The following is a 72089-nucleotide window of genomic DNA, read 5'->3' as shown; positions in this document are numbered from 1 at the left end:
TCTGTTTGAAGAGTGGTCTCCTCTAGGCTTGATTAGAGTCTTGTCTCAGCCTCTAATTGCAGGAAGTTCTGGTCTCTTTGCTGGGTGCTCAGAGTGGCCCCTGAGGGTGCATTTCATTCAGTGTGGTTTGTGCATTGTGACTTTAAGTGCTGATGTGGGGAATCACTCGTCATCATGCAAAGAATGCCTGAGGACAGAGTAAGGAGCTGTTTGGACCAAGCTCCAGCTCTTTCCACACAGTTGGTCACTGCCCTTGGTCTTCTGTGTTGTACCTGCGCAGGGTGAAAGGGCCATGGCAAGGCTGCAGCAATGTCTGCCACAGGTTGTGCAGGATGCCCAGCTACTTGAGAAAGGGCTCAGCAACCACTGATGCTCCTCCATGGCCTGCTGGCCTCTGCCCATCACCTTGTGGAACCAGGGCTCTGAATTGGTTGTAAGGATGAGGGTCTCCCAAGGGACTCTTCAGAAAACAAAGAGCAAAGGCGGGGGTTGGGGATGTGGCTCAAGGGGTAGCGCACTTGCCTGGCATGCATGCAGCCCAGGATGGATCCTCAGCACCACATACAAACAAAGATGTTGTGTCCGCTGATAACTAAAAAATAAATATTTTAAAAATTCTCTCTCTCTCTCCCTCTCTCTCTCTCTCTCTCTCTCTTGCTCTCTCTTTAAAAAAAAAAGAGCAAAGGCGGGTCAAGCTGGACCACTGGACCTCAAACCACAGCAGACCCCTCCCCCTTGGCAGGCTCAGGCGCCCTCTGGCACAAAGATCAGGGTCAGGAAATGCATGTTCCACAGGAGGGACAAGGATCATAGAGAGATGACTTAGGACAACAGCGGGAGTCAGCCATGTGTCATCAGGAGGTGAACAGGACTAGGGGCGGTGGCCCATGTGTGGGTGGAAAATATCCTGTTCTTCTACAGAGAAGAGAGAATGTGGCCTCCAATTAGATCCCACACAGACACATTTCACTACAATGAGACCTGAGAGTGTAACATCCAGAGAGCAGCTACTGCCTGACGATCTTCACCTCAGAAAGGAAAAGCCACCCATCAGGACGTACCCTAGCCTGGAATAATGTCTGTCTAAGAAGCCTGCTCTGCCTTGGTGCCCCTTCACATAAAAGGCGCAGCCAATCAGGTCCCAGCCCTGTCTGGCTCCTGGTGGACACCGAGTCCCTTTAGCTCACATCTTCTTCCTTCACTATTCTCTTTCTAGAGAAACACAGCTTATTTTTAAAAGATTCTTAGAGATCAAAATTAGTTTAAAATTTTCTTTCACTCCAGTCAAAATGGCAGCTTTTAAAAACACAAAACACATTATGTGCTGGCAAGGATCTGGGGAAAATGAGACACTCATATATTGCCGGAGGGAGAACAGGTTGGGGCAACCAATATGGAAAACTCTATGGAGATTCCTTGTCAAACTGGGAATGGAACCACCATTTGACCCAGCTATTCCACTCCTGGGTTTATACACAAAGGATTTTAAAACATTATATTAGAGTGACACAGCCATATCAATGTTTATAGCAGCAAAATTTATAAGAGCTAATTTGTGAAACCAGGCTAGTTGCTCTTCAATAGATGAGTGGATTAAGAAACTGTGGTATATATACACAATGGAATATTATTCAGCATAAAAAGAGAATAAAATTAGGACATTTGCAGATAGACGGGTGCAGATGGAGAATATTATGCTAAATGAAGTAAGCCAATTTCCCAAAAAACAAAAGTCAGATTATTTTTCTTATATAAGGATGCTGATCCACAATGGGGATGGTGGAGAGCATGGGAGGAATGGCAGAACTTTAGATAGGGCAAAGGAGATACAAGGAAATGGAGGGGCATGGGGGTAAAAAAAATGGTGAAATGAAATGGGCATCATTACCCTAAGGACATGTATAAAGACACAAATGGTGTGACACTACTTTATGTACAACCAGAGTCATAAAAAATTGTACTCTATGTGTACTAGGAACTGAAATACATTCTGCTGTGATATATAACAAAGCAGAATGAATAAATAATTTTGAAAAATGTCCTGGGAACTTAAACTTAGAGGCTTTAAAAATATTTATTTTAGGCTCTGTGTAAATGACATTCTAGTTAGCTTCAATATTCTATTTTGAAAATTCCCTGATCCTTCCAGTTTATTGGTGAGAACCTGAAATCCACAGTACCTGTGGTACTTTTGCCTCTCAACAATCTCATGAAGAAATTGTCTTTCCTTGCATATTATGAATAGTAAAATATCTTGACAACCTTGCCATGGTCTCAGAAGTCCTTTAATGTTGTCATGCCTGATTTCAGATGGTAAACACTTTGAACTGATTCCATTAATAATTTATTTCCTCTGTTTTCTACTAATATTATTGTTCAGTGTTCAATCTCCTTTATCAATTTTTCCTCTATTTTCACTTTTTTCTGATTATAGTTTGTGTTTTTGAATATTTCCTCACTGTGATGATTTAGCCCTTCCGATTGGATTATAGGTTTCTTTGTCTACTACAGAGATACAAATGGGCAGAGTAGGTTTGGAAATGCTGGCATTCCAGGTTACAGTCACCTCCTGGATGGATAACTCAGGGTTAATAAGCTTGGAGTTTTTAGAGAAAGAGCTTAGGTAAAGCCCCTTCCCAATTAGCCACAGCAAAAAGGGGTGGTCTAGTGACTGGGGCCCAATTTACCTGGGCCATGGCACTCTCCATGGTTACAGATCTGCATAAAAGTAGAAAAAAGGCTTGCCCAGGAGAATGACCCCATGACCCCAGCTTTCTCCAATATTTTTGGCCTGGTGAATTAGTCCTTTTATATCCCCCCATGTGATCCTGTGATAGTTCTCTTTCTGGGGTCCTTATGCCCTCTTGCATTTTTGCATCCTCTCTTCTTATATTGTGCAGCAGGCCATCATGTTGGGTAGGCATCTAGGGTCAGATATGCCAGGCTGGGGCCCAGATTTGCTGTGGATTTTTTTCTGGGGAGACACAAGCAAACCCCCTATCTAACTTCATGAGTGGTGAAGGCTCCTACCACTGATTGGTAAAGGAGTCTTTATATTGTACTAAGGGTTAATGAGAAGGCCCTATCAAGAGGCCAATGTTTGAAGCTAGGTGGGAAGTCATCACTTTTAGGCACTGTTAAGAAATTCAGAGTAAAGAGGATAGTCTTAAGAATACCATGGGGAGACGGAGAGGAGGTGCTGTCTCCCTCCTTTTGTTTTCATATGGCAGCCTTCAGCTCTTTGTGGGCTCTTTTCACTATTCCTTGCTGCTGAGAGCTGTAAGGAATATCACTGGTATGTTTAATATTCCTCTCTGCACAGAAATCCTTAAAGGCCTTGCTGGTAAATGCGAGCCATTGTCTGGTTTTATTTGGGAAAGTCCTCTCTTCGGTGTAAAACAGTGCAAGAGGTGAGAATAGACTTGTGAGAAGCTGGTTTTCTCTCTAGTTCCTGAACACTTCTCTGTGAGAATCTATGAATACTGTTGATGAGTTTGTATTTAAATTTTCATCCAAGAGTATACCTTAGAGGTGAAAAATTTGCCTCATAGGTGCACATCTGTGGTTTGGATACTCAATACTGCCAAATATCAATATGTGTGTGTGTGTGTTGCTTCTTTTTGAAGTTTAAAAACCTGCATGATATGAATTTCATTTATAAAAAGAATTACATATTATTAGAATATAAATTACTTTTGGAGAATTTTGAATTTTGCATAATAAAATTTTTATTTTTCAACGATTCATCAGAAATTTATACCAAACCTTTTCTAGTTAGAAATATTCTAGAAAACCTTGGTAAAATAATCTTTTTTTTCTCAAATTAAATATTTTTAAGATGATCTTGTAAAATGTGCTAAGTGTGACTGAAAATTTTAGTGTATAAGTGCTCACTTTTCCTCACTCATTTCAGTAAATGTATGAGAAGTGGGAGGTAGAATGTAAAGCGTCATTTGACATACAGTGTGGATATGCAAGAAGCAGTGGATATGCGGAATGTTACTGGATTTTGTGCTGAGCATGGGGAGGATGGTAGTAGGCCCTCTATGTATCTAATGTGGCTCATCAGACTGAACCCTGGCCTGTCCATATTATATCTTACCTGCCCTCACCCTTGAACTCTGTTGGCAACTCTGAGTCCTCATTGATGTTCATTTGCTTAGCATTCAGCCTTCACAAAAAAACATTAGTTTGAAATATGACATCAAAAATGAAGAGTTTAATATTTCTAATGAGTTCTCTGCTGAATTCTGTAATGATTTCTCTAAATTAAAAGAAAGATAATTGATAATGATTAAATTATACAATGTGGGGAAGAAAACACAAATGTACTGCTTTTGATTAGATCCATTACTCAACAAAATTTCTTTTCCTGTTTTGGATGTACATAAAAATAAATTAACAATATTAGAAGACAAATTGAATATATTGAAATTGTTATGCTGAATGCCAATCCAGGTAGAAAATTTCCAATCTTGTTTCAGAAAGAGAAAGAAAAAAAAATATCCTCTATGATAGTACATTAGCAGAAAATACACACATTTATATGTAGTGGACAATACACAATTAAAGTCTTATTTCAAATTACACATGTTTATAAGACAATTTTGTACAGACCTGAAATGTGTATTTATATTCTATATTGCTGAGACAGGAGTATCACAAGTTCACAGTCAGCCTCGGCAAAAGTGAGCACTTAGAAACTCACTGAGACTCTGTCTCTCATTAAAAGATAAAATTGGGCTGGGGTTGTGGCTCAGTGGACAACTGCCCCTGAGTTCCATCCCCAGTACCAAAACAAACAAACCAACAAATAACACAGATATAAGGAATAGTGTATCTCCACTTATTAAAGAAAGAAAGGAGCAACTCTGAATTTCACATTTACTGAACTAGGAAAGCAAACGCCATCTTAGGGACACGTGAGGAGATGTAAATTACATCAATGAGGGACAGCCAACTAAGCAGGAAATAGAGGAACTTGTGGAGGAGGATTTCCAGGAGGGTGAGAAGGATCATGGACAGGCTGTCAATTAGAGCCATTAGGAAGATGAGAGCAATGCAAATGAAGAGGAAAGACTAAATCCATTTTATATTTTTTATTATTTGGTACTGGGGATTAAGCCCAGGGGTGCACAACCACTGAGCAACATTCCCAGAACTTTTAATTTTTATTTTGACACTGGGTCTGGCTATGTTGTTTAAGGCCTCACTAAGGTGATGAGGAAAAGTTTGTCATCCTCCTCCCTCAGCTTCCTGGTCCACTGGAGTTATAAGTGTGTGACACTGTGCCCAACAAGCCTAACTCTCTATGATGGAAAAAATTCCAACAAGATAAAATCAATGGACACTTGATCATAATTTCCCACAGAGCTTTATTAGGGTTCACTTTGGTATGAGAAACAAGAATCAGTGTGTTGAATAATGATTATTAAGTCAATTTGGAAAATTTCTTTCTGCAATCAGGATGTATGTTATTCATTAAATATGTGCATCTTAAATTAAGTACCAGGTTTTTTTACTTGTCAAAAAGAAATCTCATGTTCTTCTTTAAAAATTAATATTTTTCTGAGACTAATTATGACCAAAATGTTTTCTAAGAAACTTGGAAATTTAGTAAACCATAACATTTGTTACAACTTCAGTAGGATATGAAAGTCTTGTATCCACTAATGCATTTAAAAGTTAGCATAAGGAATTATTTTTCCAGAATATAGGCATAGAAAATTCATTTAAATTTATTCAATAGAGGTCCATATTACAAAATGTTTTAAAATCATCACAGCATCATTTATTTCTTCTATATTTATTTTTATGGCTTACTTCCAAAATTTCTATGTTTTATTATGTAATGTAAGAAAATGTTGGGTTTTTTTTTAATCTTCTTTAATGTTTTTTGTATAACATTCCCAGGTGCGGCATATCTTAATTCAGGGAACATCGTTTTTTGTTGTTGTTGTTCTAAAATTCACAGTGAATTCTTATTGCCAAGACCTCACATACGAAGTCACAGAAATTCATACTCTAAATTTTCACTATTCACCTCCACACAGTCTCTTTTTGGTTTTCATCCAATCTCCAGAGTTCAGTAGAATGTCATTTCCATATCTGACATCTATTCCTATGTTCACTGCAGCTTCCCAGCTGTGCCCAAACTCTTCACAAACAGCATTTGTGGTATGTCTCTGTACTTCTGGGATGCTTATGCACCAAACTCATAGCTTTATGAACTCTTCAAAAAATGAATTTGAACACAAGGTCTGTCATTCGGATCTTGTGGAAGTGGAAGGAGGAGCTGTCATCCTGAGAATATGCAGATCAGAAGAGTATAGAAGATTCCAGTCTTGATGAAGTTCATCAATGGACAATTTTGAGAAGTACCACCAATAATTCTGTGCTTTTTAGGCTTATATATTATATTAGAGCCAAAGTTCACTAGACTTGAGGAAAGCTCATATCATGAAACATTAACATCCACACAAGTGGTATTATGTGTGCACACATGAAAGAGAAAGAGCTACTAGAAAATGAACAAAGAACTTGAAGACTAAATTTCTCCAAAGAGGATATCCAAATGCATAAGAAACAGATTAAAACATGTCCTGCACCCGTACTCATCAGTGAAATGACGATCAAATTCACAATGAGAAAACATTTCACATCCCCAAGAAAAAAATTTATTCAAAAATAAATGACAAAATGTGTGTAGAACTTGAAGCTTTGCTGGGTTTTTTGGAAATTTGAAATCGTGATGCCAATGTGTTGAGCAGTATAGTGATTCCTCAAAACAATAATCCTTGACTTAATAAATAATTTATATTTTCACCAGTGGAGTGCGTACACACACACACACACACACACACACACACACACACACACAAATTCTAATAATAAATAAATAAAGGTAAAACAGTTATCTGTGTGCCACATCCATCCTGAGGTGAATGACAAAATGTGATACATATACACAATGGTAAACTAACTGTGGAGACAAAAATGTACACAGAGACAAAGGCCACAATAACAATGAACATTGAAGAGATTATACTTCATGACAGAAGCCAGTCATGAACTAGCGACAGGAATTGGAGAGAAAGTTCCCTGGGACTAAGGGAAGGGGAGAGAGTGTTTCATGAGTTTTACTTTGGACAGATTAAAAACCTCTGAAGATGCATGGCAGGGATGGTCATTCATCAATGTGAATGCTCTTAATAGCACAAAATTATGCACTATATATATATATCTTTACCTTAATGTAAAAGCCAAAACTTTTAATGAACTTCAGTTATTTCAAATTTGGATAGACAATTCTATTGTAAAATAATTTAGGTAAAATTCTGAGTATTTATGAAGCAATTGATATTTTATGATAACATGAATTTTGATAATTAGTAAAAGAAAAAAATTGAGAAAAGTAAATTATTTTTTAAATGTAATTTCAAATCAACATGAAAAAAGATCAGATTGATAACCTCATGTATCATGATGCTTCAGTAACTTAGTTATTAGCAAGTAAAAACACACTGTTTACAACCAAATAATACTACAATAATATCTATCATTTTCTTTTTCTGTAGGACTGTCAATGACTCACCTACCATGAGATGGACATAATTATTCTGATTTAAAATTTTGGAAAAAGAGAGGGAAGAGAGATAATGAATGACACATAAATCAGATATGTTTTCTTAGGTGTCAAAAATGCCACCACAGCATCTGCTTTATTACCTGTGTTCCACACTTCTAAAATTGTAACACCTATCTATAATGTTATATTTTTTTTAGTTTTTGGCGGACACAACATCTTTGTTTGTATGTGGTGCTGAGGATCGAACCCGGGCCGCACACACGCCAGGCAAGCGCGCTACCGCTTGAGCCACATCCCCAGCCCTATAATGTTATATTAATAAAACAGAGTCTGCACCTCACAAGGAAGCAGCCTTAACTATTATGAATTTGTTTCAATATGGGAGGACCTTTTTACTTATGTAAAAACACATCAAATTGAGATCAATGGTCCACTTTCATTTTTATCCATTGAAGCAGCTGAAAGTACCTTTTCAGAAGCTCATGTCACAATGTTTTTACTTGCTTTGCTTTTCTTATACTCCCTCCAAATCATGCAGTCTCAATCCCAGCAGCACTTACAATATCAAGAAATATGGTGCGGCCAATTTGGAAAGCAGTATGGAGATTTCTTGGAAAGCTCGGAATGGAACTACCATTTGATCCAGCTATTCCCCTACTCTCTCTATTCCCTAAAGACCTAAAAAGAGCACACTATAGGGACACTGCTACATCCATGTTCATAGCAGCACAATTCACAATAGCAAGACTGTGGAACCAACCTAGATGCCCTTCAATAGACGAATGGATAAAAAAAATGTGGCATTTATACACAATGGAGTATTACTCTGCATTAAAAAATGACAAAATCATAGAATTTGGAGGGAAATGGATGGCATTAGAGCAGATTATGCTAAGTGAAGCTAGCCAATCCCTTAAAAACAAATGCCAAATGTCTTCTTTGATATAAGGAGAGTAACTAAGAATAGAGTAGGGACGAAGAGCATGAGAAGAAGATTAACATTAAACAGGGATGAGAGGTGGGAGGGAAAGGGAGAGAGAAGGGAAATTGCATGTAAATGGAAGGAGACCCTCAGGGGAATACAAAATTACATACAAGAGGAAGTGAGGGGAAAGGGGAAAAAATATAAGGAGGAGAAATAAATTACAGTAGAGGGGGTAGAGAGAGAAGAGGGGAGGGGAGGCGGGAGGGGGGATAGTAGAGGATAGGAAAGGCAGCAGAATACAACAGACACCAGAATGGCAATATGTAAATCAATGGTTGTGCAACTGATGTGATTCTGCAATCTGTATACGGGGTAAAAATGGAAGTTCATATCCCACTTGAATCAAAGTGTGAAATATGATATATCAAGAACTATGTAATGTTTTGAACAACCTACAATAAAAATTAATTTAAAAAAAAAGAAAGAAAGAAAGAAATATGCTCTCCAAGAAAAAAAATCTGTCTCAACCCCTTTTCCCATTTGGTCAACTCACTTTTGGCTGAATGAATTTGTGTTTACCTCAGACTACAAGTAAAAGCAAATTATAAATCACAGCCAATCACAAATGACACAAACACAGTTCTCCCTGGGAGCATAATCCAGGGAGCATAATACATCCAGGGTGCCCTGCATACTCTTCCCTAGGGTGGGCACAGGACAGGTCAATGGAGGTCCTTAAATCAAAATATCACAGCAGATCAGGTTTTCTGCTGGAGCCCGTCTCTCTTCCTGGCAGGATACCCAGGGTACAGGCAGAGTATACCAGGGTTCCACAGGACAGGGGGAATTGTCCACCCTGTGGCACAGACCAGGTTGACCCTGGGGCCCAGTGTACCAAGACTCCACATCAGGAGGAGATGCCAAACCTGCAGCATACACCATGCTGACCTATGCAGAGAGGGGTCTGGAAGGAGCCCATGAGGCTAAGAGGGGATATGTTTCCTGGTGCCCACCAAGGCCATCAGGAAAGAGGAATGTGAGTGTGGAGAACTGAGGGGACTCTGAGCTCAGGCAGTGCAGGGGAGAAGGCGACAGTGAAGAGCAGATTCAGGCACGACTGGGTGGTCATGGCCCAGGATGTTCATCAGACCCAGGAATAATTGGGCATCCATGCAAGTGCCTCCTGCTCCATAGTCATTAATAGACCCCAGGACCAGCAGTGTCCAGGCCTCTTGGGCACAATGACCCCAGCATAGCACAGCAAGAACACCCAGAAGTTTATATAAACATGCAAACCCCTTGCAGTACAGAGCAAGCACTGGAAAGCTGGATCCTGGAAATTTATTGGCTGTAGGGACAAGAGGGGTATTGCCTTCATGAAGGCTGACCACCTCCAGGATGCTACACCCACTGTGGACTTCAAATGGGTCATGACTGCTGGTAAGGAAGCTCTAAAGTGTCTGGGAGCCTTGAAACTAGTGCTCCAGAATCCCATCAGAGACCCTGCTGTTAATGTTAAAAGAAAAATTCTGGGCTACCATGTAAAATTTTTTGCCAGTTGAGGCTCTATTAGTGATGTGGGGTGTATGAGGCTGGATGCCTGGGGAAGATTCAGGGAGCAGACTCATTGACAGCAGGGCTCAGAAGGGTATCACCTAAAATTTTCTGTACCTTGATGTTGGAATTTCATCATCTTTACACCCAGGGAGGGGGGTGGAGGGTTTTTTTTTTATTTTTTATTTTTGTAGGAGTCTACATAAAATTTTGTTTGTTGTTCAAGAAAGTGAATTTTTAATCATTTTTGAGATTATTCACGTGTCTTCCAAGCTTTACTAGAAAAGAAGAAGTAGCATCTTTACATCTTCATTCTAACGCATATTGAGTTCTTTGCAAAACTTTTTTCTGATATTTGTTTTAAAGAAAATAATGGTGAGGGTCTCTGGAGAAGCTTACTTAAGATTCTTAGGTGCAGAAGGGGGCACTAATACATTGGGACATTTAACTGGGGCTCTTTTTACCTAGTTTTGATCACATGCTGTGTATGAAGAAAATCATCACAGGATGGTTCCAGGGCTACTGAGGTTCCCCAAACACAGAGAGAAGTCCAGCCTGGGTTTTCCAGCATATTCCACCTAAGTATTAATCATGGTGATAAAAGCTAAATTGGATGTCAGTGGTTAAAATTTCCTGCTGTTTGCCGCAGTCTGGTTGGGCCCAAAATCACAAGCCACTCACAGCTTTGTAGATTCAAACAGCAATTCTTTATTCCTGAAATCACACCGGCCCTCTACAAACACGTTCTGGGGCAAAATCCCAAATACTCTCTGAATCCCGGAGAACTCAAGGGGAACTCCAGGAGCGGGCACGCCTGAGGGAGCAGGATACGCCCTATTCCCAGCAGGGTACACCTTAAACCTGGAACCGCCCTAAACCCAAGGAGAGCCCTAAACCCTGATCCGCCCTAAACCCGGATCTGCCCTGGTCTTTGAACAAGATCACCTTACATGCAATGTCACTGCAAATGACCTGGGTCCAATATGGAGAGTCCTTCCTCTGAGCAACATTGGGTAGGCTGACAAAGAAATTGCCATGTGTCATTCCTACTTGACAATGGCTCTCAGCAGCTGTTAAAGATGTTCAAGAAGAAAGGGACCAGATGAAAACATGGAGGAAAACCTGCAGCGTTGCATCTACTGACGTGGTCATCAGTGGGGTCCACACACACAGCAGCAGCAAACTCACCACCTGAGCTAGGGGAGTGCTCAGTGCTAGAGCACCTGTCTAGCAGGCACAAGGCAAGATTGGTTCCCTGGCAACAGGGAATGAGTAGAAGTAGAAAGCAACTCAATTAAGTACAGGGCAAAGTATATTTTGAGAAGATGCCTCTCCAAACAATACATACAAATTACAACTTTTATAATGCCCTTAAATGTGCCTACATACACCACAACACATGAGACTTAGAACAAACACAAGTGACAGAGTGGTGGTCCCAGAGTCATCAACAGGACAATAAGGCACCAAGGAAAAGGAAGAGGCCAGTAGCAGGGCACAAAAGGGCACATCTCTATGGTCCCAGCTGCTAGGAGGCTGAGGCAGGGTGACCACAAATTTGAGGCCAGCATCACCCCATCTCAAAAAATAACAATAAAAGGGCTAGGGGGAAGCTCAGTAGTGGAGAACTCCTGCGTGAAATCTGAAGGAAACAAGGGATCAAAGGAGGAAAAAAAAGAGATATTTAGCCAACCTGCACAGAATGCTGGAGTGCACAGGCCTCAACTCACATACACAATGTGTAACCAAACTTTAGAAAGAAACAAAAGAATAAGTTGAGAAGTCATGACGTAATAATTGATTTTTGAGAAAAAAAAAATAGTGGGCAGCAATGTTGTGCAAAAATCAAAGAAATCAATAGTTGCATTACACAGAGAGGATGAAAGAACTGCACTTGGGAGAATATGTAGAGAAAGGGTGACTTGACCCTGTACATGCGTGTTCACGTGGGTATGAGTGTGCATGTGTGGGTGGCACAACTCAGCCCTCTCAGGTGTTTGCTTTTGTAGTTTCACTTGGTGCTCTAGAGAACACTCACATGAGCACCAGGGCACGTTCCATAGTCTCTGTGACTCTGCAAAGTTGATTATCTAGTGTCTGGTGCACAGAGGGAACAAAAAAATGTTTGTTAAAAAATTTCTGTAATACTCATATTGATGACTTACATTTCATTTTATCATAAGATCTTAATACAAATGAATAGTTTTTTCCCTGAAATATTAAAACAATTCTCCCACCCTCTTTTCAACAAAAATTATCTAAAATAAAATTTTTCAAAATGGACTTCAGTTTAGTCCAACTGGAAATATAAAAATTTGGAGTATAAGCTGTGAATTAATGTCTTTGTGATGCTCAGAATCATTCTAGAATCTTAGAGGTTTAAGGGCATTAGTATACATAAACACAGTAAAAAGGAATTCTTGCCTCTGAATCAATTAAGACTTGGAAACTCTACAAAAACCAGGCATATATTGATTTACATCAAAGTTTCAAGAAACATCTAGGAGCTAGGCATGATAGCACATCTGTAATCCCAGTGGCTATAGAATGAGAATCACAAGTTCAAACCCAGCCTCACCAACATACTGAGGCCCTTGGAAAGAATTTTTAAAATGCTTCAATCAAAATTAAAACAAAAAAAAACAAAGAAATAAATAAAAAGGGGTAGGGATGGGATCAGGGCTTATGCACCTCAGATATGATGGTGGTGGTGGTGGTGGTGGTGGTGGTGATGATGATGATGATAGTAATCTTTATTTTCTTTTGCCCTCAATTCTATGACCCTGGTAATTATATTCAAAACTTCTCACATTTTTAAATTTTTTCACAACGTATCTAAGAGTCATAAGATATACGAGGAGACAGAAAATATCATATTATTTATAACCTGGAAAAAGTTATTTTTAATTATGAGACCAGAGTCATAAAATATCATTTGTTTGCTAAGGTCTTTAGTGGAAAAAATGGGCAATTGAGAGAAATTGTTTCTTTAAATCTGGCTTCACAAACAGGGAGAGACTAGCTAAAAATAAAATAAAGAGGGTTGGGGATGTAGCTCAGAGGTCAAGCCCCAAAGGGATTATTCCACATTGCCTTAAAGAAAAAGATACGTACGTACATATATAGTATCATCTGGTGCGACCTCAGGCAACTTAGCAAGACATAGTCTCAAAATCTTTGAAACAATATTAAAAGATATCACATATATCACACACGTGTGATATCTAAAAATAAAAACAGTTTGACAATTTTTTTCAGTAATTCTTATCACCTCTTGGCACTGAACTCTTGGGGATATAGTCTGAGCTAGGAAGAAAGTAATTGGTGTTGGTGATTTGGCCCAGTGTTCTCTCCCCAGCGGAACAGGGGAAAAAGGAAAGGGGAGTCGATCCTCTAAGGCAGGAATGTGCACTGGAAATAAAATGGCTGCCTTGTGCTTAATGTCTATATTCTACATTCCACTATTAGGGGAGTTGTAGGAAGCGACCTGACTCTGGTGACCCCACACATCAGGTCATCTTTTTACCCAAAATCCAAACAGAAAAGGTCATGATGAAAAGCAGGAAAGGAACTTTGATCAGTGAAGCTACACCAGGAACACAAGGGCACCATGTCCTTAGCCCTCTCTTCAGTGCTGTCTAGGACTCTCAGGTTTTATAGAAAGGGTAATCAGTCATAGGCATGTGTGTAGAGGGAAAACTGTATGTAGGTTTGGTGTCATCTGTGGCTTCAGGCATCTGTGGGTCTCATAAAATGTCTGTGAGCTCATGGTCACGTGCCCTCTTGACACACTTCACTCCACTGCACAGGCTGGCCGGAATTGACCTCTCAGGAAGCGTCCCCCTCCCTTGTCAGTGGTTCAGAGGCACCAACATTTTCAAGAAAAGCCACAAGCCCACCTGCTCCTGCCTGGTAAGCACCATATCCCTAGATGCTGACCCAGGGCTCTCACTTCCTGGGTTTCAACTGATAGTTACACCAGAAAGAAACAATAACCCTGCTCAGCTGGGCCCATAAAGCCTGCGTGTAAAACCCCACTTGGGGCACATATGGCCTGCGGTGTTGATACCGCTGGTCACTGGGGAGGTTTATTTAAAAAGAAGTAACATAGACTTTTCCCACAAGGGAGAAGGAGGCCACAGCTGGTACCTGGTTTCCCCAGAAACCAGGTGTTTTGTCTTTTAATGAGTCCTGGGATTTCTTTGTTCTCCATTCCTTTTCTGCTTATCTTTCTCCTTTCTGCATACTTCAGTGGACCCAGGACTGCTCTGTGGATTGGCCCAAAGGTGGGCTGAAGGAGGAAGGGCAGGGTGGAGTAGACAAGGACACAGGAACAACCTTACAGCTCCCTGTAGGGAGGGGGAATTCCTGGGAGAGGCTACCCTGGCCACAGGTTGGAACAAGGGCAGGTTCTTCATCAGGGTGGAGGAAAGACTGAAGCAATTTACATTTCAATCCCTCAGGGACAGTCTCCGACTTGCCAGACTCACTCAAAATTGGCCTCCTGATCTGACCTGATTCTATTTACCTATCTGTCAGGACTGCCTGTCTATTTCTGGCTTCAGTATCTACCCCTTCCTGGAAAGTAAATACAATTGTATTCTTTTCTCTTAACTTGGACTTGGTGAAGTCTTTCACATCCTGCACACTGGCCCAATTCATTCTACCTAGGAATGTCACACGGACAATGTCAGGGGTGGGGGTGGGGATAAAAAATGCACAGTCATATTTTCACAAATGTGGAATAGTGGCCACATACCTTTTGAAGGCTGAGGACACAAATCCAGATGTTTTTTTTTTCACCCTCTGGGCTGGGCATTGAATCCATGGCAGGAGCATAGTAATCCTGAGGAACACTCCCAGCCCCTTTTTATTGTGGTACAAATAACGTGGGTGGGAGCATAAATGTAATAAATTTGAGAATAAAACTCTGATGACCCCAGCCTAATTCCATTTTAAGATTAGGAGCCATCTCATCATCAACTCAGGAAAAGTTAATTTCTGTTTTTCTATAAATTACTGCAATTTCTAAACTTGTTTGGAATCCCTACCCAGGGCTTCTACTCACCTATGCCTGGCTTTCCCTGACCAGATAACAATCCTCTCTAGAATCTTTGTGGTTCTTCAAAAAGCCTGCGTCCTCCTGAACAAATACCAAATCTCTGTGAAACCTCAGTGGCAAATCATATATTCTGAAGTTGGGATCTGAATTTATTCCCTACGTTGAAATGTTAAGACATGTTGATTATTAAATTAGTATCTACCTTTGTATTAGGCTTGTCCAATCCTGTGACCTGTAAGTTCTCAAGACATCCCGTTTTACAACTTTTGTGCTATAAAATTGTGTTCCTAGAGAGCTGGTGTATCTTTAGCCTGGGGTTGGGGAGAGACAGACATGGCCAGCTCCTGGGAACATAAATATAAGTTTGCTTTAATTTCATACAAATTGGAGGCTGTGGTCTTTTCCTTGTGTTGTGGTTTTACAGTGCCAGGTCTCTAACAAGGCCATCTTTGGGTTTGGCCAAGGGAGCATATTTCTCACACTTAATCATATCTCTAGGCTAATACATTAAAAAACTGAAAAAAAATTACTGAATGCATTCTTTCTTAGAAAACAACAACAACAAAACAAAACTAGAGCAGTATCCTGGGATGGTGGTGCAAACCATGCCAGGAGGGTCAAAAATTCTAGGCCAGCCTCTGAAACATAGCTGCACCCTCTCAAAATACAACTTAAAGGGGACAGGGAATGTAGTTCAGTGTTACAGCACCACTGGGCTCAATGACCAGTTAAAATAAATAATACCCTGAAGAGGAACACAGGGAAAAAAAGACATAAGAAAATAAAAGAGTGTAAAAGGGCAGACATAAATCGAACTACATCAATAGTGACATTATATGGCAATTGACTGAACAATCCTATCCTAAGGTAGAGATCATCAGACAGAATGAAAACAAGGTCCAATTCTGTGCTATGTGCAGGGGTCACTGCTGGGATACAAATGGATAAAGAGTCTGAAAATAAGATGAGGGCTCATCCCTGACAGCCCTTTCCCAGATCCTCTCATTCTGATGAGCCAGGGAAACCTTTAATTTTCATAACTAGTTGATGCTGTAGTTGGACATGATACTAAAATATGTCCTCTAGAGCTTTGGAGTTGTTCTGTAACCTCACTTGCAGTGGAAGCATAAATGAGAGTCAGACTCCATCCTTCCTCCTGCATTAGGAAATCCTGCAAGAAGAGTGGGAAGTGTGTGCGAAGGGCGCCCCCTGCCTGGCTCCTGTGGGATCACATGACTGCTCTGCTCTCAGCATTCATGTTAGCCTCAGACTGTGTCACCTGAGCAGGGAGCAGAGATGGGACCCCAGATTGCACAGGATTCAGAAGTGCTGGGTGTTTGCATAGAGCATGTGGATAACCTCGGGAAAACAGGGGAGATAAAACAACACAGCCGGACTCAGTGAGACCCAGTCTGTGGGAGGCCAAACTACCATGTGACTGTCTCTGTCTCCCCTTCTGATGTGTGTGACATCATCATTGATCACCCTGTGATCTGGTTGCTTATGTAACCCAAAGTATGACCAATCTTTAGGGTTGAGTGACAGTGTCCTCGTGCATGGGTGTGCCTTCCTATATCCTCATGGGTGAAGCTATGCCCATGTGTTCCTTTGTAGTATTACCTCTTGCCCTCTTTGGGATAGAATGTTCCATGGATATGCCTTTTGTGTGTCCCCTTCTCTTGCTCTGCCCTTGGCTGTGTCCTTCCTGGATGTCAGTGAACATGCTGACACAGACATCAGGAAGCTAGACTCAGACCCCTAAAACCTGACCCTTTGCCTCATTTGAATGACTTCTCCTCAATAAAATGGTTCAGCAAATTCTCTCTCTCTCTCTCTCTCTCTCTCTCTCTCTCTCTCTCTCTCTCTCTCTCTCCCCCTCTCATCTTAAGGTCAGAGGAGCTCTCACAGCACCCCCATAGAAAAAGGTATTTCTGCCCCTTGTGTGGTTAGTTTGCACAGCCCAGTTAGCTCAGTTCCCCTGGAGCCAGACTCAGTGAGACCCAGTGTGTGGGAGGCCAAATTAGCATGTGACTCTGTCACCCTTTCTGATTGGTGTGGCATCATCATTGTTCACTCTGTGATCTGGTTGACTAACTAACCTAGATGATAGCGCCAGTCTTTGGAGTCCTGTGGCTGTGTCCTCGTGCATAGGAGAACCCTCCTACATCCCTGTGGGTCGAGCTATGCTCACCTGTTCCTTTGTGATATTACCCCGTACCCTATTTGGGATATGACTTTTGTGTGTCCCCTTCTCTTGCTCTGCCCTTGGGTGTGGCCTTCCTAGATGTCAGTCAACCAGCAAAAATTAACAATTAGCATTTTTGAAAATTATTCTCAGGAAACACCTTAAAGAGTAGCAGAAATATCTGAGGTGTTCACAATTCAGAATTCATTTTTTAATTTGTCAGTCATTTTATTATGGAGTCTTTAGAGTTCCTTCTATAGTCTGAATACTAGGAAATGATTAAATATGTAATGTGAAATGTTTTCTCCTGATAAGCAACTTGTTTTTTTAAAAAATATTTTCACATGTATGACCTCCTTAGCAGCCACAACAATGTTTACAGCAGGTCAATCTACAATGCCTAGACTGTGGACCTAGCTAAATGCCCCTCCTAAGATGAATGGATAAAGAAAATGTGGTATATATAATGAAGGGAATATCAGTCAAGGTGAAAATAGACTAAAATTACGGCATTTGCTGGTAAATGGTTAGAGTTGGAGAATATCATGCTAAGTGAAATAAGCCAATCCCACAAAACCAAAGAGGAATGTTTTCTCTAATATACAGATGCTAATTCAGGAGGGAGGGAGCTCTAGGGCAGAATAGCTTTACTTAGATTAGGTTGAGGGAAGTGATGGAGGAAGGAAAGAGGGATGTGAGGATAGGAAAGATAGTAGGAGAATGAAACAGACATCATTACTGTATGTATATATTTCACTACATGACTAATATGATTCTGCAACATGTACACTCAGAAAAATGAGAAATGATATCTCATCCAACTATGATATATCAGAGTGCATATATGCACTCTAATGTAATATACTACTAATTAAAAAATAAAAAATTAAAATTTTTTTCACCCAAAAATTGTATGTATAATTATAATAACTATAATTATGTATTAATTATATTTTGATGTACACATACATTCTGGGATGGTTAAATATAGAAAGTATTCTCATGTTCTTTTAAAAATTAGAGGAGGTATTCTTTATGTCAAATTTTCTGTTCTGGGACTGGGGATGTGGCTCAAGTGGTAGCACGCTCGCCTGGCATGCGGGCGGCCTGGGTTCGATCCTCAGCACCACATATAAACAAAGATGTTGTGTCCGCTGATAACTAAAAAATAAATATTAAAAAAAATTTATCTCTCCTCCCCCTTCTCTTTCTCTCTCTCTTTAAAAAAAATTTCTGTTCTTACTGGTGAGGTGGTACATGCCCATAATTTCAGTGGCTCAGGAGGCTGGACCAGGAAGACTGTGAGTTCAAAGCCAGCCTCAGCAACTTAGTGAGGCCCTGAGCAACACCATGAGATTCTGTCTTTGAATAAAATAAAATATAAAGAATAGCAGGAGATGTGGCTTAGTGCTTAAATGCCCATGGGCTTAATCTTCATTAAGAAAGAAAGAAAGAAAGAAAGAAAGAAAGAAAGAAAGAAAGAAAGAAAGAAAGAAAGAAAGAAAGAGTATTCATAAATTTTTTTTTTCTTGATTTGGTTTGATGCAATTTCTAAGGCATGTTATTCTCTTTCAAGAGCATCAAAATTTCCTCTCATTTTTCCCTGAGAATTCTAGTGTATTCAGTATATTCATTTCTGAATGCTCCATGAGTGTATCTTTTTTCACTTTTTAAATTTGTTCTCTTTTGATACACATGACGGTAGAGTGTATTTTGACCCTTTATGCATAAATAGGCTACAACTTATTATAAGTAGGATCCCAGTCTTGTGGATGAACATGATGTGGAGTTACCTTGGACGTGTATTCATTAAGAAACATAGAAAATTGATGATCCATTAAGGCTGCTTTCTTCACTATTCCCCTTCTGCTTTCCCTTCTTCCCCTTTAGTCTAAGGCAATAGACTTCTATTTTTTTTTTTTTTTTGCGACCCCACCTTCCCTGGTTGTGTGTAAGCATCCACATGTAAGTAGAAATATTCAGCCTTTGGTTTTTGAGGATTGGCTTATTTCACTTTGCATGATAGACTCCACTTTCATCCATTTACAAGTCAAGGCCATATTTTATTCTTATTTAGAGCTGAGTAATATTCTAATGTGTGTGTGTGTGTGTGTGTGTGTGTGTGTGTGTGTGTTTTCTCTGAATTATTCTGTTCAAGGTCATCTAGGCTGATTCTATACTTTAGGTATTGTCAATTCAGCTGCTATAAACATTGATGTGCCTGCATCACTGAACTATGCTGATTTTAATTTTGAGGGGTATAAGCTGAGGAGTGGGATAACTGGGTCAAATGGTAGTTCCATTCTAAGTTTTCTAAGGAATCTCCCTACTGCTTTGCAGAGTCCTTGCACCAGTTTTCAGTCTGACCAACAATTTATGAGAATGTGGATTCTTATTTATATTTACTTGAGTTCCTGATAATTGTCATCCTGACTGGAGTGAGATAGAATCTCAGTGTATTTTTCACTTGTGTTTCTCTAATTCCTAGAGATGGCAAACTTTTATTCACATATTTGTTGATCAAAGATGACTGAGTGTTTAATGTGTGACTAGTGCTGGGGCTCCAGGTTCATCCTATTTCAGATGAACATTTAACTTTCCTAGAAACATTTTAGAAAACACTTCTTTCCTCATTGATGATTGCAATCTGATTGCTAAAATGAATTACTCACAAATGTGTTCATGGTCCAATCTTCAAATCTTTCCATTGTTTATAGGAACCTGTTCTCAAGCTACAGCTTCATGGCTTTATCACTGCAGTTTTTTAGTGAACATTAATGTCACTGCGTTAATGCTGAACCATGATGCAATAAAAAGATCTCCAACTCCAATTTCAAATCAAACTAAAGCAAGCTTGTATTGTGTACACAAAAGCTGTCCACCAGAGGCTGTCTCTCCCAAAGCTAGGATAAAGATCAGAACCCCAGCTCTTCAGGTGAAAGGTTTTATAGCTCCAAAAGTAACAATGGTGTAGGAGTGCTTTGGAAATTTACAGTTAAAATTCTGGCAAGCATAATACAAAGGCAGATAGCAGGTTAATAATCTACATGGCTTAATATATCAAGGTAGGGAGTGAATTGAGATTCCAACATCAGAATTTATGAGGTTCTGCTGGGGTTTTAGGGAGTGTTGTTACCTTGTCAAGGAGAGCCAGGCATGGGTGAGTTCAAAGCCCAGGCAGGAATTTCAAACAAGTTTAAACAGGTTGTCAGACCAAATAGAAATCTTAGTATTTTTTAGCAAAACAGAAATGAACTTTTCTTAACTTTTTCATGAGGTGACTCCCAATCTTAAAAAGGATGGAATTTCATTTGGTTCATAGAGTTTTTCAGGCATTTTAAAGAGTGGTTCACAGTTTGTTTGTTTTTTTCACAAATGTATGTGGAATATTGGGAGCTTCTCATTTCTCTGCAAGTGTGGAGACTACAGAGAACTTTTAGATCAACTTGAGGTGTACAGTTTTCTTTTTTTCAAATTTAAAAATCTATTCATAAATCTTTATTTTGCATTTACAAAACAATTATTAAAATCATGATGATTTAATAAAATATGAGCCTTATTGAGTATTATTACAATAATCTATCATTGAATCAATGGCATTTAAAAAAATGAATCAATCTAGCAACCATTAACAGATGAATGGATAAAGAAAATTGGAACACACACACACTGGAATATTACTCAGTTAATAAAAAATAAAATGATAGTCTTTGCTAGTAAATAGATGGAAATGAAAAATATAATGCTGCACAAAATATGCCATTCCCAAAAATCAAAGGCCAAATGTTTTCGCTGATGTGCAGATGCAAATTCAAGGAAGGCACAGAGAGTGGGCTGGGGAAGAATAGAGGTACTGTGTATTAGACAGAGGGGAGTTGGAGGAGGGGAGGGTGCACAGGGGTAGGACTGAGAGTAGCATAAATCAGACACTATTACCCTCTGTACATATATAATGGCAGGATTGGTGTAACTCTACTACATGTGCAACCAGAAGAATGAGAAGTTAGACTCCATCTATGTATGATGTGTCAAAATGCAAGTTCAAAGCAAGGCTCAGCAACTTGTAGAGTCCCTAAGCAACTCAGCAATACCTTGTCTCTAAATAAAATATTAAAAACAATGCTCAGTGGCTAAGTGCCCACACATTCATAGCCTGGGTAACAAGATATGTATTCTCTTCTTAGAAAACAAAAGGAGGAACACCTTATGACAACTGTGAATTTATACAAAATGATCACACTGATTATTTTATTGAGCCTGCACTGAACAAGGAGGCTTTCCTATGCTTGGGCCCCACTAATAATGATAGTCCCCTGAAGTCTTTTGGGGGTACATCTAACACTAAAACAACTGATTGTGGTTAGTTGAATCACTCTGTAGTTTTCGCCTCATGCTCCTGCCTGGGATACATGTATCCATATTTAATTATATTATGTTAATTCACTGCTGAGGGTAATTCAATTTTAAGACACACAAAAAAGGGAAAACTGCTGCCACATCTCACCTGGATTCCTCTAAAATGATAGTGTGCCCAATTATTGTCGAGGACATGTATCATTACATAAACATATGTGTTGTAAAATATGTATAATATACATAAACACATACAAAGTTTTATATATATACAATATAAAAATAAAATTTTGTGGTGCAAAATGTAAAAAGCTTTTAAAAATTGAAATGTTTTTAAGTATCTTGAAACTCAAAACATACATACCCACAAAAAGACAAATCAGAAGGCAGGTTGTATCCATACAATTCCTACAAGTTCCTCATGGGCCCCACACTCATTATCAAGTACTTAGGGTCTGTGTGATATTGGTACTACTGTGAAAATTTGAAAAAAATATTTTTTCTTATGATCTAGAGACATTAAAAAAGGACTTGAAAATTTCTATCAGCCTGGTAGAATGGGTTTGGAAACAGTAGTCACAACTTATAGAATTCCAAACTGTCATTCCTTTAACTTAATCACTTCAACTGAGTTCCCTGCAAATGTGACTGCCATTGGGGTAAAGGTTCAGAGACCACTTTGCTCCTGTTTTAGATGAGTGTGAGGTCAGCTTGGGCAACAGAGTCCACCACTGTCTCAGGAAAAAAGGGGGGAACCTTGGTGAGGGTGTAGCTCAGTGGTAAAGCAGACATGGGTTCAATCCCCTGTGGAGGCCAGTGACAGAGATTGGGAGACAGTGTCTGAGATTGGGGTCTCTGATGACTTCATGGCAGTCCCATGCTCAGTGACTGGGAAGGTTTCTATGCAAAAGTATAGGATGCCTGGTTGCTATGGCAATGCTCTCCATGGGGGTGACTCTGTTGTGACAGCCTTCTTGGCTTTGACCTTATTCTCAGTCACACAGCTCCTGGGAATAAAGGAACTTCCTGGCTAAGACAACCACAATGTTTCACCAGGTCTGCTGCTACTGGATCTGCCCCAAAATTAGTAACTTTAAAGGATGGACTTTCTTCAGAGCTGCACAGTGCTCATAACGTTGTGCATTGCAACTGAAGAATGTAACTGAGGAAATAGCTGCATACTGTTGCTAACTGTGTAACTTTCATGAATACAAACAATAATGCTTGCATAGTCTTTAATCTGATTAATGAGACATATGTAATAAAGATTGCTGGTGTAATTCTTTAGACCTGCTGCTCCATCAGAGAGCAGCGCTCCACCAAATCCCAGCTGTTCTATCTTCAAGTTCTGCATGTGTTAGTCTTTATTTTTTCCAATCTCCCATCAGCCTTTCCAGAACGTACTACTTTGTTCACACTGGTCACAGCAATACCCAGTACCAAAAATAAATAAATAGATAGATAGATAGATAGATAGATAAAACAAACACCATTGATCTCCAATTAAATTACTTCATACATTTTTTGATATGTTAAAACAAGTTTTATGGAAACTAAAATTTCCAAGGAAATGTGATGTGCTTCTCAGAATATTTAATATTTTCCAATTTGTTAAATATGGAAAAATCAAAATTATATCTAGGCATCCTGAAATCTTTAAACACAGTCACTGATAATCACAGAGAAACAATGAAATTCCAACTACAGAAACACAGGTATTCTCTATCTCAACTTTTGCCCGGGATAGATAACTGCTAATTTCTTGTGGCTCAATCTCTAAGTATCCATGCTCAATAAAAAATATAATGAAAATTACTAATCCTATCTAATTAACAACTGGTATATATGTTGGCCTCAGATTTGGCTAATATTTTCTGGTTTCTCTATTTCAATAGCATTCTAATGCAAATTGCCCTTATCACTAACAGGACCAAATAAATTTTCAGACTACTCATCAGCTTTTCACAAATGAACTGAGCAGAGACTCACAGCATCAAGTTGTTGCAAAAGCACATCCTAAATTGCTGACTTCCACCTCCTAAAGTCCTTGACACACTCCTTAAAGACAAGAAAATCTGACACTCTTGGACTGCACTGGAGCATATGGCAACGTGTTCTCCACTTATCAGTTTCACTTGAGCTCCCCAATGACATCATCTATAAACCAGAGACCTCCTTACGGAACTCCTCCACCAAAAGACTCTGAAAAGACAGGCGCTTTTAGCACCTTCAGAAACTCCTGCACAACAGAAGCTTCCACAAACTCTTTATGATAAGGACGTTATGACGACTTGTGAAGACTACCAATTACTGAGGGTTCCCAGAGCAGGAAGCTGCCCTTCATGGACCTTGCTATATTATTATTTTTTAAAACCATACCCTTGCTTTTTATTGAATTGATAAATTTTACAGAGTTCCTGAATTAGTAAACCATGCCTGAGAATCCAAAGAAGAAAACAGTATAATGGAAAAGCGCATCCACCCATCATACAGTTTGTTAAATCTTGTTTCCTAATGTATTTTTCTTGGAGGTACTGGGAATTGAACTCGGGAGACTCAACCACTGGGCCAAGCCCAGCCTTCTTTTTTATTTATTTGAGTTAGTTTTTTACAAACAGGGTCTCACTGAGTTCTTTACTCTTTGTAATCCATGTAAGTACCTTACAAATCACAACCCTTGGGCTAAGGATGTGGTTCAGTAGTTGACAACATGCCTAGCATGTGTGAGGCACTGAGTTTGATTCTTAGGACCACATGTAATTAAATAAATAAATGTCCACCAACAACTAAAAAATAATTTTTAAAAAATGAAAAAATGGGCTAGGGATGTGGCTCAAATTGTAGCGTGCTCACCTGGCATACATGGGGTACTGGGCTCCATACTCAGCACCACATAAAAATAAAGATGTTGTGTCCAATGAAAACTAAAAAATAAATAATAAAAATTCTCTCTTTAAAAAAAATGAAAAGAATTCATAATCCACCTGTGTAAGAATCTTGAGCAACTGGGATTTCAGGTGTTTACCACAGCATCTGGGGATTCACAAGAATTTTGAGGATTTCACAGTCTTTCACAAAATTTTAACAAGAGTAGAATTTAAGTCTGCTGCAAGTCTTTAAAACTTCTAATACACTGTACCACTAAAAAAATCTCTCCATATTCATCTCAGTTTGTTTCACATAAGCATCACACTACAAAAGTTTGTGACAAAATGCATATATAAAAGGAAAATATGTGATTCAAGGTCCAAGAGGTTACATGTTATTGTGTTTGGCCCCCAAATCCTGTCTTCAGTATGACACAGAATATTTTAATTCTCATTTAATCATTATATAGTGTCACTACTTGCTCACCTAAAAAACCCAAATCCATCAGAAGGTGGCCATCCACCTGCTGACCCACATGACAACACTATTCACCAAAATGGGGTAGGCAGATCCTGTCAGGAGATTCTGTAGCCCTCCTAGGAGTCTGATTTCTGCACTGATGTACTCACCAAGACTGAATTCCTACAAAGAATGCCGGCACCCTAGGACAGTTGCATTCACTCCAGTTCCTCACACTGCCCAGGAGCAAGCTTGCAACTACTGATTTGACAAATGAACTTATTACAAAGAAGTCCAGAATGCATCAAGTACTCATACACCAGTATGCAATATTTCTACTAAATCAAAGATGTAAAACTAGGAAATTGCCACACTGTCTCATTAAGTGGAAAGAAAGTTTAGAGCAATCCTGGATGTCTTAAGGTGTATTTACTAAAAACAGAAGTGCCACAGCACACTCTTTTGGCCTTCCTTTCCAAATGAACACTGAGACACTGCAAAAGCCTGGCAAGTGATATAGCAGTGACAATTATCCCATCGTTGGCATGTTGGTTACCTTAAAAATTTAAACAAAAGTATGTAAGGAACTCTTAGCTATGATCACACAAGATCCATGATTCCTGAATAGGTTGTGGATGAGGTTTTGCTCAGGATGCTTTGAGTCCTTAGGACAGGTCATTGAATTTCCTTTAGCCTGAGCAGAAACAGCCCTCTCCACATCATGTACTGCACAACATCACCTGGTTGGAGGCTGCAGCTCCTTTAGTGATGTAGGGCACATGAGGCTAGACACCCAAGGAATGTTCCAGGAGCAGATTATTAGATGCAGGGTTCTGAGGGGTATCACCTAAAATTTTTTGGATCGCTGCTTGGAATTTCATTGATCTTTATTTACACACAGTGTGACAGGGAAGGAGGTTTATATTTTTTGTAGGGGTACACATAAAGGTGTTTTTTTTGTTTTCTTTTGTTAGTTCACAGAAAGTGCTTTGTGTACAAGATTGGTCAGAGGTCTTCAAAGCTTTAACACAAAAACTGAAGTCTGTGTAATAACCCCCATTGAGATCTTTGCAAAATCTTTTCCTGACATTCTGTTAAAAGAAGATTATGGTGAAGGTCTCTCGAGAACCTTATTTAAGATTCTTTGGTGGAGAAGAGAGGGCCACTATACTAGGACATCTGACTGGGATGCTCCTTACCAAGCCTTTGGTCATGTAGTGTGCATTAAGAAAACCATCACACAATTTTCCCAGGGCTACTGAGCTACTCTAAACACAGAGAGAAATGAAGCCTGGGTTTTCTGGAATATTCAACCTAAGTATTATTCATAGGAAGAAAAGGTAAGCTGGATGTAGGTTTTTTTTTTTTTTTAAATCACTTGTATAAAAAAACCTTTAAGAAGGAAGAGACCATCTGCAATTGTGGATGAAACACCTGCAGAGAAGCATCTACTGACATGGACAGTAGTGGGGTCCACACACACAGCAGCAGCAAACTCACCATTTGAGTTATGGGAGTGCTCAGTGCTAGGATGCCTGCCTATCATGCACAAGACAAGATTGGTCCCCAGAACTGGTAAAAGAAAAGAGAAAGCAACTCAAGCATAGGGCAAAATATATTTTGAGATAGTGCCTCTCCAAATAATACACACAAGTGACATGATATTAAAATGCTTTTTAATGTGCCTATATACAACACAACACATGAGACTTAGAACAACCACAAATGATATGAGTGGGGTCCCAGAGTCATCAACAGATCAATAAGCAATCAGGTTAAAATAAAGAGGCCAGCTGCAGGATACATAAACACATCCCTATGGTCCCAGTGGCCAGCCTCACCCCATCTCAAAAAATAACAATTAAAAAGAGTGTGGAGCAACTCAGTGGTAGAGCACTCCTGGGTGGAATCTGAACAAAAAAAGAGAGGAAGGAAGTTCAGAAGACACATTTCACCAATTTATACCAAAGGCTGGAGTGGAGAGGCCTAAACTAACATACATAATATGTAATGAAACATGAGACACAAAAGACTTAAAATACAGGAAAATGGAATCTAACAATAAGAGAGATTTAACCCAGAAAAACATGCTGCTTTCAAATCTTCATGCTGATGCAATGCTCCTCTCCAATGCAGGGTGCATTTTTGTTACCTCTGAGTACATAAAAAAAAAAAAAAAGAAAGAAATGAAGGCAGACACCTTTTCACACACCTACAGTGGTTTTATCAAAATAAATAAATAAAATGAAATAAAAGAAAAATTTCCTCAAGTCTGAACAAGTTCAAATGGATCTGAAACGAGCAAAGGTCCTACCACATTTCTACATACAGGGCTTTTGTCTAATGTGATTTTATTTGATTTTTTTATTGGTTGTTCAAAACATTACAAAACTCTTGACATATAATATTTCATACATTTGATTCAAGTGGGTTATGAACTCCCATTTGTACCCCAAATACAGATTGCATAATCACATCGATTACACATCCACATTTTTACATAATGCCATATTAGTAACTGTTGTATTCTGCTACCTTTCCTATCCTCTACTATCCCCCCTCCCCTCCCTCCCATCTTCTCTCTCTACCCCATCTGCTGTAATTTAATTTTTTTCCTTCCCCCTCACAACCTCTTATATGTAATTTTGTATAACAATGAGGGTCTCCTTCCATTTCCATGCAATTTCCCTTTTCTCTCCCTTTCCCTCCCACCTCATGTCTCTGTTTAATGTTGATCTTTTCCTCCTGCGCTTCCTCCCTGCTCTGTTCTTAGTTGCTCTCATTATATCAAAGAAGACATTGGCATTTGTTTTTTAGGGATTGGCTAGCTTCACTTAGCATAATCTGCTCTAATGCCATCCATTTCCCTGCAAATTCCATGATTTGTCATTTTTTAGTGCTGCATAATACTCCATTGTGTATAAATGCCACATTTCTTTATCCATTCATCTATTGAAGGGCATCTGGATTGGTTTCACAGTCTAGCTATTGTGAATTGTGCTGCTATGAACATCAATGTGGCAGTATCCCTGTAGTACGCTCTTTTAAGGTCTTCAGGGAATAGTCCAAGAAGGGCAATAGCTGGGTCAAATGGTGGTTCCATTCCTAGCTTTCCCAGGAATCTCCATACTGTTTTCCAAATTGGCCGCACCAAATTGCAGTCCCACCAGCAATGTACAAGAGTACCCTTTTCCTCAGATCCTCTCCAGCACTTGTTTTGTTTGACTTCATAATGGCTGCCAATCTTACTGGAGTGAGATGGTATCTTAATATGGTTTTGATTTGCATTTCTGGGGAGAAGATGGCAGTAAATAGAGTGCATCACCTCCCTGTACTGCGTCACTGCGCAGGTCAAAAACGAGGTACAACGACCAAAACCTATCTTGTTAGGAATTTCCAGCAAAATTGGGGTGCACTGAAACCTAGAGGAAGGATTTCCATCACCGAGGACCGGTTACTGGGTCACAACCGCAACTGAACTGTGTGACTGGAGATCTAGTGTGATTTTCAAAGGGACCTGGAGAGTTGAAAGTCTTACTACAATTTTTAAAGAGAGTAAAAGGATCTTCCCAGATGTGAATTCACTACATCTTTGAGTAAAACTCTGAAAGCTGAATACTGCCCCACATGGCTTATCCTCACTATTTTCTACACTATGCGTCCTTTCATACAACTGAACAAAACTAGAACAGCTGAACCCTTTTTATTTCTTACTTGCATAGGATTTATACTTTTTATTCCAAAAGAATCTTCCAAGTCCTTAGTAAAATACTGAGATAACTAGAAGATTTCCCACATTTCTCACACTCAGAGGGCTTCTCTCCGTGAGGGTTTTTATATATGAAAATGAAAACAGGGCTGAATGGGAAGCTGACAAGATGTAGAAAATCCCCCACAGACTGTTTTTTTTTTTTTTCAATGTGATTAAAATGGCTTTGAGGACAACAGGGGAAATGGAATGATTTGTGATATTTTTTACATTTAAAGAGTTATTCAGTTGGATGTGGTGGTGTTTGCCTTTAATTACTGAGACTTGAGAGATGGATTCTGAAGGATCAATGTTGGAGGCTAGCCCCAGCACCTAAGGAAGACCCTAAGAAACTCAGCAAGTCCCTGTCTCAAAATAAAAAGTAACTAGAATGTAGCTCAGTGTAGAGCACAATCAGACATAATCCTCAGTCTCTCTCTCTTACACACAAACACAAACACACACACACACACACACACACACAAACACACACACATTTTCCACAGTGTGAGCTTTTTCTTGTCTTTGAGGATGAAATGAAATATTGATTTACCATGTTTTACATTCAAAGGATTTTTCTCCAATAACGTCCTACATGTATATGAGTGAAACAGTAATAACAGAAAAGTTTACTAATTGTTTTCATGCATACGATTTCTGTGCAGTATCTGTTCTTTCACATGTGTGAAGTGGACAGGATGTGGCAAAAGCTTTTCCACATTGTTGTTATTCATAGGGCTTTTCTCTGGTATGTATTCTTCCATGTTTGTGAAGCTGAGAAGATGTAGCAAACACTTTGCCACACTGCTTACATTCATGGAGCTTCTCTCCAGTATGTATTATTTCATGTTTGTGAAGGTCACCAGACCTAGCAAAGGCTTTTCCACACTGCTTACAATCATAGGGCTTTGCTCCAGTATGAATTTTTTTATGTGAGTAAAGGTGAGCGGACTGAGTGAAGGCTTTCCCACACTGCTTACATTGATAGGGCTTCTCTCCAGTATGAGTTCGTTCATGTATCTGAAGGAAAGAGGCAGTAGAAAAGGCTTTCCCACACTGCTTACATTCATAGGGCTTCTCTCCAGTATGTGTTCTTCCATGAATCTGAAGGGAACCGGATGTAGAAAAGGCTTTGCCACACTGCTTACATTCATAGGGCTTCTCTCCAGTATGCATTCTTCCATGAATCTGAAGGGAACCGGATGTAGCAAAGGCTTTCCCACACTGCTTACAATCATAGGGCTTCTCTCCAGTATGAGTTTTTTCATGTGAGTGAAGGTGACTGGATCTAGAAAAGGCTTTGCCACACTGCTTACATGCATAGGGCTTCTCCCCAGTATGAATTCTCTGATGTATTTGAAGTAAACTGGGATAATCAAACTCTTTCCCACATATCTTACATTTGAAATGTGCTTCCCCTGTGTATGTGATCCTGTGCCTTTGAAAACTTGTGTGTGAAATACAGGTCTGAACACCTTGTTGACATTCATAGAGTTTCTCTCCAGAATGAGTTTTTTCATGTCTTCTAAATAAAGAGGAGAAATGAAAGGCTTTCCCACATGTGTTCCATTGAAAATGTTTACCTCTGCTGTGTGTTATCATGTGTCTATGAACACCGGTGGGATAAGAAGAGGCTTCAACAAATTGTTGCCATTCATTGGGTTGTCCCCCAGTATGAGTTTCTTCATGTCTTTCAATGTCATTGGAATAATGGATGACTTTCCCACATACTGTACTTTCATAAGATCCATCTACCGTTTGTATTAACATTTGTGTGTGAACACTTTTGAGAGAAACCAGAGATTTCCTATATTGTTTCAATTCACATGGCTTCTCTTCACATTCCTCATGCTTGTAGTATTTGTGTCCAGAGTGAGATGTGATCTGCCTATGAAGGAATGAAGGACATATGAAGTCTTTTGCACACATAATGAAGTCACATGGATTTACTCTATTAAAATTTTTCTTTGTTCAATAAAGAATTGGAATTGATTTGAAGGTTTCCCCACACTATTCTGTGCCTTTGAAGTTTACCATGACTTCTTTGAAGAAGTGACCAACACATAATCAATGCTTAATTCATTCACAATTTTGTATGTATTTATAGACCCTTACATTACTACCAATATCAGGTAAAGGCTAGGTTTTCTGACTTGTTCAACTTTTCTGAAAATAAAGAGATTGAAAGAAAACAATCCTTCGCAACACAGCTTCTCTGTGGCTATTATCCAAATAGTGATATTCACATATGCAATTTTATAGTACTTTTTGCATGCCAAATACTTTGAAAAGACTGAATATCTGTTATAGCTAAGTATATATTTCTGGTAAAAAAAATATTATATGACAGTTCTCAGATTCCCTCACGAATTCCTCTTGTGAGTACAGTTACCTTACATTGCTCCCAGAGTTTTCAATCTGATATTCAGTGGTTTTGTCTTCCCACCTGTTTCCTAAAACAAGGGAACAGAACAAACTTTATGAATATTTAGGAGCTAGAAATGTTTTGCCAAATCCTAGGTGCCATTTATGCTGCAATAGTTCACCAACTTATTCCCTTTTCACCTTCTACATAAATGATCAAAATAAACATGAATTCTCTATTTGATTAATTTTAAAAACATCATTATTACCTATAGAAGCCAGGTTTCTGAGGACTTCCAGCATCACATCTCTGTAAAGGTTCTTCTGGGAAGGATCCAGCAAAGCCCACTCCTCCTGGGTGAAGTTCACAGCCACATCCTCAAAGGTCACTGAGATCTGAAATATCCCACAAATGTATAGTGGAGGCCAGGAGAGATTGACAGCATGAGAAATCAATACTCAACATGCATGATGTTCACATGATTCCCTGGCCTCTTGATTAATTCTATGATTTGATCCATCAAATCTTTACTGTACTCAATTTTTTTACACCCATTCCAACACTAGAAATTGGCTACTCAGAAGGCAAACATCCTTTTAGTGCTTTATATCCTTCCTTTGGTGAGTTCACAGGAAGTGAGATGGGCTCCCAGATCACTCCTAACTTCTTTATTGGTTGCACCTCTATTACATGTCTTAGAAACATCCTGTGGGGTACAGAGCTAATATAAGCAATTCTGATAGTACTTATCTTTAGAAAAAAAAGATGATGAGTAGGAAATTGCAAGAATCATAAAACTAAGCATTTGAGATAGATTCTGCAAACTACACTGGCTCCCTGTACCTACAAGGTTAATATAAACAACATGGTATTTACTAATGTCTTGTTTCCTCTAAAAGTCTATCATTCCAGACTTAAAGAAGTGCCTAGAACCAGCCCACACCCACACCCTCTGGGAATGGGGTCAATAAGGAGATTCCTTCATAGACAACATTTAGACAACCTTTCACACAGGTTGTCACAATATGGTAACTGGAGATTGAGTTCATCCTGTGTGATTATACACAGAACAATTAGAACTTTGCAGGTGCTTTACTCCAGAACAAATTTAGTCAACTAGCTTACTATTAAGTGACAAAAACAAACATAAGTTCTCTATTTGATTAATTTATTTATTAATAAACACAACAATTTGATAATTTCCTGTGGTTACTGTCAAAGAGAATGGGGTAAGTGCAAACATGGCACGTGTCTTAGAAATAACTCAATGACCCAAAAATGTCACCTTGTCCAAATAACAATCTTACAAAGTTTTATCTCTCTCAAAAAATCTTCTTAATAAACAGCAGGCACTACATTTCTAAGTCTCATAGTAAAAGTAAATGTCCAATGATTGTCAAACTGTTCTTAACAGCAGCCAGTTAATTACCATAATGTACAGTCATGAGACACATACCAATGCTCTGCTCAAGGACATTTTGATCAAGGTTGGGCCACATGTGCAATGATTGTCTGTTGTGAAAGAGATTCATGGTGCCTGCAGCAAAGTGGTGCAAAAAACCATAAAGCAAAAGCTCTTCCAGAGTGTGGTAAAGTAACAAGTTTGTAGACCAGAATCCTGAACTATCCCACACAATCTGGGTGTAAAAAAGGCCACCATTCACAACTGTAAGCATGTTATGATGTCTGCACAGTGATGGAACTGGCAAAAAGAAAATGTCCCTGCAAGTGACACAGAACCATACTCAAGGACTGAAAACATACAGAACTGCCCAAAACAATGAAGAATCCACAATTACACTCAGAGACATCAGCCCAACTCTGTCAGGACAATGATGCAGACAGGAGGGCTTCATGGGCCTTGAAGCAAATAGGAAGCACACTGAGGTCTCAGGGTCACAGCAACACTCCACAGGACATAAACCACACCCCTACAAGTGCACCACCAGTGAAATCCCATGTATGCTCAAAGAACATGAGAGCTAAAGCAGAAGCAGCTGAAAAGCCTCCAGGGAAGGGGACATGAAACACAAGACTCTAAACAGACACAGGACAAAGAGGGGACTCAAGATTTCTCTTGAGTTTTTTCTGACCATTTTGAAGGAAAAAATGTAAAAGTCCATCTTCGGAAATTCTTAGAGAACACCAGAGGTGGTCCTGTATTGCTTTCTAAGTCATCCAATACACATTTCAGAAAAGAAGAGCTAAAAGCAATCATTGAAACTGCCACTTCAGAAAAACAGAGAAAGAAGAGCAAGAAAACCTAAATTAACCACAGGAAGGTAACAGAAGGTGTTGATGAAACCACAACCAGGAAATCCACAGTCTACAATATCAAGTTCTTCATGAACATCAGCATCACTGATACACTGACATAATGCTAAGAATACAGAGGACAGGGACTGGGGTTATGGCTCAGTGGAAGAGGGCTTGCCTACTGCTTGGGAGAAAGTGGGTTCAATCCTCACTGACACATAAAAAGAAAAAAAGTGTAAAATATACAATAACATTAAAGAAAAAAGCAAAGAAGACTGAAAACCTAGTAACACATTTAAAAGTATCATCATCAACAATGCATTGGGACTTCAAGATTATCATAAACGTGCTTGATACAAATTAGACAACTTGCAAAAACTGGACCATTTATTTGAGAGAGACAATTTCCTATAACTTACACACAAGGGGAAATACTCAAAACAGATGAGCCCATGACTACTGAAAAAAACAGACTCAATAACTACTTACTACCCAAAAGCAAGGCAAGGCTCTGACATCTCAAACAGGCTTCCATGAGACACTTAAGAACTGCCACCAATTTTCTACTTTTATTCCAGAACATAGAAGCTGAGTTAACACCTCCTAATTCTTTCTGAGGCATAAGTTACCATATTATCCAAATTAAATAGATAAAGAAAAGTATTAAATAGATAAAGAATAGTATTAAATAGAAAACAAAACTATGAATGATGCTCATAATCATAAATGTAAAAAACTGTACAATTAAGTCATCACACTCCAGGTGTCTATGCAAATGATGGGGAAATTATGGGCACAGGAACCCTCACTACAGTGACGCAGCAGCCATATCCAGAAGTGCTCAAAGCTAGATGCGAGGAAGATACACCTTGCAATACTGAACGGACAAGTTGCAGTTTACCCACACCAAAGAACATCACCCAGAAAATGAGCTCTGCAGCCTGGAACGACACAGCACCCTTAAAGGCAGACTGGTAAGAGAGAGAAGCCAGTTTGAAATGGCCAAGTGCAGTAAGATTCCAAGTCAAGAATATTCTGGAAAAGACAACATTATAGATGCACTAGCAGAACTGATGGGTACCAGGGACTCATGGAGCAGAGAGGGAGGGAGCAATGAGGAGGAGTGATGAACAGGGGGAACACAGGTATCCCAGAGCAGTGAAACTCTTCTGTATGACATTATCTTGTATACTACATGACACATACAATCACATCACACAGAGGAGGAACCCTAAGGTAAAGAATGAACTTTGGCTTATCATAACATGTTGCTTCATCCATTCTCCTTATCAAATGTTCAACAACGGTTTAGTAACCAACAAACACCCTACACCAATGCAATATGTTGGAAACAGTGGAGACTATCAGCTGGAGAGAAGGGGTATTCGATACTATGAGTAATGTCACATTTAATTGTCACCTTGATTGGATTAAAAGATGCCAATGATTAATAACCTTATGGGTGTGTCTATAAATGATAGGCATGTGGAACAGTGTGTCTAAAAATGATTGTCATGTGGAACAGTGAACCAAACTGGAGAACCTCCTTAAGCTAGGCAGCACCATCCAAAAGGACGGTGTCTTGGGTGAAAAAAAGTTGGAAGAAGAAGGAAGCAGCAGCAGAGCAAGCTCCTTTCTTCTCCAATTTGTTCTTGATGGCTGCTGCAATGGCCTGAGGATATCAGACTCTGCCTCCTTCAGTCTCCCAAAGTGGACTCTGCCGGTGATTCTCCAGGGAGTTTCTAAAACCTTAGGTCTGGATTAGGGAAGTACCATTGATCCCTCTTGTTCTGAGGCTTCAGCCTCTTGGACTCTGCAGCAAGCACTCCTAAAACTCTCTAGCTACAGATGGCCACTGTGGACATCCAGCTTTGGGTCAAGTAGGCCAATCTAAAATTCCCCTTTTATAATCATACTTCCTCTTGTTGCTATTCCTCTAGAGAACACTGACTAATAAACTATGTAAGTCAAAAATTGCTCTGAAAAAAAATAAAGTTTTATTATAAAGAAGTGAATAAACTACCAAGCCAGGAAGTTTTACAAACATATACATGAGAAACAATTTTATATGCTAAATACCATTTTCATAATAATGCAAAAATAAAGCAAAGAGGAAGAGTCAGAGTAACAAATTTCAAAACAATGGACAAAAGCAAGGAAACTGATTTTCAATACTATTACCATCTTGAAAGAAATTGGATGATAAGTCTTCAAAAGTCATTGTGTGGTCACATACACAAAGTGTTAAGTTTTGCTGTGCTTAGCAAAACAAAGGGGTACTGTGAGAAACTATGAACTCTTTGAACTGTGTCCTTGTTGCCATCTTAAGATAAAAGAATGTTCTGCCAAGTTTAAAATATATATATATTTGTGCTTGCCAAGAAATAACTAACTACAAGTAGTATAATAAGAAGTATAGAGCACTGTGACCAGTAACAAAGTTATGCTGAGAATGTTTATCCATGCTGGAAAAGATTAAGCTGCCAAGAGGATGTGTTTTCTTTTTTGCTATATAAAAGAAGGGAAAAAAATAAAGAGGTGCTCATTCCTACTGTGTGTGTGTGTGTGTGTGTGTGTGTGTGTGTGTGTGTCTTTCAGCATCTCTGCTGTTATTGCCTGATCAGGAACTACAGATTGTCAGCAGGGTTCATTCCAACTGCTGGTGTGGTGGTGTGCACCTGTAACTTCAGCCAATAGGGAGGTCAAGGCAGGGAAATGGAAAGTTGGAGGCCAGTCTAAGCAATTTAGCAAGACACTCAGAAATTTAGTGAGACTGGTCTTCATTAAAAATTAAAAGAGGGTACTGGGATGGAAGCTGAGTGGCAGAGCACTTGCTAGCATGTGTGAGGAAAGGGGTATGATCCTCAGCACCACAAAGAAATTTAAAAAAAAAAAAGGTATTCTGTCCATCTATAACCATACAAAATATAAAAAAATAAATAAATACAAGGCTGAGGATGTGCTCAGTGGTCAAGTGACTGTAGGTTTATTACCCAGTAAAACACCTGCCCACCGCCAGAACGCTGCTCACAAATTGAAATTCATTTCTGGAAGATAACTAAGCATGAGCAAGTCCATGGCATCAATCCCCAGCACTCAATAAGTAAGCAAATAAATAAAAAACAGTCTACAATACTAATTCTCTTGGGCCGGAGAGTAGCTCGGTAGTAGAAAACTTGCCAAGCATGTATGTGGCCCTCAGATCAATCTCCAGCAGGCTACACACACACACACACACACACCAAAAAAAAAAAAAAACCCAACTAAAATACATGTAATGAGAGATAAAAATGATTATAATATAAAAGGTACACAATTAGAGGCATAAAATACAACAAAATCAATGGAAAGACAACACACTTTCTCACAAGGGAGATTGAATGTTTCCATAATCTACACTCTCTAAGAAAACACTGAGCATTTCAATAAATTCTGTGAAATTTAGGGCATGATTTACTGTATATTGGAGGTAAACATAAGAAAAACTACATTTAAAAATAAAAACAGTATTGTTGGGGGCTGGGGATGTGGCTCAAGTGGTAGCCCGCTTGCCTGGCATGTGTGCGGCCTGGGTTCAATCCTCAGCACCACGTACAAAGAAAGATGTTGTGTCCACCGAAAACTGAAAAATAAATATTAAAAAAAAATTCTCTCTCTCTCTCTTTAAAAAAAAACAATAGTAGGGCTGGGATTTTGGATCAGCAGTAGAGTGCTTACCTAGCACATGAGAGGCCCTAGGTTTGATCTGTTAAGGTCGGGCGAGCGTTGGAGGAAGAGACCACCAAGAGACTGTCTCATGCAACAGCAGGGGGTTTATTGGGGGTCCAGCATGCTGGGGCTCAGAGCTCACTTGAGAGGAGCTGAGAGCCCCGAGAACAACTTAAGCAGAGCTTATATACATTGTTTGAACTGGGGAGTTCATGAGGAGGTCAGGGAATGTGGGAGGGGTTGTTTGCACAGAGCAACCAGATGGTCAGGAGACATTTCTCAACATACATTTAACGGTTTTTCCAGGAATTGTTTTGACACCTACATAAATTTCAGGTTTCAGGAAAACAGAACTTCAACCAAGAAAACAAAACTTAACCTTTACATTCTTAACCTTTCTTTCCCCACTTCTTTTTGACTACTTTTAATCTTAAAAGTGATAAATTACTGAGGGGTATCACACTCTGTTTCTGCCAGTGAGGTATATTGTTGTCTGATTACCATAAGTTTAACTTGTCCAATTTGAGCTTGGAGAAAGGAAACTACACGGTTGAGCAGACAGGGTCCTACAGTTAGTAATAGTATGAGGATTATTAAAGGGCCGGCTAGAGCTGATAAAAGCGTGGTTAACCAGGGGGACTGTGTGAACCAAGACTCAAACCATCCTTTTTGGGCCTCTCTCGCGCGCTGACGCTCTTCAAGGCTTTTTCTTAATTTACTCATAGATTCTTTTACAACCCCAGTATGGTCGGCATAAAAACAACATTCTTCCCTCAGTGTAGCACAAAGGCCCCCTTCTCTCATGAAGAGGAGGTCTAACTCTCACCTGTTCTGTAAAACAACTTCAGAGAGAGAGGTTAGGGATTCCTGCAAAGCTGTGATGGAGGTTTTTAATGCCTTTAAGTCCTGGTCTATTGCTGCTTCTAACTGGGCCATTTGTTGTGTCCCATGGACCAGGGCATCAGTTCCCGTACCCACTCCTGCAGCAACTCTTACCCCCAATAGGATGGCCAAAGTGAGGGATATAGGTTCCCGGCGGAACCGGGTTGTGTGTCCCCCTATTTGATCTTCGAACGAACCTGCATCATGATAGAGCACGCTGGGAAACATCTGAACCATTACACAGTAATTTACAGAGCTGTTAACTATCTGGGCTGAAATGCAAGGAGTTAACCCTGAGTCACATGCCCACCAGGTTCCATTTTTAGGGATAAGGAAGCCCCATGTGGTACTGATTCTTTTTGTCTGGGTACATAGGTGTTGTTTACTTTTAGGTGGGGAGCCTAGACATAAGCCTGCCCCAGTTACTTCTGGGAGGGTTAACTTAGGGTTTTCACCCCAGTTACAAGAAGAACTTTGTGCTTTTACTGCATAAGTCCCGTCAATTGCTATCCCTTCATAGTAATGGGGAGCAGTGGAGAGACAGAGCCAGCAAGATTGAGTGAAGTCTGGTTGCATGGAGTTCAGTGCAGTATAGGTTCCTTCGATTAGCCCCCAAGGGAGGGGCTGGCCTCGCTCTGGATTGGGGGAGTAGGTGAAGATGGAATTTGGGAAGTATGGGATGGTGGAGGGGTTCTGGTAGATTTAGGCATGGGAGGTTTAGGAGGCCTAATTCCTGGCTTGAGGGGATTGGGTCCTATTGCTGAGGGATTTTCTTTTTTTTTTAAGCTGGATGGTGAACCAGAGGCCAAAATCATATGTTGGGGCATAAAATCGCATTCCCCAAGTATTGCCTGTAAGCCATGACTGGGTGTGCCCCCTTCCTTTGAGAGTGAAGGTTATATTTAGAGGGTTACATAGACTATTTGTTCCATAGCGAGTGCTTGCATATTTGCTAGTGAAACAGTTATTGGGGTCTATCCAGGTGTCATTTTGTCCTACCCGAATCACACTGTCAGGGGAGTTCGGGTTCCACCAGGCAGCCCCTGTCTGCTCACATCCCCATGAATTACAGTAGAAAGCGTCTTGTCCCCCGCATAACCATGACTGCTTGTGGCTTCAAAAGTCTCCAGGGCAGACATAGTAATCTAAGCTGGCTAACCTGCATCTGGCTTGTGGGTCACCGCAACCATAAGTCATGAGGTTACATTTGTGTGTGTAGGGATCAGTAAGGGGGTCGGGGTTCAGCGGGATTTTGTTGGGATCTTCCACATCAGGAATATCCCAATAGGAGATACCTATAGCAAGCTGACAAATGTCCAGGTGAAGAGATGGCCACCAGGTCCATAGGGGGGCTGTATGTGAAATGGACCATACTTCTTGCCCAGTAGGATTTATAATTTGCCATCGTTGTTGAACAGGCTGATGGGGATTAGGGCTGCTGGTGGCCAAGGGGAGAATCCATAGCCCTATCCACATGGCGAATATGCAATTTGAAAGGCTTACCAGTCTTTTCCAGTTTCCAGCTGGAGTCTGGGGTGGGTACAGGCTTAAGATGGGAAGCATGGATCCAGGAAGTGATCCCGTCCACTTTCACTGCTGTAGGTGTTATAAGTAGCACCTGGTATGGTCCTTTCCAGCAGGGCTCCAGGGATGACACCTGATGCTGCCTCACGTAGACAAAGTCTCCCACTTGGTATCGATGTGGGGTTCCCTCGTCTCCAGGGTGGTAGGCAGTGGCCAGCTGTTTCCACAGGTATCGCTGGGTTCTTTCAAGAGCTTTAAGTCTGTCAAGTAAGGGGGTATGGAAGGAATCATTAAGTCTCAGAGTTGGGGTTAGGTCCCTTACCGGAGGAGAGGCACCATAGAGAATTTCATAGGGGGTGAGGTTACACAAAGAAACAGAGGGAGTATTTCTTGCATGAAACAGTGTGTAAGGCAGGAGCATAGTCCAATCTTTTATGCCGGTCTCCAAGCTTAATTTCGTTAAGGTCTCTTTGATAGTTCTGTTCATTCTTTCTACCTACCCTGAGCTCTGGGGTCTATAAGCACAATGTAACTTCCAATTGATCCCCAAGGTCCTGGCCAACCCCTGACTTACCTGGGCCACGAACGCCAGTCCATTATTGGACCCTATTACCTTAGGTAGGCCATATCTCGGAAAAATATCCTCCAGGATCTTCTTGACCACCATTAGAGCCGTTTCTTTTTTGGTGGGAAAGGCTTCGACCCATCCTGAAAAAGTATCTACAAAGACTAGGAGATATTTAAGTCCATACCTTGCTGGCTTAATTTCAGTAAAGTCCACTTGCCAGAATTGTCCTGGTCTGGTTCCCCATAGGTGCTTTCCTGCAAGAAGCTTGGAAGGGTAAGCATTGACTAATTGACAGACCCGACAGGTTTTTGTTACCCGTTCAGCCAGTTCCTTTCGCTGTGAGTCGGTTAGTGGAAAGCTCTGTTCTTGATCCTTCAGGAACGCCTGTAGTTTTTTTTGAACCAAGGTGAGTGAATTGATACACGGTTTTAATATAGTTTAGGGCTTCCTGAAGTTGCAGGCAAGGCTCAGAGAGGGGTTCAGTGTCAGTGTCCTTTGATGGTGAGTAGCCTGGGTGCTCTGGCATGGCTAAGTCTCCTGATTTTTGTTCCCCCAGTGTGGAAAGTGTTAACATGGTTACTCTGTTTAGGGCTGCCAATTTAGCCTCCTCCTCTGCCCTTCTGTTTCTGACCACCACGGGATCGTTTCCTTTCTGGTGTCCTGGACAGTGCACTATAGCTAGTTCCCTGGGGCTTTGCACTGCTGAGAGAAGGCAGAGAATCTCATCTTTTTTATTTTTTTCCCAGCTGAGGTTAATAGACCCCTTTGCTGGTAGATAGCACCGTGTACATGAGTGGTAGCAAATGCATAGCGGCTGTCAGTGTATATGGTGGCCTTTTTGCCTGCTGCTAGTTCCAATGCCTTTGTAAGGGCGATCAATTCTGCCTTTTGAGTAGACGTTCCCTCCGGGAGACCAGAGGACCAGATGACTTTAGTTCTGCTAACTACTGCTGCCCTGGCCCGCTGCTTACTGTCCTGGAGGAAGCTGCTGCCACCCATGAACCATATGATCTCAGGATGGGGCAGTGGCTGATCCTTCAAATCCTGTTGTATACTGGTTTCTTCTGCCAGTATATGCTGACAGTCATGAGTGACGGGTCCTGATGATTCTTCAGGTAGTAGTGTAGCCGGGTTAAGTGGGGCTGGGGGTCCCAGCGTTATTCTGTCCTTGTCGAGCAATAGGCTCTGATAGTGAGTTATTCTAGAGTTTGGCAGCCATCTGTCTGGAGGCTGGCAGATGATGCTCTCCAGGGCATGGGGGGCTACAATGGTTAGCTTCTGTCCCAGCATTAATTTATCAGCATCTTTTATTAGAAGGGCTGCTGCTGCTATAGCTTTTAGGTAATGGGGCCACCCGCTAGCCACTGGGTCCAGCTTTTTAGACAAGTAGGCTACAGGCATTTTCCAGGGCCCCAAAGTCTGAGTAAGCACTCCTGATGCTATTCCTTTCTTTTCCTCAATGTAGAGAGTAAAGGGTTTTTCTACATCTGGGAGTGCTAAGGCCAGAGCAGATAGCAGCACCTTTTTGATATTATCAAAGGCTTGTTGGTGCTCAGGGGTCCATTGGAATTGGGCATCTCCCTTTAACAGTGGGTATAAAGGAGCGGCCAGGGACGCGAACCCAGGAATCCATAACCTGCAAAAGCCAGCAGTCCCAAGAAACTCTCTGAGTTGCCTCCTATTAGATGGGGGTGGTATCTGCACAACGGTTTGTTTTCTGGGCTCAGTGAGCCATTGTTTGCTGTCCCTAAGGGAATAACCTAGGAAGATTACTTCTTGCTGGCAGATTTTGGCCTTTTTGGCAGAAGCCCTATATCTGAGCTGAGCAAGCTCGGATAGTAGTGCTCAGGTCCCAAACTCAAGAATTTTCCTTGGTGTCGGCTGCCAGTAGCAGGTCATCCACATATTGAAGCAGGGTGACTTCTGGGTGTGTAGTTCTGAAGTTATTGAGATCCCTGTGGAGGGCTTCATCAAAGAGAATGGGGGAGTTTTTAAACCCCTGTGGGAGTCTAGTCCAGGTTAGTTGGCCAGATGTTCCTGTTTCTGGGTCTACCCACTCGAAAGCAAACAGCAACTGACTATCCTTATGTAGAGGCAAGCAAAAGAAGGCATCTTTTAAGTCCAGGACAGTATACCATTTCTGCTCAGGATTCAGAGTGCTGAGCAGATTATATGGATTAGGTACCGTGGGGTGAATGTCCTGTACTCTGTTTTTGATCTCTCTTAGGTCTTGAACAGGATGGTAGTCCCCGGTTCCTGGCTTCCTTACTGGTAGCAGGAGAGTGTTCCAGGCTGATTGACAGGGCCAGATATTTCTGAATATGGGACCTTATCCCATCTTTAGCTTCTTTGCTTAGAGGATATTGTTTAACACTGATTGGGGAGGCAGAGATTTTTAATTCCACTACTACTGGAGGTTGTTTTACTGCTAGGCCTAACCCAGCAGTTTCTGCCCAGGCACCAGGGTAATCTATTATCCATTTCTGGGGTAGCTTGCCTGTTTGATCAGTCTTCGGGGGTGTGAAGAGTTGATGTTCATCTTCTACTGACATAGTCAAGGCCGTGACTATGGGAGTTTTTCACTGAAGGATTTAGAAACTCCACTTGGGGACCATCAGGGTTAAAAGTTATTCTAACCCGGAGCTTGGTGAGCAGATCTCTGCCCATCAATGGGGCCGGGCATTCTGGGATTACTAGGAAAGAGTGATGGACTTTTCCCTTCCCTAAGTCCATAGTCCTCTTAGTTGTCCAAGCCCAATATTTACTGCCATTAGCCCCTTGAACCAGAGACCTCTTGTTTGACAGGGGGCCCAATGGAGTCTTAAGGGCTGAGTATACCACTCCTGTGTCCAGTTCAAAGTCCACTGGGGTCCCCTCCACTTCAAAAATTACCCTGAGCTCGGGGAGGGGATCTGAGCCCCGACTCCCCTAGTCATCTTCCGGAGTCAGAACGGCTGGCTGGCGTGGATGTTTCTTTTTAGGGCACTCTTTGGCCCAGTGTCCCTTTTCTTTACAGTAGGCACATTGATCTGAGGCCAGGGGGAGCCTTTGGCGTGGGCCCAGGTGTCCTTTTCTGTCTCCCTGCTTTCTAACTTTTGGTCTATTTGCTGTTGTGACCAGGACCTTAGCCAACACCTTAGTCTGCCTTTTGCTTCTTTCATCTTCCCTTTTTTCCCTTTCTTTCTCCCTTCTTTGTTCCCTTTCTTCCTCAGTTTCCCTCTTATAGTACACATTCTCAGCTTCTCTGACTAAATCTCTCAAGGTCATATCTTATAATCCATCTAAGCGTTGTAACGTTCTCTTAATATCTAGGGCAGCCTGCCCAATGAAGGCCATCATGACAGATGTCCTCTGATCCTCTGCCTGAGGATCAAAAGGAGTATATCTCCTATATGCCTCCATAATCCTCTCTAGAAACATAGGAGATTCATCAGGCCCTTGAATAATCTCTCTTACCTTGGCCAAATTAATCGGTCGCCTGGTGGCCGCTCGGAAAGCCACTATTAGAGCCCGGCAATAAGTGGACAGATGCTCCCTACCTTCAAAGGTGTTGGGATCCCAGTTGGGTTGAAGGGGAAGCTGGCTTCAATTATGTTGGGAAGTTGGGTTGGTTGCCCATCTGGTCCGAGGATATTTTTCCTGGCTTCCAGGAGGATTCTTTCTTGCTCTTCGGTCATGAAGAGGGTCCCTAGGAGTTGTTGGCAGTCATCCCAAGTGGGCTGGTGTGAAAACATTAGTGACTCAACCAAACCTGTGAGTCGGGTGGGGTCTTCAGAAAAAGGGGGATTGTTATTTTTCCAGTTATATAGGTCAGAAGAGGAGAAGGGCCAATACTGGTAGGCTTGCATTTCTCCCCCATGTCCATCATCAATCATTGGCCTGTAGGGACAGAGGGAGAACTTCACTGGAGCCTCAGGGTTTTCAATCATTCTCTGCTGGTGGGTTCCTCTAGCTGGCTCAGCCTCCCCCAGGAGAGGAGGAGACTGGGTCTGCTGCAGGGGAATCATCCGGAGGGGGCTGGGCTGGCCCAGCTTCCTCCAATGATGGAGAGACTGGGTCTTCTGCACGGGAATCATCCAGAGGGCGCTGGGGATCAAGGGGCAAGGGATAAGGGGGAGGAGGAGAGTCCAGTAGGGTCAAATCTTGAGACTCAGGGAGAATGGAGGGTGGAGAGGGAGGAGCAGAGGGTTTGAGTGATAGAATAGTGGGGGAAGGAGTGGGGGTAGGGACAAGGAAAGGCTTCACCCATGAAGGGGGAGATTCGCAGAGGTCTTGCCAAGTTAGGATATATTGCTGTTAATATGGATGGCCATGTGGCCCCGGTTGGAAGACAATATTTCTGATTTTTTGTATTAGAGAGAGTTGGAAGAATCCTTCTGGGGGCCATCCAGCTCTGAGAGTGGGCCATTATGATGTGCAGAGAGTCTGCCAGGTTTGGCATTTTACTGAAAAAGAGAGATTCTGGGCCCTAGAGTGGACTTCAGTCCAGTGATCAAGGGTCAGGGACAGAGGAGTTGAGGTGCTTTGTCCCATAATAAGAGATGCACAAACAGTGAAAGCAATGACACAGACAATAAAGACAGACAACAGACGCGCAACACAGGTTTGAGACAGAGACCAAAACTGAGTAGCCGGCAAAACCTACAATAGTGTCACCGAATCAGAGGTAAAATACAACCAAGTCAAGGAGACTATTTGTTCCTCGACCTCCTGAGTCCTCTGAGGCATCCCCCAGGGATGTGGCCTGTGGCTCTATGACACACCTGTCAGCCACTGTCAGGGAGAACTCACGTTCTTCACCGACAGCCACTTTGCCAAGCCCTAAACCGAAAATCGTACGAAAAGAGGCACCTTACTTACCCCAAGAGGAGTCCATTGATGTCTCCCATCCGCCACTGCCAGATCTCGATGGAACCTCCAGATGTTAAGGTTGGGCGAGCGTCGGAGGAAGAGACCACCAAGAGACTGTCTCATGCAACAGCAGAGGGTTTATTGGGGGTCCAGCATGCTGGGGCTCAGAGCTCACTTGAGAGGAGCTGAGAGCCCCGAGAACAACTTAAGCAGAGCTTATATACATTGTTTGAACTGGGGAGTTCATGTGGAGGTCAGGGAATGCGGGAGGGGTTGTTTATACAAAGCAACCAGATGGTCAGGAGACATTTCTCAACATACATTTAACGGTTTTTCCAGGAATTGTTTTTTTTTTTTAAAGAGAGAGTGAGAGAGGAGAGAGAGAGAGAGAGAGAGAGAGAGAGAGAATTTTTAATATTTATTTTTTTAGTTATCGGCGGATACAACATCTTTGTTTGTATGTGGTGCTGAGGATCAAACCCGGGCCACACGTATGCCAGGCAAGTGCGCTACCGCTTGAGCCACATGCCCAGCCCCAGGAATTGTTTTGACACCCACATAAATTTCAGGTTGCAGGAAAACAGAACTTCAAGCAAGAAAACAAAACTTAACCTTTACATTCTTAACCTTTCAGATCCTCAGCACCACATAAAAATAAATAAATAGGCATTTTGTCAGACTACAGAAACAACAAAAAATAGTTTTCAAAAAATTGAAAATAATAGACTGTATCTAAGACCAGCCAAAATGTTGTACAGGACAGAGAGAATAGAGAGGGCATTTATGCTGCTCCCAAATTTCATAAGGTAAAAGGCCAGCTCCCAAAGGGTTGGCCCTAGGAGGAGGCACTTAGGAGGGAACAGGAATCAGGTGACATACTGGGAGTGCTCTTGAGGGGATCAGCACCCTTATTTAGACAGACGTATCTCTCCTTTCCAGAAAACGAGTGTCATTTACTATTTCACTGATATTCAGTGATTAAATGATCATAATTGGGTATTTCAGGTATTGCCAAAATTGTCCTTAAATTTTACAATGAAGAAGGAGTGATGGTGCACACCTGTAACCCAGCGGTTCAGGAGTCTGAGGCACTAAGCGATGTAGCAAGACTCTGTACCAAAACAAAGAATCTAAAAGGGGCTGGTGGATAAGCAACTCTGGCTTCCATTCCTGATACCAAAAAACCACACAGTTAACATGAACCTGCCAAGTCCAGACAACAACAGTGAAAAAATGTCATCCTTTGTCAAATTCATCACCTTGTTGGGGCTGGGGATGTGGCTCAAGCGGTAGCACGCTCGCCTGATGTGCGTGCAGCCCGGGTTCGATCCTCAGCACCACATACAAACAAAGATGTTGTGTCCACTGAGAACTAATAAATAAATATTAAAAAAATTCTCTCTCTCTCTCTCTCTCCCTCCCTCCCCCACTCTCTCTTTAAAAAAAAAAAATTCATCACCTTGTGAAGGACAGTTACTAGATTTCATGAAATCACATTCATAAATTTATCCACCACTATTTTTATAGTATTGGGCTCAAATTCTGCAGCAATAATGCAAAACAGAATCTAGAGTTGGATTTCAATTTGAAATCACTGAAAAGACAAGATTGAATCATACAAACTTTCTATACATACTCAGGGATAGCAAAAGGTAAATTAGGTAATTAAGTGTTTTCTTTTTCTTCTCTTTCTTTCTTTTTTGATAGCCCCGAGATGAAAACCAGGGACATTTTACTACAGATCCACATCCCCAGTCATTTTTGTACTTTATTTTGAGACACAGTCTCACCAGGTTGCATAAGGCCTGGATAAGTTGCTAAGGCTGTCCTCAAATTTGCAACACTCCTGTCTGAACCTCTGGAGAAGAAACGATCAAAGGTGTGCACCACTGTACCTGGCTGTAAGTTGGGATTTTTAACAATGGAAATGTAACTAAGCTTTTTAAAATCCACTTCTTTCTTGCCTCTTTAATACTAGTCCATCCCATTTGGCTCTGAATAAATAAACCTGGGCCTCAGATAAGTGAGCACATCATTTCAAAATGATTCACAGAAAGCTTTGGTGCTGAGGGAACAGACATGTGTCAGGCTCAAGGGGCAGGGAAGGTTCCTGACAGCTGGGACTTGCTCCCTCCTGGTCTTGCTCACTGAAAGCCTCCAGGATCACCCTCCAAGAGACCTGGACCATGACTCCACTCTAAGAGGCTTTTCAGGTTTGCACAGCTCTGCACTGGGGTGGGTGGCCCTTATGCTCTGGGAGAGGTTTCACTCCTTTACACTGTGAGAGACTGAAAGGGCAGGAATCACTGCTGACCTGGCCCCTCAGCACCAGCATCCACAGGCTAACTGTCCACCTGTCTCCAAGGAATGGGGAAAGAGCTTGGGGAAAACAAGTTCCCAAGGAAGTAGCTGTCTAGATGAGGCCTGTTCCAGGAGATTCCTCAGCCCAGGGTCCCCAGCAGCTTCCCTGAGAGGCTGCACCCCACACCTCAGGCTGTCCTCCAGGAGGAGCTGACCCAGGGCCTGAAGTTCTGGTCACCCTGCAGGGCACAGGGAACCTGTGGGCACCTTGTGGCAGCTCCAGGAGAGGATAGTGGCTGAGGACATGGGACCCTGTGAGGCATCCAAAAGGAACCTCTGCCCAAGAAATCTGACATAGTGTCTACACCTAAGGAAGATAAAAGGAGAAGCTGTGAACTCAAGTTCTCCATACAGTTGCAGCTACATCAAAGAACCTTCAGAGTACTTGATTTTGGCGAACCAGACCACCATGATGGTGGAAAGGCAGGGTTGTGTATGGAGAGCAAAAATTATCTTGGGCTATCTTAAGTCCTTTCATAGCCAATTATCTTAATTTCTGTATCAGACCACAATTCTCAAAACTTCCCAGAATATATCACTAACCTTACCAAATGCCTAGTCTCCAAAATCTACCAAAGCTCAGAATGCAATAACAGACATACAGAAAAAAATTTCTTTATTTTTTTTTCTGTACCCCATTAATCTGATGTTCCTACCAATGCAATTGGTTAATGTGGTGATACACAAGTTTCTTTTATAAAAGTTCATGTAGGCCAGACACAGTGGCACACAACTGTAATCCCAGCAGCTTGAGAGGCTAAGGTAGGAGGATTGCTAAATTCAAAGCCAGCCTCAGCAACTTAGTGAGACCATAAGAAACTTGGTGAGATCACATCTGAAAATACAATGTAAAAAGGGCTGGGGATGTGGCTCAGTGTTTAAGTGTCCCTGCGTTCAATCTCTGGTATATGAATGAATGAAAGAAAGAAAAGAAAGAAAAGAAAGAAAGAAAGGAGGGACACATACATCATTTAGGGTAACTTGAATACATGTTCATTAGTATGGTCATTAATATTTGGGTTAAAATGAACTATGTTTTGTAACTGGGGTTGTCAATGCCTTTAATCCCAACAGCTTGGGAAGCTGAGGCAGGAGGATCACAACTTTCAGGCCAGGATGGGCAACGTAGCCAGATCCTTTCTGAAAATCATATTGAAAAGAACTGGGGATGAAGGACAGTAAGTGAATCAGACATTATTGTAGTGGCATCCCCTTCCTTCACAGAAAATTTTAACTGGGTTTCTCCAGAAATTTTCACCATGGCTAATTTTAGGACTGTCAACAAGAGAGTGTCCCCAAAAAAGTTCAGTGTAGATAAACTTCCTATTTTCGTGTTGCCCTATTTTACTGGGTGGCTAGTATGGGAGAAATTAGCACTCCAAGTGCTGGACTCGAACACCCCTTACTAGTTTTTTACACACTTGTATCCAGTATAGTAGTTTGTAGAAATGTGCAAACAAGGCCTCTGGCCTTGAGCTGGGATTCACAGACATGTCAAGAACTGGGCACCATGGAAACAGCTGGTGGGGGAGGAAAGAAAGGGGAGAGCTTCTTCTCCCCTTCTCAGGTGCTATCCTTGAAGGGTTAGTTTGGCCAGAACAGAAAAAAAAAAAAAAAGCTGCTTTTATGTGTGTGATGTGACAACTTGACTATGGTGACTCCATTTTGTGAACTCACCCATGACATTTAAAAAGGTCATGATTGGGGAAGTTTGCATTCTTTTGTACATGAAAATCCCCCAAGAACACAGAATGATCTATGTGCCAACCAGAGACTAACTGACCACAACTTTCCAGCTTGCTGGCATTGCCTGAACCTACAAATGTCCCTTTTGTGGTTTTTGTGCTTAAATATGGAGCCAACTGAAGCCAGGGGCCCCACTCTGACAACCTCATTCTTTCGAGAGCAGAGTGTCTGCCACTGGCCAGCAATAAAGGCTTAACTGGAATGAGACTGTGTGGTCTGAGAGTTATTTGTGAGTCTCAGTATTACAATGTGAACTTCTGAGTCCCTCCCCTTACATGCTGGGTATAAGATTCTGAAACCACCTGACCTCGGGGTTGAGGAGATGAATTGATTGATTACAGCAAAAGCTGTGCCCTCTGAGACTGGCTGCAGCCAGATAAAACTGTTTCTGGCTATCTTCAGTGCCTTGCCTCCTTTGTCCCTACATCATTATTACCCTGTGTGCTTACGTGACTACATGACTGGTGTGACTCTACATCATGGACTATCAGAAAGGGGAGCAGTTATACTCTATTGATGAAGCCCACGATTCCATATCCTTGGGATCTATAAACAACCTCCTTATTCCCTTTAAGGCAGTTATTTTGACCAAACACAAGGAAATGTTAAGTGATTATTCTTTCCCCTCAAGTATAACATTCACAAATAGAAAACAAATGCTTTCAAAATTGTCCTTCTTGCCAGGGACAGTGGCACAGGCCTGTCATTCCAGATATGTGGGAGGCTGAAGCAGGAGGATCACAAGTTATGGCTGAGGGAGGGAGGGAGCAAAGGAGGGAAGGAGAGAGGGAGGAAAAAAGGGAGGGAGGGAGGGAGGAAAAAAGGGAGGGAGGGAGGAAGATTTTTTCCAATATTTCACTAGATGAAAAGTGACAATTAGCGGACGGTGTCCATTGCTGGGAGCCATCAGCCAAGTAGGTATGACAATCTCCTTGCCAGCTTACTTCTATGCTGTCTGTGGAAGGACTTCTGAAAGGTGACCTTGCTCAAGGACCAGGCACAGTCCTTAAGCCACATTAACCTCACTCCCCCACTGGCACCAAGGCCAAATTTGGGGGCCAACAGAGGTGAGGCAAAGAACCTCACCCCCCCCCCACTGGTGCATAGACCTATCCACAAGTATGGCTGTATGCTGGACCGGTAGTCAGTGACGGGTATGATCCAGTTGCAGTGGTATCAACCTAAGACAGGAGGCTGATGCCTAAAGGTCAGTTTTCCAATGACAGGTAAGAGCCATATGTTGAACTGGACAACCTACCAGGCACGGTCCTTAAGCCACATTACTTGTTGTTTAATTAATCAGAAGGGGGGAGATGCTGGGAGCCATCAGCCAAGTAGGTATGACAATCTCCTTGCCAGCTTACTTCCATGCTGTCTGTGGAAGGACTTCTGAAAGGTGACCTTGCTCAAGGACCAGGGCGGTTTAGCATAATAGGAGATTAGGGTGTTCCCCCTTTAGAATAGGGTGTATCCTGCTGCTGAGTTCCTCTTGCGTTCTTAGGGTCAGACAGTATATTTTGGGAGACAGAAGCCCATGCGGAGTGGATTTGGGCAGAGAGTGGATTTGGGCAGAGAGTGGATTTGGGCAGAGAACGTGGATTCCCCCAGAACGTGTTTGTAGAGGGCCAGTGTGAGTTCGGGAATAAAGAATTGCTGTTTGAATCTACAAGCTGTGTGGAGACTCGTGATTTGTGCCCAGCCAGAGACTGCGGCAGTCCATTTGTCCCGAGTGGGAAGAACGAACGTCTGGCCGAGCTGTGAGGTGGAGGGAAGGTGGGTTTTAGAAGGCAGGAGGCGCCTGCAATTTGGAGGAGCTACAGCAGTCTCCAGAGGAGCTCCCCTGGGAGGAGGAAGGTGCATTTGTGGCCCTGCTTCATACACGTTGAAAAGAGTGGGTGTGGGCCAACAGTAGGGAGCAAAGGGGACACCAGGGCCCTGAGCCACCCTTCCAAACCCCCAGGGAACCAGGGGACAGGGGCCAGGGCCACCTGCCAGCGTGGAATCCGCCGCCCTCCGCAGCTCACCCCCGCGCCGGGCCCCAAGGCAGGTGCCGACCCCGCACCTTCAGCCCTGGTCGCAAACTCACCATTTTTGGCTTCCGTGGTGACCCAGCGTCCTCTGGAGGAACTTCCGGGCCCCCGAGATCCCCGGGGACACAGGAAGCGGCAGAGTCAACAGCGTCACTGGAACAGAAACTCTGCCAGAGTAGGAGTAGCCCGGAGGGTGAGGAAGAAAAGCCCACGGTGTTGTGGAAGCCCGCCCTTCCCCTTCCTCTACGCACTGATTGGACAGTTGCTCCAGCTTCCCGGATGGATGGCCTCCAGGCCCGCCTCTGCATCGTGACTGACAGCTAATATCATCCAATCACTGCCTGAAATTGGGTAGAGTGACAGATTCTTGGCCCCAGCCCTTTTCAGGAGGAGCTTCCCGGCTGTGCTGGGAACTAATCTAGGTGAAAAGCCTTGGCTTTGCCTGTGATACAGAGGTGACACCTGGCGCTGCTTTGGGAGCTTGGCAAGGCCCTGGGTTTAACCTCAACACAAAAACAAATCACAGCTTCTCAGGGAGGCGGAGGCTGGAGGAGCCCAAGGTCAGTGAGACCCTCTCTTAAAATAAAAGTAAAAGGGTGGGATGTAGCTCAGAGGTCAGGTCGAGCCCCATTGGGTTTATTCCCCAGTACCTTTAAAAAGAAAGAACGATATTGCATCTATACATATATTTTTCCCCTCAGCTGGTGCGACCTCAAGAAACTTAGAAAGACACAGTCTCCACATTTTTGAAACACTATTTAAAGATATCATATGTATGACCCATACATAATATCTACAAATGAGAACAATTTGAAAACTATTTTAGTAATTCTCATCACCTCCTGGACTCTGTAGCTTTGAGGAGGCAGCCTGAGCTATGAAAGGAAGCAGTTGGGGTTGGCTCTGATGCTCAGGGTTCCATCCCCAGCAGAGAGGGTGGGGGAGGAAGGAAGGCAGTCCTCTAGGGCAGCAATGTGCGGTGGAAGTAAAATGGGTGCCTCGTGCTTAGTGAGAATGTTCTACTTCGGCTGTTAGGAAGTCTCATGCAGAGACCTGACTCTGGGGATCCCACAGGTCTGGTCAGGTGTTTGCCTCGATATCAAACAGAAAGGGTCATGATGCAAAGCAGGAAAGGAACTTTGACCAGTGCAACTACACCAGGAAGACAAGGAAACCCTGTCCTTATGCTGTCTTCAGGTGCTGACAAGGACTTTGAGGTTTTTATAGAAAGGGTAATCATAGGCATGTATGTATAGGGGAAATTGTATCTAGGATTTAGTATTATCTGTAGGATTTAAGCTTCAGGCATCTGTGGTCTTATAACATGTCTGTGAGCTCACGCTCACTTGCCCCCTTGACACATGTCACTCTATTGCAAAGACTGACCTCACTTTGTCAGGAACAAGTCCCCCTCCAGTGTATTCTTTCCATGTTAAGGTTTTCAAGAAAAGCCACAAGCCCTAGGAAGCAACATACCCCCAGAAGCTGACCCAGTGCTCTCAGCTTCCTGGGTTTCAACTGATAGTCAAACCAGAGAGAAACGAAAACCCTGCTCAGCTTGGCCCATTAACCCTGCATATAAACCATAAAAAATTGCCACTTGGGGCCAATACTGCCTGTCATGTCTACCCCCCTCTTGGAAATTAAGTACAATTTTATTCTCTGCTCTTAAGTTGGGCTTTGTGAAGTCTTTCACATCCTCCTCACTGGCCCAAGTTCATTCTACCTAACAATATTGCCCATGGCCAAGGGGGGCTATTGTGTAAGAAGTTATATTCCCACCAGTGTGGAAAAGTGGGCACATAGCTGCCCAGGGCTGAGAATTGAATTCCAGGTGCTTTTATTGTGCTCATTTGAATCTAGCATCAGTAAAAATGAGGTGCTAAGCAACTCAGTGAGAACCCGACACTAAATAAAATACCAAACATGGCTGGGTATGTGGTGCAGTGGTCAAGTGCCACGGAGTTCAATCGCCAGCACCATAAATAAACAAATAATAAAAATAATAAACAAAATTCTTAATTAGATCACTGGAATCCTTTTAACTTCCTCAAAAGACTTAGAATTTAGAATTTCCTGATGCAATAACTTTTCCAGCCAGGTACTATTTAGTTTGTAATTTTAGAGATATGACATGTATAAGACTAAGTATACAAAAATGGAATGTAGAAAAGGACTTACAACTGTTTGTGGAAGGATGGAGAGCTAGGTAGGATAATGGTTTTCTGTTTAGCTGGAGTTGTTAGTATGAATGCGTCGCTTATTCTGATTAGATGTACCTGGTGTGAGAAATAAAAAGTCCACTGATCTATATTCAGAATATAGTATGTTGCCTTAAATGTAGAGTTGAGACATAAGAAAGGCAGCCTGAGGGCAAGTAGAGCAAAATGGATACTCGTACAGCCCCAGACTGTGAATGTGGCAGATGCCGAGTCCATGCACCTGAACCACCCTGGACACACAGGAGGTAGGGGAGGGGTCACCCTGACCAAGAGAGAAAGAAACAGTGTAGATTTAGGAAAGTAAAAACGGTCTACATCCAAGATGAACTCAATCCAAAAAGACTTTCCTGGCACAAAAGGACAAAAGGAGGTAAGGACAACTAATGGTGTATTGGTTTATATACAAATATGTGGGAGTTTTGATACCAGGGATTTAACTGAGGGCTGCCTAACCACTGAGCCAAATTTCCAGCTCTTTTTTACTTTTACACAGGGTCTGGCTAATTTGCTTAGGGCCTTACTAAGCTGCAGAGGCTGCTTCAAACTTGCAATTTTCCTGCATTAACCTCCCAAGCCACTGGAATTTCAGGCATGTGCCACTCTGCCCAGCAGCATACTTCTTTAAACAGCCCAGTGGGAAACCCAGGTGAAGATCTGGAAGTTGGTACACCCCATAGTACTTTGCCAACAAGGAACTGGGGTGGGAAGTGGGGGGACCTTGTGAACCAGAGGATAAAATGCTGACTGCAACTTGCCTGCTTCCCCAGGTGTTCCATCCTGAAAGACTCTCAGCGAAAGCTGTGCTTTTTCTGTACCTGTGTCTCAGTCTTTTAGTGGACACACACTATAATGGTGGGAACAGAAGGTTAAGAGAATAATCCTGTAAAATGGGGCCCACCGTGCTGATCTGCACATGCATTCTTTTCCAAAAAGAAATTTACTGCAACTCTGCCTGGCCTAAGTGGACAGGAGATGTCACATTCCTCAGCAAACTACCTGTGATCTGCATGAGGAATGCAGGCAGGAAACCCCCTAAGAGGAACCCAAGTTACTAGGCAGGGACAGATTTTGTGACTCTTTTCACAGACCAGATTTTGGAAGAAAGGATAATTCTTTGGATAAGTATCCAATTTGGCTCATCATGGGCCAAGGTGACATAGAGTTGCCATGACAGTCCAGATTTGAAAATATGATGTCACCCTGCTGTCAAAAGTCAAAAGGTGCACCTGGGCAGGACTCTCTGAAAACTTCCCAGGGACTCCAATAAAACTGGAGTGCAAAAGAGGCACAGTGTTCCTCTGCTGTCTGAGAGGACCCACTCTCACCCTTGAGAATGTCCCGTTCCCCTTCAAGAAGTTCATGCCTGTTACAGGGTGACGTGTCTGAAAACTTTCTGATGCGATTGTAAGAATCAAGGGTTCAAGGGGATCTTTTCATTGCCTCAGTTTCTCAGGAGGTCCCAGCTCTGTAATGAGTTAATTCTCTGAAAAAAAAAATTTCAGAAGTCTTCATTAACAAACAGCTAAACAAAACAAACAAAGAAAAATAAATAAATTAGTAACTTGCTAGAGCAGCTTCAGCAATTTAGCTTCACTCTGTCTCAAAATAAAACCTGCAATGGAGATGTAGTTCAGGGGATGTAGTTCAGTGTTACAGCACCCCTGGGCTCAATCTTCAGTAAAACACACACACAATGAAGAGGGATAGAGGAATAAAGAAGATGTAAGGGTCAGGCATGGTGGTGCACACTTCAAATCCCAGCAGCTTGTGAGGCTGAGGCAGGAGGACCATGAGTTCAAAGCCAGCCTCAGCCATGATGAGGTCATAAGCAATTTGATGAGATTCTTTCTCTAAATAAAATACAAAATATGGCTGGGGATGTGGCTCAATGGTTGAGTGCCCCTGCTTTCAATCCCCAGTCCCCACCCCCCTCAAAAAAGACATAAGAAAATAGAATGTAAAAGGGCAGATATAAATATAACGACATCAACAGTGACGTTATATGTGAATTGACTAAGCAATCTTATTCAAAGGTAGAAGTCATCTAAAAAAATAAAAACAATGTCCAATTCTATGCTATCCACAGGAGTCCCTGCTTGCATGGCAATGGATCGAGTTTGAAAACAAAGGATGTGAATCTGCACCAGCAAACAGGAGGAGGAGGAGGCTGTGCTACAGCATCTACTAAAATTAGGCAAAATGTTTCAAACACAAATATTTAGTGACAGCTAACAGCTGTGGGGGATGGAAACATGAGGTTAAGGAGTTACTGAAAACTCCATCCTTGTCCCCAGTGCCAATCCAATAATCAGGACACAGCTTTGGGGGGAAAAAATGTTGTATTGCTTTGTTAGTAAAGGAGAAGCAGGGGAGCTTCTGTCTCAAAGGTCATGATTCTTCTCATCAGCAGGAACAGGGGGCTGTTTTTTGGAGAGGTGGGGTACCAGGGATTGAACTCAGGGGCACTCAACCTCTGAGCCCCCTCCCAGCCCTATTTTGTATTCTATTTAGAGACAGGGTCTCCCTGAGTAGCTTAGCACCTGTCTTTGCTCAGGCTGGCTCTGATCTCATGATCCTCCTGCCCTCAGGGCCTCCGTGGAGAGTGGATATGGAAGCATCCTTTCACATTCTGACCAAAATGAACATGCCAGGCTCAACTTCCATCACAAGCTACTTTGGGGCCTGAAGAAGGGCCTGGTGTCTGCACAGAAGAGTGGGGTGCCACGAGGACAATGGGAGGGGAGGCAATGACAGGGTGACAGACACGCCACATCTTCTTCCCACGAAGAGGCTGGGTTCTGGAGGCTGTTCTTGCAAGGGGGAGGGGACATGAAGCTCTGTGACTGGGGACAGTGTCCCAGGCTCCCTGGGCTGCAAAGGTGATGGAGGGCTCTACACAGAGGCACTTTCAAGAGAGTGACAATCCCAGCATGGCTAACCCCCCAGGCCCACTTTTCATCAGCACCTGAGACCCAGATCAGGAAACGTAATGAGCAAACTAGTCCCAACGTTGCCCCAGATCTCCCTCCTGGCTGCCTGAGTGAATGCAGGTTGGGGCTCTGGCTTCCAACAAGACTCCGATCAGGAAGGGGAGACCACAGAGGGATGGGGAAGCCCTGCTAGAGACCAGGTCCCCTTGGTCAGGATAGCCAGGAAGGGCTTGGGGTTGGAGGTGGGCTCTTCCTCCAGCAGAAGGGCCAGGCCAATAGCCTCCCAAGTGCTCCCTGGGAGGGGGATTTGAAATTTGAAACTCTCCTGCCCACCCCTGGCCAGAAAAGTAACGAGAAGTGTCCTGCCAGCCCCGTTTTGGACGGTTTCAAAGTGAAGGGGGGGCCGCCTTGGTCTGGGTGAGGCTCACACTTCAGACAGCTCGAAGAATCTGAAAGTGGACAGGGACCCTGTCTGCATCACTGGCTGCCGCTTCCTCACACGGAAACACTCAGGGTCACTCCAGGGGAACTGAGCTGCACGGAATAACCACACGAGAGACACTGAGACCTTTTTGGGGGGGTTCTGTGATGGCTCCTCTGACCGTAAGGGTCTGCAGAGAGAGAGAGAGACAGAGAGAGAGAGAGAGAGAATTTTTTTAATATTTATTTTTTAGTTTTTGATGGACACACATCTTTGTTTGTATGTGGTGCTGAGGATGGAATCCGGGCCGCACACATGCCAGGCGAGTACGCTACCGCTTGAGCCACATCCCCAGCCCTTCCTTAATATTTGAAGGCAATTGGGAAACTATATCCTTCCGTCACTGGATTCTTGGTCCCAGGTCATCATGATCTACTCTTGAAACACAAAAGGCATTAGTAGAAAACATACTATCTCAGGGACATAACCAACTTGGAAGATCCAGGTTATTAATATTATTATTCTGCCAAACACTCATCAGAAGAGTCTTCATCTTTTCTTGATTTATTGGGAAGCCTTGCACTTGGCAATGGTAACATGGACATTTTCATTTGGCGGGGTGTTTCAGCCTTTCCATGGAGCAGAGGGCTCAGTCACAATATTTATTACAGTGGCTTTTTAGAGCATTTTAGCTCAGTTCTAATTTTTCCATCAGCATTTATCTGACTATGAAAGATCTTGGAAGTAATTTAAGTCAAACATAAAGAGAATCCACATGTTGTAAGTTTGAAACAGAGCCCTAAAGACTGTATCACACAAGCAAGGAATAATATTTAAAGTAGTCACTTCAAAGATCATGAGACCAGGTACTGGCCTAGGTCTGGTTCATTGGCATGCACCTGTTTCAGACCCCAACATTAACTTCAGCAGAGTGTAGCTCTGAAATACCAGCAATGCCATAAGGTGAGTTGCATTCATACAGGCTACAGGATATTCATCATCCTTCCTCTTAACTCTCATATTTAAGGAGTCTATTAGGTTGGTCAGTGATGTACATATTCTGAAGGCAGAAGACAAACATCCAAACATCCTTTTGGGTGCCATCTCACTGAGGGTTAGGGTATTACCAAACAACCTCCAGGTGCCAGAATCCTCCTGTAATTGCTCTTGTCCATTCTAGGAGACCAGCCTAAAATGCATCCACTATTTCTAGACCTCTTGTGTTGTACTGACCAGACATTTGCATAATACTTAGGAATACTCAGGAAGAATACTTAGGAAAGGTGCCAGTTTCTATTGTAGAATGATCAGGGCAACCATGCATTGGTGGATACCTTATGTAAACAACTGGCCTGTATAGAAAAATTCTATTTCAACAAGCTTTCTATTTGGACAATTGTCCAGATACGTAGTCTTAATTTTAAAGGGTCAGCATGATTGTCTGGTTTAGGTTTCTCATATGCTGTGTTTTCCTCAAATATAATCCCAGACAACCTGTTTACCATAGGATCAACATATAACTGACCACTACAGTCAGCATGATTAATCTAGTTTCATTGGTGGACTTTCCAGTCCACACCACAATGTACATTAAAAATGGATCTGAGGACTGGGGTTGTGGCTCAGTGGTGGAGTGCTCGCCTAGCATGTGCGAGGCCCTGGGTTTCATCCTTGGCACCACATAAAAAAATAAACGAAATAAAGGGATTGTTTCCATCTACAACTAAAAAATAAATTTTAAAAAATAGATCTGAGAAATGGGTACATAGAAGTCTCTTCATAATTTTTACTTACCTGGCAAGCTCATGAATCTGCATAGTTATAAACTCTGCAGTTGGAAGATTTACCTTCCTGTGTCAGGTATTTCAGTCATTTTCATGATGACAGGTTTAAATTCTATCTTTTCAAATCTGATTTAATTTACTGAATCATGTTCAGCAGCAGTGAACATGATTCAGTAAATTCAGCAGCAGTCTCAATTTTTTTTTCTTTTTTTGGTGGTGGTGCTGGGGATTGAACTCAGGGCCTTGTGCATGTGAGAAAAGCACCCTACCAACTGAGCTATATCCCCTGAGATTCTCAATATTACAATTAAGGAAAAAAATAAATATTTTGTAAGATCTAGTTTGTGCCTCTGGGTACTGTATTCCCCCTTTTCTTAATTTAATAAAACTGAGTAAAGACTTGGCATAAGCCATAGTATCATCAGTTTAAGTTATAGATAGTAGTAAAGTATTTAAATCATCAGATTTACCTTGTGTTAATTATTGTAATTTCTCAATATATACTAGTTGATCCATCCTAACAATTTAAAAAGAATCCTCAATGTCTTTCAGAGAGAAGGTCTCACAATATCTTTATGTCTCAGAATATTATCCTTTAAATAGATGTCTCTCAATTGTCTTTTCAAAAATATGATTAAGCAGTATATAAATCCTACCATATTTTTATGAATAATAGGTCCAGGCAGAGAACTTCTATAATGTCAATGAATTTTCAACAAGGTTTGCAACTTTTATTGCTCAAAACTAACATACAACTTTAATTTGGAGAATATCAGTCCTAATGAAATTCCCAGATCTCAAAATTATTCAACAAACAAAATATGCAAGAATGAACACTCTTTGAATCAATCAAATTTAGTCTCCAAGGAGAATTGTAAAAATTGGAATCTAAGACAGCACTTTAATATATTTAGTTTGTTTAATCAAGGATGTGAATTTATTCACCAAAATTAATCCTTGCCTTAAACAATAAGAATCACTAGGCAATAAAGACCTTGCTTAAAGGAGTTAAACTTAACATTTTAATAGGTCTGTATCATGTCAAAATATGAACCAAAATATTAGCTCACTATCAGCATAGATAGTAAAATCAGAGAAATGGCCTGAAATATCCTTGAATTAATCAGTTAAAATTTTTAGTCAGTCCAGTACATATAAATCTTTTTTTTACCTTTCTCTATTTTCTGTCTAATTAATAATATAAAAATATTTCTATTTAGGAAAATATTTTTATCATTAAAATCTAGAATATACAGATCTTGGTTTACCCAAAGATGATTTCTTTCTTCTTAGGACCTCCAATGTGTGCTTCTCCTCTGTTGAAATTCCTTTTAGAATTTTTCCTGGTTATACTTTGAAATAATTTCTGAAAACCTTAGAATCTTTGTACCTTGATAAAAAGAAATATCAATGAGGGCTGGGGTTGGGGCTCAGTGGTAGTACGCTTGCCTGGCAAGCATGAGGCACTGGGTTTGATTCTCGATACTTCATACAAATAAATTTAAAAAGTAAAGGTCCATCAACAACTTTAATATATATATATATATATATATATATATATATATATATATATATATATGAAAGAAATATCAATGAAAATATAAAGTCCTTGGATATTTCTGTAGATAATTAATACAATATACATAACCTATAATTAATACAATATAATTGATTAACTTTATGTAACCACGTGGTTCTTAAGATATTTTGGATCCATTTCAATTTGTTTTTAACTAGAAGTGAACGCTTGCATGTGATGTCACGTGATGTGGCTGATGATCCTTGTGTATACATTTACTTATTTCTTTTAATTATATAGTCAGGAACAAGAATAAGGATTTTGGGGTCATCCCAGGAACATTGCCAGCTTTGTTTCTGCGACAAGCAAATGCATCCCCATAACTTTCAAAATTAAAAGCCAAATGTGAGATAGCAACATTTAGCAACATAACCATAGAAAGGAAAAGGAAGGGTCCCAAGGGAAGCTGCTGAAGGATAAGAAATCAAGTTATTTGGCCTTGAGAGCAAGTCCGGCTTAGGCTGCAATGAATGAAACTGTGGAATTAGATTTTGCCTGAAAAAGAACTTTGTTGGCACTTGCTGGGAGCCATCAGCCAAGTAGGTATGACAAATTCCTTGCCAGCTTACTCCCATGCTGTCTAGTGGAAGGACTTCTGAAAGGTGACCTTGCTCAAGGACCAGGGCAGGATCCGTGTTTAGGGTGTTCCCCCTTTAGAATAGGGCAGTTTAGCATAATAGGAGAGTAGGGTGTTTCCCCTTTAGAATAGGGCGGTTTAGTATAATAGGAGATTAGGGTGTTCCCCCTTTAGAATAGGGCGCATCCTGCTGCTGAGTTCCTCTTGAGTGCTTAGGGTCAGACAGTATATTTTGGGAGACAGAAGCCCATGCGGAGTGGATTTGGGAGAGAGTGGATCAGGGCAGAGTGTGGATTTGGGCAGAGAACGTGGATTCCCCCAGAGCGTGTTTGTAGACGGCCGGTGTGAGTTCGGGAATAAAGAATTGCTGTTTGAATCTACAAGCTGTGTGGAGACTCGTGATTTGTGCCCAGCCAGAGACTGCGGCAGCACTTACAGGTGGGTGTTCTTAAAAAACGCAGGCTCTGGGCAGCTCCAGGAGGCAGGTCTGAAACAGGAAGTACAGGTTAGCGGCTGGAAGGCGGGACCAGAAGTCCTGTCTGAGTGACAGTTGTGCGGACCAATGGGAAGCCTGTGGAAATGCAGGAGGTGGGACCAGGAAGCCCGCTGTGCGGCCAGGCTTGGGCGGTTACCATGGTGATGGAAACAGCTTGGAGCCCCCTGCCCTAGGGCTTCCCTAGCCTCTGCGCTTGCAGCTTGTGTCCTCCTGCCTTTGTACTTTCCCTGGCAGCACGTGGGACTTTAAAAGTGAGCTTTAATGGCAGACACCAGCGTTACTATCAGATTTTAAGGCAGTCTGAGATGGGCACCCAGGCTGGGTTGCTTAAGGGTCAAAAGCAGTGCTGGCCGTGAGTCCAGTTACAGACACCACAGGGAGCAGCGGCCGAGTTGCAGCCATCGGACCCCCGTAGGAGGTTCAGTATAAACTGAGTGTTCACAAAAACAACAGAAAAATAAAACTTACTTCTCTCCAGGGAAAGAATCCTGTATTGAGTCTCATCACAACGTTTTCCTTCCCTGTTTTCTCACTCTCCAAGCGCTTAACTTCTACGTTAACCCAAAAAATCTTTATCTGATATTTTAAAACATAAAGATTCATACAAACAATCTAAAAAATATCCACAAAAGCACTTTCCCCATGGGAGAGGACTCAACAACATATCCCACTAATCATCTTAATAACTCATTACATTTATTTAGAGTCTCTAGAATTATTTAAAAAAAAAAAATCTAAAGACAAAATATTCCCAGATAGTAAAAAGTTTAACCTCACAGATTTTTCTTCTGTCTAATTTATTTACTTTCTACAATTCAGTCCTCAATACTCTACAATCCTAAGCGCTCTTAACTTCTGGAGAGAAATTCCAAACGAACTGAATTTTTAAAACTCACCCTGGAGTCACCATATGGGCAACCAACTGTCCCATTCCTCATGACTAAAACACTCAGGGTCGCTCCAGGTGAACTGAGCTGCTTGAAATAATCACACAAGAGACACAGGCAGAGGTACCTTTTCCTTTGGATGTTGTGATGGCTGCTCTGACCTCAGGGGTCCATGGAGAGAGAGAGAGAGAGAGAGAGAGAGAGAGAGAGAGAGAGAGAGAGAGAGAGAGGGAAAACACACACACACACACACACACACACACACACACGCACGCACGCACGCGCGCGCGAGCGCGCGCGCGCTGAACCCTTTTATTGAGGAGAAGCCATTCAAATGAGGCAAGGGGTCAGGTTTCAGGGGGCTGAGTCTAGCTTTCTGTTGTCTGCTGCCAGCAGGTTGATTGACGTCTCGGGAGGCCACACCCAAAGGCACAGCAAGAGAAGGGAACACACAAAGGGAGTTTCCATGGAACATTTTATCCCAAACAGGGCAAAGGGGTAGGATTACAATAGAACAGGTGAGTGTCGCTGAACCCCATTGGTGACTCATCTACATCTGAAGACATGCCTTTTACTTCTTGAGCTGTGGCAATGCCCGAGTGATTGATTGGAGCTTCTTGCTTCAGGACTGGAAGGTGTGGGTCATTCAGAGTGACTCCCCACAAATGGCCCCTGTGCTGAGTGGGTCTCACAAGAGGCTTAGTTTCCTCCTGTGTGACGGGGACAATCTGTGATCCTCTACGTGTGTCTACCTGAGCAGATGAGGTGCAGTGGGCATGGGTGTTGGGAAAAGTACAAACGGCAGGTGGGAACAGAGTTGATCTGGGTCAAAACAAAGATGATCCCCAGCAGAAGGAAATTCTGCCACCTAGAGTCTGTGCCCTGGGATCAGCATCCTCGTCATCCGGGTTTCTAGATCATTAAGGAAAACACTAGAGGAGGACAGAAGAGGAGCAAACAGTACCTGTGGCTATGTGGCCCTGGCTGAGGACAGCACAGGGTTTGTTGGTGGGTGGTCACCTGTGTCCCGAACTATAAAGGAGAACTGTGCTAAAGACTAGGCCCTTCTGGGGCTGTCCTCTGTCTTGGGCTATGTTAGAATGACCTGGATGGCTTCAGTCTCCGGCTTCCTGATTCTCCAAGCTCACTGATCTTGTGGCCTCTTTCACTTGTTTCGTGTGATGCTTGGGACACTTTTCTACATGACGGGCTCACATGTGTGCACTTTTGTGTGATAATAGCTGGATCACACTGGGCAGCGGGAGTGAGGGGCCTGGCACACGGTTCTGAGGGAGGCCTTATGGAGACCCAGCCTCCCATACAGTCTCCTGGCCTGCGGGTCAGAGCCCTGTCAGTGGAAGAGGCTCCTCACACAAGGTCAGGCGCACCCACTTCCTCAGCAGCAGGTGAAGCTGGGGCCCACCGAGATCCAATCAGCATCTCCAGCTCTGAGGAGCCAGGAATACTGGCCAGTGTCTTCTGGGATTCCAGGAAGATTATGGAAAGAGATGTCTACTCTCCACCTGACAACGTTTTCCCAGCTCCTATTATGCTGGTTTGTGTGTGGGTGGGGGAGGCTTTTATTTTTTTATGATTAGTTAATGCTAGAGTTGAACATGATGCTAACTCTATCCTTTACAGCTTTAGAGTTGTTCTGTATCCTCACTTCCAGTGAAAGCAAAAATGAGAGTCAGACCCCATCATTCCTCCTCCAATTAAAAAATCCTGCAGGGGAAGGGTGAAGTGTGTGGGAAGGGCGCCCCCTGCTGGGCTCTTGCAGGAACCCATGGCTGCAGAGTTCTCAGGGTCCACGCTAGCCTCAGATTGTGTCACCTGAGCAGCAAGTGGAGACATACTCTAAGATCCCCCAGATTTCAGAGGTGGGGGTATTTGCACAGAGCATATCAATAACCTTTGGAAAAACAGGTGAGTTAAAACACCACTGCAGGAACCCTGTTCTGATCCAGGATAGGGGCGGCCTTACTGTAGGATCATCCCCATGTTCGGGACTGAAGGTTGACAATTGCCATTTTGAACTTCATCCTCAGGGAACACCATCTTCACCACCTTCAGCAGCCACCTTCAGGGTTTCACAATTCTGAACTCATTTTTTAATTGGCCAACCGTCATTTAATTATGAACTCAATAGAGTTCGCTATAATCTAGACACTAGAAAGAAACTAATCAAATATATGATGTGAAATACTGTCTCCTGTTCAGCAGCTTCTTTTTAAAAATATTTTCACATTAGAATTATTTGTATAATTATGACTTAAAACATTAGTTAGTAAAATAATGATATATTGATGTATGCATAGATTTTGGAATGCTTAAATCTAGAGACTGTTTTCACATTCTTTATGGAGTTTGAAGAGAAAATTCTTATAAATTTGATGAGGTACTCTTTATCAAAATTTCTGTTCTTGCTGGTGTAGTGGTTCATGCCTGTAATTCCAGCGGCTCAGGAGGCTGGCGCATGAGGATTTCGAGTTTTAAACCAGCCTTGGCAACTTAGTGAGGCCTGAAGCATCTTTGTCTCTAAATAAAATATAAAGAAGAGCTGGGCATGTGGATCAGTGGTTAAGTGCCCATAGGTTCAATCCTCCATACCAAGAAAAGAAAATAAAAAATTAAAAAAATTAAAAGTTGTTCCTGATTCTACCTTCAGTGTAATTCTAAGACATCTTCCCTCTCTCAAGATCACCAAAATTCCCTCTTGTTTTTGCCCTGATAATTCTAGTAATTTCAGTATTTGCATTTCTGTGTGTTCCCTGACACTAGAGTATATTTTGACACATTATACATACATGGAGAGTAACTTATTCTGATTAAGATCGCAGTCTTTTGGTTGTACATTAGGTGGAGTTACCCTGGTCTGTAGTCATATATGAACATAGGAATGTGTCCCATCCAGTCTACTCACTTTCCTACACCCTCCCTCTCCCTTCCCATAATTTCTCTTTGTCTAATTCAATAGACTTTTATTTTTTTCTCCCCACACTCCATGTGTGTGCTTGTGTGTGTATGTGTGTGTGTCACTTTTTTTTTATCCATTCATCTGCTGAAGGGCACCTGAGGAACCAGCCTCTACCTCAGAGCAAAGCCTGTTCAAGGAAGGGGGGCATGATCCTTGTCTTTGGAAAGACCCACAGAGAACTCCTAGGCACAAATCCATCCTGCTGAGTTGTTTATCTGCAAATAACAGGGGAGATCTGCTGCACCAGGTGTCCCTGATTCAATCAGGCTAGGTAGGGAACCCTAGCAACCCCCTAGCAACCACCAATCAGCATGAGCAGGGGAAATACCTGGGATGCCAGATGACCCTCCCAGTAGTTGATGGTGTTGGGAAACTGCCACCGTCTGGCTGGGCAAAATTCACAAGCCACTTGTCAAGCAGAAACAAACTTTATTTTTAGAACACACACGCTACACCACACGAGCTCTTCAGGAATTCCCTCAGAGCCCAACTGCCACCACTGGTTTCCCACAAGCCTCTCAACCCCCCGACTCCTCCTGCTCTTGAGGCTGATTGGCTGGGTCACGTGGGAAGAGCCAAAAGAGTCCCCCAATAGAGCAGCTCCGTGGTCTGAAAGGGTGGGGAAACAGCCCTATGAGCATCACTACAGAGGAGCCAAACAGCTAGCAGCTGGAAGTTTGTTAGGGCCACGGTGAGCCAATCAGATGGAAGTTTGCTGGGGCCCCTTCGGCTGTGGCTCTCAACATGTCCTCCTCTCTGTTTAAACAACAGGCATATGGCTTAGGGACCGTGCCTGCCTTAGGTTGTCCAATACTACATATGGTTCTTACTCATAATCGGATGAGCTGACCTCAAGGCATCAGCCTCCTGTCTTAGGTTGGTACCATTGCAATTGGATCTTACCTGTCATTGACAACCAGTCCAGCATACAGCCACACCACAGCCACACCACATACCCCAACACTACCACAAGTTGCTGCACCAACAGATAGTTCACAATGCATACAGGTGATACATAGTCCAAGCAAGTTCTGCAAGCAGTTCAGTGATAGCTATTGCAGAAGCTGTAGATTGGTTTTATCTTTGTCTTCACTGGCACTGGGATGAAGATAGGAATTCTGGCAATAATGGCTAAAGAAAAAATTATGTAACATTCCAGCAGGCACTAAAAGAAAACAATTTTCTGAACAATTTACATTATCCTGAACAGAATTATTAAATATAATGAAAAGGAAAGGTGAAAGTAAACAAACAGGTCTGTTAACCTCCTTTTTTGTTCACATATTAAAACAATCCTCAACAGCTGTTTACCCAATTTAAATTAAACCATTTAAATCATGTGAATAAGAAAAAAAAATATATGGATCCATTTTTTATAAGCACTCATCATATATGGTATATGGACATATGTACATACAAACATACAACACAAAACACAAATGTGCACACATAATATAATACATACAACATATAACATAATAGTAAAGGCCTTATAACTTTTTACAGGTGAAATCTCCATTGCAATGTTTAAAAACTCTGAGTCAAAAAATAGAACTGATCAGCAAAACATTATCCTAGGTCTGTATGAGCTCAAAAAACAAAATAGAACTTCATGATGTGGAAAAGGGCAATAATAAAATAGATATTGAAAAAAGCATCCTGGTTCTGTCGAAGATGTAAGAATAACTGAACTGGAGTTCTGGATATCAGCTGTTATGGATTTGAGCCAAATCATCTTCTTTTTGGTCTGTAGAAATCACTTTAGTTAATCTCTCTAGAATCCAAATCGGCAGCTGTTCTCCCTGTGAAAACATACAAACAGACCCCCTACTCCGGACAATCACTAGGTCAGGACCTTAGTTAATCTTCTCTGGAATCCAAATTGGCTGCTGTTCTCCCTGTGGAAACACACAAACAGATCCCCAACTCCAGATAATTACTGGGTCAGGACCTTTCCATTGTCCTGTTAGAATATCCTTCCAAAACACCTTGGGCTTATGTACATTTTTTGGACACATATGCCTTTCCACAGCACTAAGCCCTGATGAATCCAAATTTAAAAAGTTTAGAGTAAAAAGGGTTATTTTAAGTTTATCTTTGGGGAATATATACCCCTTCCCAATTCCCTCTTTTTGCTTTAATAAGTACATTTTAATAGTTTGATGAGCTCTTTCAACTATGCCTTGTCCCTGTGGATTGTATGGGATTCCCATTATATGAGTAAGGCCAATTGATGAGCAAAATTGTTTAAAAGAGGTAGAAGAATAACCAGGGGAATTATCTGTTTTTAACTGTTTTGGAACGCCCACAGTGGCAAAATTTTGTAATCAATGAGCTATACTATCTTTAGTTTTTTCTCTGGCATGAAGGGAGCCCATCAAAAATCCAGAAGAAGTATCAACTGTCACATGCAAATATTTTAATTTTCCAAATTCTGGCAAGTGTGTGACGTCCATCTGCCAAATATGGTTAAGTATCAGTCCTCTAGGATTGACTCCAAGATTAACTTGTGGTAAAAAGGTCACACAATTTTGACATTGTTTTATTATTTGTCTAGCTTGTTCCTTAGTTATTTTTAAATGCCTTTTTAAAAGTATGTGCATTGATATGGAAGGATTTATGAAAATTTGTAGCTTCTTCTAGCGTAGAAAAAATATGTATGTTTTATCTTTTAAATCACTGCCCAAACTAAGGGGTCCAGGCAATCCTGTATGTGCCCTGATATGTCCTATAAAGAATGGATCTTTTCTGTCCCAGATTAGACTTTGTATAGTGGAAAACAAAGAGAAAACAGTAGAGGAAGGGGAAATCCTACCAGCATTTTCAAGGGATTCTGTAGCATTAACTATATACTGACTATCAGAAAATAAATTAAATACAGAATCTTTAAACATCACAAAAGCTTGTAATACTGCATTAAGCTCTACCTTTTGAGCTGATTGTTTGGGTACTAAAAATGTAAAAGTTTGATCAGGTGTAACTACTACTGCTGTACCATTATTTGACCCATCAGTGAATATATTTGGAGCATTCATGATAGGTGTTTTTCTTGTCATTTTTGGAAAAATTACAGGATGCGATGACCAACAAGACAACAAAGGATTAGATGGTAAGTGGTTATCAAATGAAACATTAGATTTGCATATGATTATTGCCTAAGCATTTAACTCATTAGCTAACTCATCAATTTGATCCATAGTATATGGAGTAATAATTTTATTGAAAGAAATTGCAAACACTCCCTTTGCTGCTTTTATTCCTTTGAGTATTAATTGTCCTACAGCCTCAGGATACCTAGTAAGAATATTGTTAGTAGAATAAGATAAATGTATCCATAATAATGGACCTTCTTGCCAAAATACTCCTGTAGGAATATTTTTTGTTGGTAGTACAATAAATAATAAAGGCAAACTTATATCAATTCTATCCAAATGCATATTTTCCATATATGTTTCAATGATTTTTAATGCCTTTCTTGCTTCCGGCGTTAACATTTGGGGTGAATTTGGATCTGATGGACCTTTTAGGATATCAAATAAAGGTCCCAACTTTCCTGTTGGTATGCCTAGATAAGGCCTTATCCAATTTATGTCTCCTAATAACTTTTGAAAGTCATTAAGTTATTTGAGTTGATCTACTCGTATTTGAATTTTTGGTGGACGGACCATGGTTGAGGACAATAGAACTCCTAAATAATTAATTGGAAATTTTAATTGTACTTTATCTATTGCTATCTCTAGATTATAATTTTTTAATAAGTTTGTAAGTGTGGCATAACATTCTAGCAATGTGTTTTTATCTTCGTGTGCTAATAATACATTATCCATATAGTGAAATATTTGTAGTTCAGGATTTTGATTTCTAAGTGGCTAGATTACTTTGTTAACATAAATTTAACACATAGTTGGACTATTAGCCATCCCTTGAGGGAGTACTTTCCATTCATATCTCTGATCAGGACCTTCATGATTCAGTGCAGGGATAGTAAATGCAAAACGTGGACTATCCTCAGGATGAATTGGAATTGAAAAAAAACAATCTTTAATATCTATAACTAAAACATACCAGGTTTTTGGCAAAGCAGACAATTGGGGAATCCCTGATTGACCAGGTCCCATAATAATCATCTCATTATTAATGGCTCTTAAATCTTGCAATAATCTCCATTTACCACATTTCTTTTTGATGACAAAAATGGGAGTTTTATGGGGAGATACAGAAGGTTGTATATGTCCCTCCGCTAATTTTGTTTGACCAGGTCATAGGCTGCTTGTATCTTTTCTTTAGTCAGGGGCCACTGGGGAACCCATACTGGTCTTTCTGATTTCCAAGTAATTTTTATTGTCTCAGTGACCCCTCCTGAAAATCCAATCCATGTCTGTCTGTTCCTTAATCTATTTGTATTGGTGCTGCTATACCTTGTTCTTGTTCTCCTAATCTTTTTCCTTTCCTAAAACCTTGTCTAGCCATAATAGTCGATGCATTTGAATTGATGTTATTTGTTAATGTTAGTTCTAATTGATCTAGGACATCTCGTCCCCATAAATTTATGGGAAGATAATCCAATAAATATGGCTGTATAGTTCCTTCACATCCTTCAGGATCCTTCCAATCTAATACCATTGCACTTCTATGGGGATTAGTCACTACTCCTAGGCCTCGAAGCGTTTGAGTGGCTTGTTGTAATTGCCGATGTTTTGTCCATTCTTGACGAGAGATGATGCTACAGTCTGCACCTATATCCAGTAGCCCATTAAATTCATGTCCTTGAATATTTAGTTTTAGCATGGGGCGAGAATCTAAATTTAAAGAAAGCATAGCCCAATCTACACCTATGGAGCCTAATCCCCTGGAACCTCTTTCTACATTACAACTGGAAAATTTATCATATAGGCTGGGTATTATTAATAATTGTGCTATTCTATCTCCTGGTGATATACCCTTTGGAGAACTGGCTATAATTTTTATTTCACCTTCATAATCGAGATCAATTAACCCAGGACTTATCATAAGTCCTTTTAGAGTAGAAGAACTGTGTCCCAATAATAAGCCTACTGTTCCTTTGGGAAGAGGTCCTTTTACCCCTGTGGGAATGATTTGAACTCCCATCTCTGGAGTTAGTACTGTTCTGGTGGAGACACAGATGTCCAATCCTGCGCTTCCTCTGGTTTGTCTAGTGAGGGGTCTAATGGATAATGTGTCCTGGGCACTACCCTGATGGTGTTGCTGGGTTCCTCCAGTACCCCATATATTTGTGGTCATGGGCCCCGGAGCATTGGGCCCCCCTGTCAGTTTTTTGGCAATGGAGCCCGATGCCTTTCTCCATGATTTCGTGGATAGACACCTGGTCCTTGTTCATTTTTTTAATAATAGAGTACCCTGTATGGTAGTTTGAGAATGGCATTCATTAGCCCAATGTCTCCCTCTACAGCATCATGGGCAAATACCCGGTATTCTACTCCTTTGATACCTAGTTTTGTTAAACCCTCCTCCTATGGGGCAATTCCTTTTAAAATGTCCTGTTTGTTCACAATTGCAGCATGTTTTTGGCCTGGCATCTAAAGCCTGTTGTACTGCAACTGCCAAGACTTGCCCTTGTTCATTAATGTCTCTACATAATTTAATATATGTGTTTAAATCTTCATTTTTCCATTGTCTAATGACTTCTCTGCACCAACGATTTGCTTGCTCATAAGCCAGTTGATTTGTTTTATTTTTTTTTGACATGTTTGTTGTGATATTTCCTTCTTCATCTTGTATTTTAGTAATCTGAGTTTTCTCTCTTTTTCTCTTTTTTTTAAGAGAGAGTGAGAGAGGAGAGAGAGAGAGAGAGAGAGAGAGAGAGAGAGAATTTTTTGATATTTATTTTTTAGTTATCGGCGGACACAACATCTTTGTTTGTACGTGGTGCTGAGAATCGAACCCGGGCCGCACGCATGCCAGGCGAGCGCGCTACCACTTGAGCCACATCCCCAGCCCCAGTTGATTTATTAATGGCATTGCTTGTTCTGTATTCCCAAAAACTCTGGTAGCTGTTTGAATAAGCCTATCCACAAATTCAGCGTAAGGTTCATTAGCTCCTTGTATTACCTTAGATAATTGAACTTGTAAACCTCCATGTCCTTGTAAAGTCTACCATGCTCTAACCACAACTACAGCAATTTGTAAGTATATGGCAGGATCATATGCAGTTTGTTGCTGCTAATCCTCTTAAGGTCCCTTTCCTAACAACATACCTAGATTTCTCTGAGGATAACCGGCTACTGCATTTCGCCTAGCCGTCTCCTTGCAAAATTCCTCATTGGCAACCTTCCATAACAGGTAATGTCCTCCATTTAGCACCGCTTTACACATACTAGTCCAATCTGCTGGCGACATGTTCAAGTTGGTAATGGATTCGATGATGCTTACAGTGAAGGGTTCTTGAGGACCATAGGTTGTTATAGCCTCTTTTAGCTGCTTTACTGTTTTGAAATCTAAAGCATGGTGAATTCACTGCTCTCCTGCCTGCTCAAATACAGGGCATGCTAATATTTGAGGTCCTGTCTCAGGATCCCATCTATCAACTACGAAGGTTGGGGCCTCCCAACATATAGAGGTGGCTCTATTGGTTGGACACTTACACCCTCTGGTGATAGAAAGGTGTTAGTAGCAGTCTCCTGTTGTAACTTTTCCCCTGATGGCTTTTTCTGCTCTAAACTTGCTTCCTCTGTCTGACTAGCTCGAGAGACCTTCTCTTTTACTTGAAACTATATGTCTTCTCCTTCCTCTACCATTGTCTGAACTGAAGGCTTTGGACTAAGCAAACAAGATACGAATGTCCATTATGGCAATGTGTCAACTGGAAGAGTTCCTGGGCTTTTCTTTTCTTTTCTATTCTATTTAAAATCTTCACCATGATGGTTCCATTGTGATATATTTAACAACTCCTCCTTAAAAAGCCATGGGCTACATTTTTGTATTGTATCAACGTATGCCCTGACTGCTCTTGATTTTACTGGGATGCCTCCTTCCTCTAACAATTTACTTAACACTCTTTCAGATTGTTTTTTACTAATTTCTGATACCAAAAAAGAAGTAACATCATCAAAGGGGCCCCAGCAAACTTCCAGCTGCCAGCTGATTGGCTCCTCTGCAGTGATGTTCATTGGGCTGTTTCCCTGCCCTTTCAGACTACGGAGCT

At 41.6% G+C, this 72089-nt stretch overlaps 1 protein-coding gene and 1 long non-coding RNA gene across 3 annotated transcripts; both read right to left on the bottom strand.

Moving 5' to 3' along the window:
• Positions 1–26653: 26653 nt before the first annotated feature.
• LOC143639924 (uncharacterized) lies at positions 26654–51230 on the bottom strand. The gene is made up of 6 exons (XM_077107952.1): positions 51090–51230; positions 44906–46268; positions 39457–39737; positions 31376–31502; positions 31135–31195; positions 26654–30630 (listed from the first exon to the last, which is right to left on the bottom strand). The coding sequence occupies exons 3-6, from the start codon at positions 39514–39516 to the stop codon at positions 29469–29471; spliced, it is 1410 nt and encodes a 469-aa protein (XP_076964067.1). The 5' UTR covers positions 39517–39737; positions 44906–46268; positions 51090–51230; the 3' UTR covers positions 26654–29468.
• Positions 51231–56834: 5604 nt separating this feature from the next.
• LOC143639922 (uncharacterized) lies at positions 56835–62148 on the bottom strand. 2 transcript variants are annotated; one of them, XR_013154816.1, is made up of 4 exons: positions 62057–62148; positions 60983–61033; positions 59659–59780; positions 56835–57043 (listed from the first exon to the last, which is right to left on the bottom strand). It is a non-coding gene; the product is annotated as an uncharacterized LOC143639922 (long non-coding RNA). The 2 variants fall into 2 exon arrangements; XR_013154817.1 differs by lacking the exon at positions 62057–62148 and adding an exon at positions 61939–62046.
• Positions 62149–72089: the final 9941 nt, after the last annotated feature.

Source organism: Callospermophilus lateralis, assembly GCF_048772815.1.
Source record: "Callospermophilus lateralis isolate mCalLat2 chromosome Y unlocalized genomic scaffold, mCalLat2.hap1 SUPER_Y_unloc_1, whole genome shotgun sequence".
Taxonomy (NCBI): domain Eukaryota; kingdom Metazoa; phylum Chordata; class Mammalia; order Rodentia; family Sciuridae; genus Callospermophilus; species Callospermophilus lateralis.
The sequence above is the reverse complement of the archived record's forward strand: the minus strand, read 5'-3'. Positions and strand labels throughout refer to the sequence as shown.

Coding starts and splice junctions, on each gene's coding strand:
- LOC143639924 (XM_077107952.1), bottom strand. CDS start 39,516: ATGCTTCCCATCTTAAGCCTGTACCCACCCCAGACTCCAGCTGGAAAC. Junction 31,503..39,456: donor CTGGAAACTGGAAAAGACTG/GTAAGCCTTTCA, acceptor GGGATATTTCAG/ATCTCAGTGACCTTTGAGGA. Junction 30,631..31,134: donor AACTCTGGGAGCAATGTAAG/GTAACTGTACTC, acceptor ATTCCTTCATAG/GCAGATCACATCTCACTCTG.